Below are 72,089 nucleotides of genomic sequence, written 5' to 3' on the forward strand. Positions count from 1 at the left end.
TTAATTTATAAAATAAATAAATATAAGGACCAAATTAACTCTTTTCTTTTTGAATTTTAACACCGTTAGTCAATTTACCCTCTGTTTGCTAACGGCGTGTAGCATAGACCTGAGTTTGTAAAAAAAAAACCACAGGTTCCAGTTCGCAAAACCGGTATACCACAAGCATTTTTTTTGTACTTATCCCTAAAAAAAACACAAAAGATAACGAAAACACAACAGAAAAAAAAACGAAAACGGAAAAATACGAAAATGATAAACACATAAAAACAAAAAACAAGGAGAAACTAAGGTGGAGGCGGAGGGGGATGGCCGTGTATGTTAAAGTGGGTGAAGAAGGTGTGGGTAAATGCGTTGAAGTTAGCCCGGTCTGCTTGCCTTTAGGCCTCGGAAGCGTCGAAGCGAGCATTCAAGGCGTCGAACCGGGAGTCGAAGTGGGCCCGATCGCGTCGTTGGTTTCCCTCCAAAATATCCAACCGGGCATAGATGGAGTTGAAGTCGTGGTTAGAGGGTGGGATAAAGTTGAGTTCGAGGTCGGAGTCCCACCCGTCCTCCGCTTGTTGCTCGCACGCCCTCGAACTCTCACCCGGGCCGGAGGCACGGCGTTTGAGGGATTTGAAGGCGTTTTTGTCCAAGGGGCGGGCTTCTAAATGGCGAAGGCGCTCAAGGACGGCGGAGCCAAGAGCTGAGGTGGCAAAAACAGTGACTAGGTGCCCGAGCCCAGTTTGGCACGCCTCCGTGTTGGCATTTGGTGGAGCATAGTGGCAACAAGGAAGGAGAGGTCGAATGTGAGGCCGTTCACGGAACAATATAGAGCCAGAAGCTCAAGCTTGTTGACCTTGTTGGACTCGGACTTCCCCGTAAAATAATAGCTGATGAAGCGGTGGAGGAGGTAAAGGATGGGGTCGCGGATGCTACCCGGGTGGAGGTTGGAGACATAATAGGTGTCCAAGCCGGTGATGGAGGCCCAGAATTCGCGGGCAGCGTCATCGGAGGGCCAATGGGCGGTGCCAGAATCCGTTTGCTTAGTGAAATGCGTGCGGATCCAGGCCGTGTCAATGGAGTGGGGATGGTTGTGAAGGCGGAAGGTGATGAGGGCGGCACCGGGGACACCATTAGAAACAATGGTAGTTTAGAATTCCTGAACCAATGATGGGTACACGTGATGGCGCGCACTAAAATGGTCATGCCAACCAAGGGCGCGAAGGCGGTCTTCGAAAGCACGACCAACCTTGTAGTGGTCGAGAGCACTGAGGTTGATATACGGGAGGGCCATGACGGTGGAAGAGGAGACGGTGTGGTATTGGACCACCTCCGCTTCAGTGAGAAGGTGAAATGGAGCATTGTATTGGCGGGTTAGTGGTGGTGTTTCTTCCCGTTCGGGTGGTGGTGGTGATTGGTGTTGGTGGGCACGAGAAGAACGTGCACGAGTGGACCGCGGAGGACGGTCATTAGCGGGTCTCTTGCTTCTTGTCATGGTGAAAGAGGGAGTGAGAGTAGGATGGAATTTGGGAAGTTAGAGTGAGTGGAAGGGAGGAGGTGAGGAAAAAGGGAGGAGTATATATATGGGGAAGGTGGAAATCCAAATGATTCTCGGATTCCCAAGGGGGTACGCGGGGCGTGAAGGGGCCACGCCACGCGTATCCCACCTCCTGATCTTATTCGGTGCAAAAAATGGCAAGGCACGTGAGGCGTGCAGGGGAGCACGCTGCGCGTGCCATTCCTCCTGGCCAAAATAAGGGGGAGAATGGGTAGGACGCGGGGCGTGCATGGGGGTACGCCCCGCGTAGAAGACAGAAGTGGAAACATTTTTCGGTTTTTTCAAAGATATTTTGAATTTTTATGGATTTTAATTGGTGGTTAATGTTGTTATGGTTTTTAAAGGGTAATTAAGAGGGTGGTTAAAGGCAAAATTAATGGAGAGGGAAGTTAAAGAAATTTGAATTTGAAAAGACTATGGGTGATTGGATGTGAGAGGAGGTGGAGTGTGGAAGTGGGAAAAGATGTTTGGGGAGGAGAGAAAGCTGTTATGGGGAGTTACAACTAGCAACTCCCCGAGGACACGCGGGGCGTAGAAGGGGCACGCCCCGCGTGGCCTTTTTATTCGGCCTTTGACTTGGTGTGACCGAGGACGCGGTTTGGATTAGTGAAGGATTTGTTTTTTCGTGGGTTTTTTTTAACGCATACAAAGAAAAAGAAAGAAAATAAAAATAAGATGAAAAACGGATATAATACATATAAACAACGGGTTTGAGAAATGCAAACTGGGGCTACGTTTAGAGTCAGAGTAGCTCGACTTTCTCGGTGGATGCGCCTATTGCAAGATATCCAAACTGGAGCCCGATGGACCCGATCTGTGACTGTTGAGGAGGGTTATTGCTTGCCCGGATTCTCTATTCTTAGCCCGTAGGTTTTGCTCGGTATTGGTCGGGAGAGCTCCTAGTTGTCTCTCTTGTTGTTGTCGGTTTAAATGAGCCACTTGGTGACTCAAATCCCTGCAAAACGCTTCATTGTCAGCAAGACGGGTTAGAATGTCCTTTAACAAGGAAGTTACCGATTGGCCTTGCACGTTGTTGGGAGGTTGGGCATTCCGACCGGCGGGGGCATTTTGGGATTGCCCTAGCCCGTGCTCCCTATATTCTTAGTGGAACTCAGGTGGGGGCCTCAACACGTTATTGTTATTACCGTATGACAGATTTAGATGTTGGTATCGAGGTCTCCACCCGTTATCATTATTATTGTGGTGGTTAGGGTAGGAGTTTGAGTTAGAATTGTACCTTTGGTTACCTCCTACGTAACTTACGTTCTCGGGATCACGGACAAAAGGGGTGCCGGGGTTGCAATTTCTTCCGTCGTGATCACCACCACAATGGTTGCACATCAGGACCTGTGCATCTTTGTTGAGGCTCAATTGTGTTATTAAAGCGTCAAGTTTCTTGTTCATCTCAACCATGGAACCCTTTGGAGCCTCCTTTTCCATGGCGAACGCTTGATGTCTCGGGGGTCCGGTAAGCTGATCCTCTTGCCATTGAACGCTTTTTCTCGCGAGCTCATGGATGAGCTCATATGCTTCGCTTGCTGATTTCCTGAACAGGTCCCCACCTGCTGCGGAATCCACGGTAGCACGATTAGTAGGCATTAAACCATGATAAAAAGTGTTGAAACACCTTTCCACATGATTTTGATTTGACAAAATTATTTAAGTTAGGCCCTGTTCTTTATCACTTAATTTCAGTAACAATCAGTTCAGTTCAGTTCAATTCAATTCAGTTCAGTTCAGTTCAGTTCAGCATTCAGTTTCAACATTCAGTTTCAGCATCGAGTTTCAGCATTCAGTTTCAGTATTCAGTAATTTATCATTATTTATTATATTATCATTATTTATATATAATTTATTATAATAATTATTATTATTTATTATTATTATTTATAGTTTATCATTATCTATAAATTAGATAAAAGTCAAGAAATGATAGTTTATTAAAGTATATATGGTTTAATAAAAATAAATAAAACTAAAGTATGCATCCATATTTAAAAATTAGGAATTGCATCCATATTATGAATTATTTCTCAAATTTATCCAATTTATCAATGTTAGGGATAAAATTCCACCATTTTAGACGTTAGAGGTAAAATTACTTCTGACCCAAAACGTTATTTTTGCACTTTAACCCTTAATTAAAATAAAAAGTTAAGAGTTTGTATTCATATGAAGATTTATATTTAATTTCATAGGCTTTAAATTATATATAAATTTGTGTTTGTATGTAATTTGTATTTTTAATTTAAATTAGACTTATTTTTATTTAATTTCATAGGCTTTTATCGAGCCAAGATTTTATCATCCCGGGCTTTTATTTGATATTCAATTTAGTTTTATCTTTAATAATATATTTATTTATTATTGATATTATTAAATTTATTAGAACCATTATTATTATTATAGGTTCATTAATGTCCAATATTATCATGAAAATTATTTTAAAGTCTAATATCATCATTATTGTTAAGTTCGGTTAAGTTTGGTAGCATTCAGTTAAGTTCAGTAGCATTCAGTTAAGTTCAGTATTCAGTTAAATTCAGTTCAGTATTCAGCAGTATTCAGTTCAGTTCAGTTCAGTTCAGTTCAATTCAATTCAGTTCAGTTCAGTTCAATTCAGTTCAGTTCAATTCAGTTCAGTTCAGTTTTTTTTCAGCGATAAAGAACAGAGCCTTAATCCATGATTAAGGGACAATTAAATTTAAGTGCTTTGATTTAATTGTACTAATATGTTTGTTCAATGATGAGTATTAATAAAAATAGAAATAAAAAGTAAGACAAGACGAAGTCAGCATGAGAACACAGCACAAGCTGAGTGAAGTGCAACTCAGCGTAATAGAAGATAAGTCATGTTCTGAACAGAAGCTTAAAGATCAAGCTAAGCAATGAAGCTGAGTGAAACGCAACTCAATATCAAAAGTACAGAAGTCTTCTTGGGAACTATATCTTGCAAAATGAAGCTGACCATGGAAGCTGAGTAAAAGAGAACTCAGTATCAGAATTGGCAACAATCATAGACAACGTCTATCAAAGTCAAGCTGAGTGATCTTCAGGACAGCACGAATGATCCGTTTGCTAAAAGACAAGATCCGATAACTGTCTGCACCAATTCAGAAGCTTTGGAATTATGCATGGATACAATTTCGAGATGCATGGGTCAACTGTTCGTTAGCTAAAAGACAAACTGGCGCAAGAAGACGAAACCTGCGAGAAAAAGACAAACCTCACGATTGTGGAATTCAGACGACAGGATTGGCCTGCAAATCTGAAGTTGACCAGAACATGTCGCCTGAAAGAGTCGTTTGAATCCAACGGATAATTCCAGATTCAAATCATTTGGCTTCAGACTTCAACTATAAAAGGACAAGTACACTTCTTGGATCCTTTGCCGATTGCTGAAATACAAAAGAAGAAAATCATACATACAAAGCACATCAAAACAAGAAAAAGATCTTACACCAAACTTCCATATCTGTGTAAATGCTAGAGTGATTTTTTTTGTAATCATCTAAAGTGTTCTTTGTCTGAGAAAGAACAATTTTGTATCAATTGTTGAATTGAGAGAGTGTGCTGAGTACTCGGTGTTAAGTACTCGGTGGTAGAGAAATCTAGGTGTTCGGTTATAGCACTTAGTAGGAGTTGAGTAGACGAATAGAGGACGGTACTCTTGCATATTCAACTGCCTTGTAAACGGTTTGTGCTCTACCTTTAAAGAGCTCAGTATTGGATTTAAAAAGCCCGGAGGGATTCTGGGGACTGGACGTAGGCGGAGAGGCCGAACCAGGATAAGTCGTGCTGAGTAATCTCTAACTCTCTTTCAAATATATATCTGTATGTGTTGCTTGCTATATTTACTCAGTATATAAATTTTTTAAGCTGACACTGAGTAAATCAGAGTGTTGAGTTGGAAGCTGACCACAAAAGTGTCATTTCCCAACTCACAAGTAAAACAGTTCTAGTCAGTATCTGACTAAAGCCGTCTTACGCCTCACTCGGCCGCGCTGACCAAAGCTGAGTTGTGAAACTCAAAGAATTGAATTAAGTCAGCGTAATTAAAGCAAAAAAGTTATATTAGTTCCTAACCCCCCTTGGAACTAATCACACGGGACCAACAAAAAGTACTTACAAGATCGTGCTTAGGGATGTCGTGGTGTGGGCAACTTCGAAGCAATTTTCGGAATCTCGCCCAAGCCGCATGAAGAGCTTCGTACTCGAGTTGCCGAAAGGAAGTGATATCATTGCGCAACTTCACCGTCTTGGAAGGGGGAAAGTAATAGGAGAGGAACTCCTTTTCGAGCTCGACCCATGATGTAATGGTTTCGACTTCCAAAGAGTGCAACCATTCCAACGCTTGGCCTGTCAAAGAGAAAGGAAAAAGTTTTAGACGTACGGCCTCAACCGGGACACCATTTTGCCGAGAAGTATCGGCACACATAAGAAATTTATCAAGGTGTTCATTAGGGTTCTCATGAAGTTCTCCTCCGAATTGACCGAGTTGTTGGATCAATTGGATCATGCTAGTCTTTATCTCATATGTGTTGGCCGGGATGGCGGGGGCGACGATTCCGTTGCGATTTTGTGGTCGATGCGGAGCTAGGATCTCCCTCATTGTCCGGGTGTCGTTTCCTCCTCCATTCGGCACATTGATCACCGGTGGGTTGGTTTCATTGTTGACGTTGGCCATCTTTTCTCTCTGAATCCTACAAAGAGTTTGTTCAATCTCGAAATCAATAGGAACGAGAGTATTACTCCGAGATCGGGTGTGCATAAACTAAAGAAATAAAGAAATTATGAACAAGAAAGAATATTGTTAGTAAAAGTGTATATAAACAATTTATACAAAGATAATGCTTAGACTAACAACAAAACGTTTTGGGCTAATATTGCAAGAAATTATAAATCCCCGGCAACGGCGCTAAAAACTTGATGCGTATCCGGTAGAGTGGTAAAGTATAATGATAAGTGTGTGCTAGGGCTAAGGATGTGCTCCTTCTAAATGCTTTGACTCTACTAGATGCTAAAACGTAGGGGCAAGTGTACCCCGTCGTATCAAGTAATAATCCGGTTAAGACCGGGTATCGAATCCACGGGATTTATAACTACAAGTATTAAACTACTCGGTTTTACACGTTATCTAAGCGGTGAATACTTTAGTGGATATGTGACAACTATAAGCTACTCCTAAACTATTAGTGAGACAGATTTATATAATGAAAACTCTACGAAGTGATGCGGATGGCGATAAGTTATAAGTATGATAAACAATGACTCCGAACATACGGTTGATGATTTACTCTTACAATGACGACTACGTGTAGTTCGACCGACCCATGAAGTACTTAGACTACGTGGTTCCTAGTCAAGACGTGTCTAATGCTGGGGATTAGAAACTAGGGCCCGTAAGTTTCGTGGCTTGTCAATTCCTACGGTTTCCGGTGCGTCACTTCCGGTAAGGCAACACCTATGTGAATCCCTAAAGATAGTCCGAATGGCGTCGGAAATCGCGTTCCCCTACACAATAATCAATTACAAATATCAAAACAAGTAGCAAACATCAACACGTATAGAGAAACGGAAATTGTAAATCATATATTATAAATATGGAAAGCGTAAATACGGAATACAACCAAGCCTAGTACATAGGAAGAGTACAAGCTAATTAGCAAGTGGAAAGGGAAGAATCAGCCCTCGGAACTAGCTAACCGGACTCAAGACCGTCTCTTAGGTCTTGGAGGTGGAACTCTCGAGCTTGGTGAACGAGGATGGAACGGAACTTTTACGGAGTAACGAAATACACGAACAAGCTCTCAAGGTGATAGAGTTCTGCTATGTAAAATCTGAATGAATAAAATGAGTGCTAATCACTCCTACATATACACAAACTTGGGGGTAGAATTGTAAAAACACAAGTTACATGATTTCTGAATTTTCCTAGAGCACGCCCCGCGTGGCAAGGCAGGCGCCCCGCGTGGGTGCCCATTCCGTTGACAATTTCTGCAAAAGGATCAGGTTCAATCTTGTAATTCGGACCACGCCCCGCGTAGCCAGGTACACGCCCCGCGTAGATGACCTATTTCGTTGATAATTGACTGTGTGTGGTTCAGATTCAGGCCTGATGTCACGCACACGCCCCGCGTGGACCGGCAGGCGCCCCGCGTAGGTGCCCACTCCGTGATAATTGACTACGCGTGGTTCAGATTCAGACTGTTTTCTCATAGCCACGCCCCGCGTATGTTGGAGTGCGCCCCGCGTGATTGAGCTTCTGAAGTTAATTGCTTGATTTATGCCTTTGGCGGCTCGCGTGGTTCGGGATACGCTCCGCGTGGCAAGGGGCACGCCCCCGCGCAAATAAGCTCCTGAAACTTTATTTGAAGAATTATCTCCTGTACGTCCCGCGTACTGATAGGGACGCCCCGCGTGAGTGGTGGATTTTACTCCTTTACTTGCACCTGCGAAATACAATTCTCGACGGCCGAGTTAGTTTGACGTTTATTTCTCCGAATTTAGCTGAAAACAAAGAAAACAAATCAAAAGCATACAATTTATTTTTATTTTGTTATTTTATCAAAACACACTATTTTTGTAACTAAACTCACTTATTTAGCCCATAATTAGACCGTAATTCACGCTAAAAGATAGAGACAAAATGTCCCTATCAATAAGTTAAAAACATACAATTTCTACGGAAAATTGAACATAATACTTCAATAATCTCAAAAATTGATAACGATTCGTATCAGAAATTGAAGAAGATGAACTGAAGAAGAAGAAGAAGAAGCGGAAGAAGGAGCAGGAGCAGATGGATCGATCGAAAAGAACTAAGGGTAATTTTGTCCAAAATGGATGAAAGTGTCTAATTTGGTAAGATAGAAGCAAAGTGGGTTAGATATGTAAATGAACCTTTCAATTGCGCTAGATTTGTAATTAGCCCAATTTCAGCACTTTAAATTTTGATTATAAAAATAGAGGGGCAAACTTAGCTGCTCACTCAATGGGCAAGTGGGGCTCATACCTTTCAATTTCCTCAAATCTTTCTAGAAGATACCCTATTGCTATTTCAAATATTGTTGTACTTTGTAATGACCTGATGTAATTCCTCTAGGATTCTTTCTAAAAATAAATAAATATTGGACAATTGCAATTAGACAGTAAGAACGAACGCTGGATACTTTTATCAATCTAAATTTAACAGCAACTAAAGATAGAGAAATCCATGGATCATGAATCACAAAATAGTAGAGGTTTTATTTATTTGAGCACTTGGAAACCAAGATCATACAACACAGAGTAGCTGAGATCAAACTAGTCTTGTTTCAGAAAAGAAACAATCTTTTTCTGCAACTCGACAGCATCGTTACAGTTGGGTCTAAGCAAATGGAAGCAGTGCTCTTCCTTTTCATTCTCAACAAGCTCACAACTTCCTTTCCACCCACTTTTCTTCAACTTATCAAAGTAATTCTTGCCTGGCATATTTAGATGATCTTTCTCCGCCACGAAAATCAAAAGTTTCTCGCACCCAAGCTTAGCAATATCTTCGAGAGGTGGGTTCATTCTAGGATCATCCAATCCGCTACCGCTGGGACACATATAAAGCCACATATGATCATCTTCACTTCCCCCAAAATAAGGATGCACCAAAATCGCCCCAACCAATTTCACTCCGGCGGGTAACCCGATTGCCCCAACCCGATACGCCAAAGTATGCGATATGTTACCTCCTGCACTATCCCCACCAACGAATACTTTCTCAAAATCAGCATGATCGTTCAACCATTTCTCCGGTCCACTCCCATTAACATGAGAAGCCACCCATTGGAGCGCCGCCCAGGAATCATCATAGCATGCCGGTATGGGCCGGGTCGGGAAGAGACCGTACTCGACGGAGACGATCATGAAATTGGACTCAGCAGCTAGGGATTTGCAGTAACTGTCGTACTGAGGGGAAGAGGCAGACATAATGGAAAAACCACCGCCATGGATGTAAAATAAAAGAGGGATTTTCTGGTCTAGATTATGGAGTTTTGGCAAGAAAATTCGGACGGAGACTTGGGGTTCAGTAGATATGGTGACGTCTTTGCAGCGGACACCGGTGGCGGGGTCGTCGGAGGGTGGGATAGTTTCAGAATATGTGATTTTCATGTCGATACGGCCATCTTTGTAGACCTTAAAGAACCTGAAGTCGTGAGTAAGTTCATTATCTGCTGATGCCATTGCCATTGGAGAGAAGGAAAATAGAAGCTGAGTGATGAAGGAAAGTACCGTGGTGGAGAGTTATATTAATGGGAAATAGATTGGTGATTTTGTATCCACCTTTTTTTCTGTGAAAGACACCATTTATTCCGCTACAACTAACAGTCACAAGTCAAAGGTGTGTGAAGTCCGAGAGAGACATCATCAATTAACCGAAAAAAAAAAAAAAAAAAAAAAAAAATTACTAAACCTAGCCACTAATTCTCACCTCTAGCCCCTAGAATTGACCGAACTACCCTTTATATTAAATTTCAAAAAATCCAAAACCTCTCAAGAACCCTAAACGATTTTTGCTCAAATCCGGACAACACAGTGAACCGAATCATGGATGGCGACAGAAGACGTAAAGGAAAAGATAAAGTGGTAAGATTCACCGCTTTATTTCGTTGATTTTGAGCTAAAAAAGAATCTGTGTGGGTTTGTAAAAATTTGCCGGAATCGCAGGTCGGGCGTATGAGTATCACGCCCGACCTGCGGTTCGGGCGTATGAGCATCACGCCCTAACAATGGTGAGGGCGTGATAGCCATATGCCCTCACTAACGGTAGGGCGTGATACTCATACGCCCGAACCGCTGGGAGGGCGTGGTGCTATCACGCCCGCACCATTGGTAGGGCGTGATACTCATACGCCCTACCAGTGATTAGGGCGTGATTCCCTTACGTCCACGTGGATTTTTAATAAAAATTTATATTATTTAAAATTTTATTAATTTTTGTTTAATTTTAGTATAGTATTAGCATGATTTTTACAATTTTATTAATTTAGGGTAATTTTATAAATTTAGTATAAATTGATTAAAACTTTAGTATAATTTTATAATTATAGTATATTTACAATTATTTACAATTTTATTAATTTAGTAGTATTTTAGCAAAATTTTCTTAATTTAGTGTAATTTTTTATGTAGACGGAGCGGCTTACTAGGGGTGGAAAATCCATCCCGTCATTTGCTCGTCGTCTAGATATGAACGACGAGGATGATACACCACGCCAAACGAGATTGCGTGGTATAGATGTATCTAGTCGTAGGCTGAGAGAGGCTGCGACTGACCAGTTGAGGAGGGGATCGATTGTGCAGCAGCCCGATATTGATGACAGAGAGCCCGATAGCGATTCTTTTCAGGACTACCTGGATGTGGCAGCCCGGACAGTGCGACAGTCCGCTGTTGCACATGATCGCGAGGTTGAGGAGAGCGATGAGCAGCCGACCCCGGGGAGACAGCCGACCCAGCGCGTAAGAGGTCGTTTTGCGAGTACATGTATTTTAGTATTTTTTAATATTATTTAGTATAATTTTAGTATAATTTAGTATTTTTTTAGTATAATTTTTTAGTATTTTTTAGTAGAATTTAGTATAATCTAGTATAATTTTAGTATAATTTAGTATTTTTTAGTATTTTTTAGTATACTTTTAGTATAATTTAGTATTTTTTAGTATAATTTTTTAGTATTTTTTTAGTATAATTTAGTATAATCTAGTATAATTTTAGTATAATTTAGTATTTTTTAGTATTTTTTAGTATAATTTAGTATAATTTAGTATTTTTTAGTATAATTTTAGTATAATTTAGTATTTTTTAGTATAATTTTTTAGTATTTTTTTAGTATAATTTAGTATAATCTAGTATAATTTTAGTATAATTTAGTATTTTTAGTATAATTTTAGTATAAATTAATATAATTTTTTAGTATAATTTAGTATAATTTTATAATTATCAGGGACAAGCAAACGTCCCAAAGCTAGTGAGGACGAGAGCTGGGTAGTTACTGCACCGGTTGATGGTGGTCCCGTTGATGGTTCCGTGATTCCTAGTTTTCTAGGACATGTTGCCTCACGGATGTTGGGAGGAGAGATTCGGTCGTTTCTGACATGCTACAACAGATCAGCAACATGCCGAGATTTGTGTCAGTGGTTGTCTGGTGCGTCAGCCGAGGTAAGAATAATATAGTGTATCAACATTTATTGTAATTTGTATTTTTTAACTATAAACATAAAAAACATTCAGTAATTGTATAAATTGTATATGTGTCATTTTACAGCTGAGGGAGATGATCGAGAGGACTGGTTTGTCTCACCTTCCACATGCCATGTTCAGGAACCTCGACACTCCGCTGTTGACTGCGTTCGTGGAGCGGTGGCAGCCTGATACGAACTCCTTCCACATGCCGTTCGGGGAGATGACTATCCAGCTGCATGATGTGTGGCAGATTCTCGGATCCCGATCGACGGTCCGATGGTGTCCGAGTCTCCCCCTACTGACTCGCTTCATGCCATGTGCATGATGATGTTTGGGGTGAGTCAGGCTGAGCTTCTGTTGCCGACTAGTCATTTATGGGCAGGTGGAGGTGTATTTGTTGGGGCTGTACAGGGGCTTCTCGCTGAGGGTAGGGATGACGCTACTCGGGCCACAGCGTGGATGTGGCTTATGCTTGGATCCACTCTGTTTGTTGACAAGAGTGGAGATAGGATTAGGCCGGCCCATCTTCATGAGGTTTACAGCGGTGTCAGCAGGGCAGCTGGACTATCATGGGGGTCTGCTACACTAGCCATGTTGTACCGGCAGCTGGGGATAGCGAGCAGAGGAGACTGTTCAGGTATATGCGGATGTTTGACCCTACTGCAGGCATGGATATATGAGTATTTTCCGGTTTTCCGGCCACATAGAGGAGCTCACTTGATCCCAGCTGGCCATGCCCGTGCACTGAGATGGGAGGTCGGGGTACCAGGCAAGACGACCGCCCGACTAGATACCTTTCGCGGGCAGCTGGATCGTATGACGGCGGCAGAGGTATTTTATAAAATTTTAGAATTTATTTAAGTATTATTTATAGTATATTATTATTTTTTTATTGAGTATTACTTTTTTCCAGGTGACGTGGTTGCCTTATGGTCCTGTCGCCGATGATGATCGGCTTCGAGTGTCCTACGTCGGTTGGATACGGTGTAGAGACATCGTCGAGCCGTATATGCCCGATCGAGCGCTGCGACAGGTCAGATATACTCAGCCTATCCCAGCTGAGCGTATTAGACCTGATAAAGCAGTACGACCATGGAAGTCGTTATCGTGCAGGCTCACGCATTCCTTAGTCACAGTTGAGGACACATGGCGGAGATTTCCATCGGTTCGGGGCATTGATCGGAGGAGATGCCGACCAGTTGGATACGATCTGACTGCCTGTGATCCTGCTTATATGGATTGGTATAGGCGATATTCGCATCCCCATCTCCTTCATGCACCACAGGCTGGACCGGTACAGCATGCTCGCGCCAACAGCGAATTTGTAAGTTTATTATTATTTAGTATTAGTTTATATATGTTTAATTTTTAATATTTATTTGTTACTTTTTTTATTTTTTTACAGTGGATAAGCTGGTTGTGGCGTGTCACCCAACTATCGACTACCCACCGATCTGACGAGGATATTCCACGCATTAAGAGGGAGATGGATGAGTTTATGGATGCGTGGCGTCTGGCGAGCTGATTTTTTGTTGTAGACTGTTAAGCCCAAAATACACCTATAATATCATCAATAATTACATCAATATTGCTACGAATTTATGCTATTTATACCTATTTAGAAAGCTTTTACTTTCGAATATGTTTCTTTCATGCAAGGTACATAAATATTTGGTAAAATCCAAATAGGAGTAAAAAGAGCTCGAAAATAGAAGAAAAACCCTACAAAAGGAGTCGAAGACGATGAAAATTAATAACGCCAAGTCGAGGACACGAACGAGGGCTGAAAAACAAAAAATGCTCCGTGCCGCGACCGCGGCTTTCCCTTTTCACGGTCGCGACACGCGTCGTCAGTCACTTTTCCCCTTCGTCTGAAGTGCATTTGATGCTCCCCCATTCTCGGTAGTGAATTTGATAAATCTCGGTACGAGCAGGAGATTTTAGAAGCATGTTACACACTTTCGTTTTCGACGAAACGTGTTCGTTCGCGTGGATAAAGACGTCCTTTCACAACGGATACGTCCTTTCACAACTGATACGTCTCTTCACAACGGACACGACACTTCGATCAAGACTCTTCAACATCTATAAATAAAGAGTTGATGGAGAGTTGAAAAAATGATATAATGTTATATGTGTAGAAGAAAGAGATTAGTGTAGAATTTATGCAGAAGTTCCGAATCAAGTGATTCAGAAGTTAGATTTAGATTCTGTTCAAAAGCAATATGATGTACACACATTGTTTACAAAATAATAACAAATTCAGTAGCGTTTAGACATTGTTCCAGTTTAGTTTTTATTTTGGTAGTGGACCGACCCAGTCTCTATTACGAAGATTCAGCGAGAAGATTGAGTAGAGGATTCACCCCTGAGCCTGACAAACTCGAACGAAACCCAAGGAAAGGATTGACAACCCGTTCACTTGCACGCCGTCGAAGAATTCAATGCTCCATGTTCTCTGTAAACTTGTATCAATTTATATTTCATCTAATAAAGTCCGTTCTATTCGATAGATTTTTATGCAGCACTTATGGTAACCAATCCACTAAAGTGACTGCTGGTGTTTTCATTAAAACGTATTTAATCCAAAATCTTTACAAGGAAACTTTGTTGAACACTTAGGCAAATTATTATCTCGGTAGAGTTTTAATTTGGTTAAGGGCAATTATCCCGGATAAGGGTTTTGTCGCGTTCAAAGCCAAATAATTAGAGGTTCCGTCATTTATTTCATCTTTATAATTCGTACAAAGTTTAAAGTTGTTTCTTTGCTTAATGCAAACAAAAATACTTGTTTACTTTTCTAAAGTACTAAAACGTTCCTGTTTTGCAAATTCATTCTTAAGTCAGATATTTTCTAACATCTTCATATTCTAATCTAATTCTCGTTCTAGCAATTTCAAAACCAAAACCGATTAAACGATTTTTTCATATTATAAACCTTAAAGTAAATTTAACCGATTATAAATAAGTTTTGTTTAAAAAAAGCGTTCCCTGTGGGATCGATATCTTTTATTACTACAAGCGTATACCGTGCACTTGCGGAAATCGCTCAACAAGTTTTTGGCGCCGTTGCCGGGGAAACGCCAAAATTTTTTTGACAAAATTTTAAATTTTTCGTGTTTTATTACGAATCTAGGTTTATTCATACTTATTCAAACTTTTATATTTTATTCATTTACACTTACTAACATATTTTTTTTCAAATTCTGTTTTGTAGGTAGTTTCTGTTCGTGCGAAATTTCAAGTTCATGCGCAGTTCTCGAAGTTCGGGCACGTCACCAGATCCTATTGACCCAGAAATTGAAAGAACTCTTAAAAAGAACAAGAGAGAAAAGAAAAAGAAAAACAAAACCCCAATAAAAACTAAAATTACCGAGCCAGAAGTAATGGCCACACTTATGGATTACGCTAGGCCAGGAGTGGCCGGTGTAACAAACAGTATAGTTAGACCCCAAATCAATGCAAATCAATTTGAAATTAAGCCTGCGTTGCTTAATATGTTGCAAAATAATGTAACGTTTTACGGGTTACTTAACGAAAATCCTAACACCCATTTGACAAATTTCTTGGAAATTTGTGACACTTTTAAAATACCAAATGTGACTGCGGAAGCAATCAATCTTCGCCTTTTTCCTTTTACTTTGAAGGATCGAGCCAAAGAGTGGTTGACTTCTATGCCAGCCGCATCAATTGAGACTTGGGAGCAATTAGCCCAAGCATTTTTATCAAAAAAATTTCCTTTAGCAAAAACCGCAAGAGTCATTAAAGAGTTAACATCTTTTTCTCAAAATGATAATGAAACTCTTTATGAGGCTTGGGAACGTTTTAAAGAACTTCAACGTTTATGCCCACACCACCAATTGCCCGCTGAACTTTTAATGCAAACATTTTATAATGGACTAAATCCTACAACTAGAGGTTCATTGGACGCTATGTCTGGAGGGTTATTCATGAAGAAAACATCTGCCCAAGCAAGAGAACTTTTGGAGGAAATGGCAATCAACAGCAGTATGTGGCCCGCGGAACGTGGACACCTACCATCAGCGAAACCATCATCCTCAACAACATCATCAGTTAAAGGTATAGTGAATCTTGATCCAGTAGCGATGTTGCAAGCCCAATTTTCTGCCTTGTCGCACAAAATTGATAGGTTTATGGCACCGTGTGATCCTAATGGTCAACCAATTCAAACGGATGTGGATTACGAATGTATGAGTGAAATTGAACAGGTAAACTTTGTCCAAGGGCAAAACCAAACTAATAACCCTTATTCCAATACATATAATCCTGGATGGAGAAATCATCCTAACTTTAACTGGAGAGATAATAACAATAATAATGTTAATGCTAATCAAAATCGTACTACTAATTATCAAAATCAATCAAGAGATACGATTAGCACCTTATCTTCTAAAATCGACAAATTCATTGATGCGCTGAGCGGAAAAATAAGTAATCACGACGATGGTTTTAAACGGATCGAAAATAAATTCGATCAGCTTATTAAAAACCAATCATCTAGCATCCATAATTTGGAGATTCAAATTGGACAACTCGCTAAATCAATTCCATCCCGCAAAGAGGGAAGTCTTCCAAGCCATACGGAAGAAAATCCGAAAGAGCATGTTAATGCTATCACTCTTCGTTCAGGGAAAAACTACTTAGGCCCGGAAATGCCCGAAAATTCGACTTTACCTGGAACTGATTTACCAAAACCCAAAGAAGATACATTAAAACAAAAAGATGCACCGATTGACTTTGGTACAAATAATTTTGTACCCAAACCACCTTTTCCACACAAAGTCCGCAACAAGGACTATGATAAACAACTTTTAACATTTTTAGACAAACTTAAGAATTTGCATATTAATTTAACGTTTATGGATGCAATTACGCAAATTCCCAACTATGGAAAATTCCTCAAAGATTTAATTTCAAAGAAAATCAGTTGGGAAGGAATTTCATCCATTTCACTTACTGAAGATTGCAGTTCGATTGTGTCAAGCAATTTGCCCACAAAACTCAAAGATCCCGGATGTTTTACCATTCCGTGTAAATTGGGAGATATAGAATTCCCAAGTTGTCTTTGTGATTTAGGAGCAAGCATTAACTTGATGCCATTATCTATATTCAATAAGTTAGGCTTAGAAGAAGACATCAAACGTACCAATATGGTTTTACAATTAGCGGATCAAACCACTAAAAGACCATACGGTATAATTGATGATGTTTTGGTTAAAGTTGACAAATTTATTTTTCCTACCGATTTCGTTATTTTAGATTTTGCTTATGATGTAAATTGTCCGCTAATCTTTGGTAGACCGTTCATGAACACGGGACGTGCTCTAGTTGACGTGTCGGAAGGGAAAGTAGTTTTACGAATAGGAGATGATAAGATTGAGTTTGATATGAATCAAGCGATGAAATATCCTATGGAAGATTTCGCTTGTATGAAACTTGATTTAATTGAAGAATGTGTAAATGACATTGTTCAGAAAGAAGAAATAATAGAACCTATAATGAGTGAGGAACTAGAAGATAAGGACCCAGAACCTTTGATTCGAGAAGATGGACCAGTTCCGCCTTCAATTGTAGTTCCACCTAAATTAGAACTTAAAGAATTACCAAGTCATTTGAGGTACGCTTTCTTAGGCGAAGGCGATTCTCTACCTATAATTATCTCTAACAAGTTGACACAAGTTCAAGAAGAGAAATTGAAAAAAGTTGTTAGAAGTAGGATAGGAAGTATGGGTTGGCAAATTTCTGACTTAAAAGGTATTAATCCAAGTATTGTAATGCATAGAATTCACTTAGAAGAAGATAAGCCACCTAAAGCGGATAGGCAAAGACGCCTAAATCCGAATATGAAAGAAGTAGTAAAAAATGAGATTACTAAACTTCTGGACAATGGAATCATCTACCCTATCTCGGATAGTGAATGGGTTAGTCCAATCCATTGTGTACCTAAAAAGGGAGGCATAACAGTTGTAAGGAATGAAGAAGGAGAATTAATACCTACACGAACCACCACTGGTTGGAGGGTTTGTATAGATTATAGAAATTTAAATAAAGCAACTAGGAAAGATCATTTTCCTCTTCCTTTCATTGATCAAATGATCGAAAGGATAGCTGGTCATGCTTTCTACTGTTTTCTTGACGGTTACTCCGGATTCTTTCAAATATACATTTACCCGGATGACCAAGATAAAACAACCTTCACATGCCCTTACGGAACATTTGCATATAGAAGAATGCCATTTGGTCTGTGTAACGCACCTGCAACATTTCAACGTTGTATGACTGCGATTTTTAATGATTTCATTGAACATATCATGGAAGTTTTTATGGACGATTTTTCAGTTTATGGAGATTCTTTTGATTCATGCCTAGAAAACTTGGATAAAGTTTTGTCTAGGTGTAAAGAAACAAATTTGGTATTAAACTGGGAAAAATGTCACTTCATGGTTGACGGAGGAATTGTTTTAGGTCACAAAATCTCTGAAAAAGGATTAGAAGTAGATAGAGCAAAAACCTCAGTAATAGAAAAATTACCCCCTCCAACTACTGTTAAGGGAGTAAGGTCATTCTTAGGACATGCTGGTTTTTACAGAAGATTTATTTAGAATTTTTCTGTAATTTCCAAACCACTTACTAATTTACTCATGAAAGATTCAACCTTTGATTTTAATGAAGAATGCGTTAAAGCTTTCGAAACATTGAAAACTGCTTTAGTCAGTGCACCTATTATTGCTAAACCTGATTGGGATTTACCCTTTGAAATTATGTGTGATGCAAGTGACTTAGCTGTCGGATGTGTTTTAGGTCAAAGGAAGGATAAGAAACTTCATGTCATTTATTATGCAAGTCACACACTGTCTGGTGCACAATTAAACTACACCACAACAGAAAAAGAAATGTTAGCCGTAGTTTTTGCATGTGACAAGTTTAGATCATATTTATTAGGTTCGAAAGTTATTATTTATACTGATCATGCAGCATTAAGATATTTATTTGCTAAAAAGGATGCAAAACCACGTTTAATTAGATGGGTTTTATTATTACAAGAGTTTGATATAGAGATTAAAGACAAAAAGGGAGTAGAAAACCTTGTCGCCGATCATCTATCGAGACTTGAAGATGAAAACGGTCCTATAGGTGAAACTATCGGTATACGAGATGATTTCCCTGATGAACATCTTTATCAAATGAAAAGTTTTATATCACATTGGTATGCAGATATTGCTAATTACCTCGCAGCCAATATTGTTCCGGAAGGATTAAATTCCCACCAAAGGAAGAAATTTTTCTTCGATATTAAACAATACTTTTGGGAAGATCCTTTTTTGTTCAAAACATGTGGTGACGGGATAATTAGGAGATGCGTTGGTGAAAATGAATTTGAATCCATAATGTCAGAATGTCATTCTAGCTCTTATGGAGGACACAATGGAGTTAACAAGACAGCAGCTAGAATATTTGAAAGTGGTTTCTTTTGGCCTACGATGTTTAAAGATGTCCGTTCATTTATTACTCGTTGTGATAAGTGCCAAAGAACAGGAAATCTAGGAAGGAAAGATGAGCTGCCCCTCACAACCGTATTAGAAGTTGAAGTCTTCGATATGTGGGGAATAGATTTCATGGGACCTTTTCCCCCTTCCAATGGTAAAACTTACATATTAGTTGTCGTTGATTATGTTTCAAAGTGGGTTGAAGCAGTTGCAACCTCGACGAGCGATTCTAAGGTTGTCGTTAATTTTCTTGACGACATATTTTGTAGATTTGGTTGTCCTAGAGTTATCGTTAGTGATGGCGGTACTCATTTTATAAACAAGAGTTTTGAAACGCTTATGAAAAAATATGGAGTACGCCACCGCGTATCAACGTCGTACCATCCTCAGTCAAATGGTCAGGCGGAGATATCAAATAGAGAACTCAAATGGATTCTCGAGAAAACTGTTTCATCCTCTAGAAAAGATTGGTCTTCTAAACTTAATAATGCGTTATGGGCATACCGTACTGCATTTAAAACACCAATAGGAATGACTCCGTATCGTTTGGTGTATGGTAAGGCATGTCATTTGCCACTCGAATTAGAACATAAAGCCTATTGGGCTATTAGAGAACTAAACTTTGACTTACATCAAGCAGGTAAGAAACGTTTGCTCAATTTAAATGAGTTAGATGAGTTACGTCATCTACCTTACGAAAATGCAAAAATTTATAAAGAAAAAGTGAAAAAATGGCATGATGCCAAAATTAAAATCAAACACTTTAATGTTGGTGATAAAGTGCTGTTATTTAATTCACGACTTCGTTTATTTCCAGAAAAACTTAAGTCCAGATGGTTAGGACCATATTTAGTCATCAAAACATTCAATTATGGTTCTTTGAAACTGGAAGGTCCTAACGGAGTTCGATTCAAAGTTAATGGTAATCGATGTAAAATCTATTACGAAAATATTTCACAAATAGGAATTGAGTTCGTAACAAGATTATCTGACATATGAATTACTCAGTTTATTTTACACAGTTTATTTTATTTTATTGTTTTTATGATTTTGTTTATTTTATTTTATTTTATTTTATTTCAAAATGCCATTTTTATGATTAGATGACTTTATGTTGTGATTTAAATACATAAAATATTTATATTTCATGATTTTAGATTTAATTTTTAGGAAATTAGGTTGATTTTGTAGTTTAAGGTAATTCTCTGCCGAGAATTGGAAATTCCCTGCCGAGAATACTCTTTTTCAGAATTGTCTAAGTAGATTCGGATTTCTCTGTTCATGCCGAGAATTTTTAAATTCTCTACCGTGAATCAGAAGGTTGCTTTAATGCCTGATTTTCGCAAGAAAATCAGCGTGTCGCGACCGCGGCTTTGCCATTCGCGGTCGCGACACGCGTATTTCCTGCACTATCAGGCCTGAAACACTCTCACCCTTTCGACGAACCTCTTGGCAATTGAAACATTAAGTTTCTTCATTACCCGAAAGGTACAATTTATACCTTTTCATAATTAAAACAACACCTCTTTTCATCCTAAACTCTTATAAATTAACCCTAAAGGTCTCAGGTTCTGGTACAATTCTTTTTCATCTTTGTCAGAACTCTGATTTTTCTTCGCAAAACACCGTTCTTTGCTAAAGTTACACTAACTTTGCACCATGCCTATCAAATACAAATCACATAGGCACAATGCTGCCTCAATCAACAAACGCCCAGACTTATCCAAGCGATATGGGGCACCTTTTCCTATCTTCAACCACGATGAAGGTAGACGTTATTGGAATCACCGTTACAAATTCTTCACCGGAATGTTGTATATGGATGAATTCCTTAACAACCAATTAGGCATTACTGATGACATGAGCCGCTATATGGAGCGCCTAGGGTGGACAAAATTCTCCCAAATGCGATTTCCAATAATAGGCGACTGGATACTCGAATTCTTCTGTACCGTGCGTTTTACTAATAAACGACGAGTACGTCTCAGTTTTCATCGAGAAGGCGAAATCTTCACTTTCGGCTATCTCGAGTTGCATGCTTGGTTTGGTTTTCCCCCGAGGGATACAATCAAACGTCATCCTGGACGAGACATGACATCCTCGGACATTTGGAGAATGCTTACAGGATTCTGGCGATTCAATTCAAAACTCGCATGTAATCACTCTTTTCGCTCCAACTCCATGCTGTATTTACATAAATTTCTGTGTCACAGTTTATTCGGGCGCACATTCAGTAGTGTGGTCCGTGACACAGATTTGTATGTTCTGGGAGATATATTTCAGGGCAATGTAGTGGATTCTTCCAAAATTCTGATGGAAGGTCTTGTCGCCGCTTCTCGATCCAAAGATAAGAAGATTGGGTTCGGCAATATAATCTGTGGAATAATTCTCGGTTCAAAGGGTACTATTGATGTTCCCTGGAGTGATGATGAATTCTTCCCGACAATTGACTATGAATTTCTCGAGCGCGAAGGACTTGTGAAACGTGTCTTTCGAGCAGGGCCTAAATTTTTGTCTGCACCGGAAAGTGAAACTTTCGTGCAGTTTCAAGTTGATCGTATTAAGGCCAGAAATATCCCGTTAGATAGGGATGAATATGTAGAATAGTTTCTGTTTTTTTTTTGTATATATTTTGTTTTGTTTTGATTATTGGTTTGTTTTCATTATTTTGTACATATGTTTATATAATAAAAATCTTATTTAGTTTAATTCTTGATTTTTATCCATTTGATCCATTATCTATACTTAGCATATTTCATATGGGTACTTTCTAATTTTTCTTACTCAAATTAAGATAAAAAAGATTCACTTGAACTAAATATGTTTTTTCTATTTTTCCACACATTTATCCACGTTTAATTTTATTTTGTAACTCAATTTATTTTTAATGAATTAAGTTTACATTTACTAAATTCAATTCATGTGTTACATATGTATTAACATGCACTTATTATGCATTTAATATGGTTCTCTTAACTTATATGCATAAATGAACATTTAAGTTTCATTAATTACTCATAAATCAATTTATTAAGGTAAAACCTTTGGTTTTCCTTGCAATTAATGTCATTTATTTAAAGTTTTTAGTACAAGAACAATTAATATTAAGTTCAGAAACCATTTCAACAACAACAATGCACAAACCAAGTCAAAAGGAACCAAAATTGGACATTTCAACCAATTCTCTACCGAGAATTAAGAAATTCTCGGTATGAGCAGCAAGTTTGGACCGATTTCAGGGCAAAAAATTGCCTGAAAGTCGCGTGCCGCGGCTATGCCATCCGCGGTCGCGACACGCGTAAAAATTGCCCTATTAAATCCGATTTTGCCACCACTTTTGCCTATTCCTATTCCTATTCTACCTATTCACCTACCTATATAACCCTATATAAACCTACCTCTTACACAAACCTCATATCACCTCTATTTTTACCCAATCCCTTACTCTAAACTCTTCCCCAAAATCTACTTTTTATCTTCCCAATTTATTCACTCCAATTTCTATCCTATTTCCTATTTTTAGTCACTTCCATTTCACAACCCCAAACTCATCTTCAAGCTTTGGTCTTTCTTTTCACTTCTTCTTCTTCTTCTTCTTTTTCATACCTTAAGCCCCTAAACACCATCACCATGGTTAGGACAAAGCGTGTTGGTAACAAACCCGCCGTTACGGAAGCTAATCGCCTTCGGGTTCAATGCGGAGCTTATTTTGACATCTATTCGGAGGAAGAAGCCGCTCGTTTCAAACATTTTTCACAAGCCGACCGCCAATTTGTAGATATGCACTTCTTAGACTTCCATTCGATAAGAGTATTAAATTTCTCTACTCGAATTGATGCCTTTATTGAAGCTTTGGGTTGGCAAGAGTTCGTTAATATGCGTTTCCCGCGTATTAATGAGTATGTTGTGGAATTTTTGGTCACTTTGTCCATGAACAAGAAGAAAACTTCAATTTCTTTTAGGAATAATGGTATACCTTATACCATTGATTATGAAGCAATGGGAAACATGTTTGGCTTCCCTACTTCTGATTTTTACGATAAGCCTAAGGATTTTGATAATGATGCTGTTTGGCAAACTCTCTCGGATCAAGATTATTTTAATTCCAAAAACACTTCAAGCAAGTTGATTAAGGACAATTGTGTGTTCTTCTTTCATAAGTATTTGAGTTTCTCCTTGTTTGGTCGTGTTGAGAGTTCAAAGGTCCAAGTTCGGGATTTGTATGTTTTGGATAGTTTGCTTAAAGGTTTGAGGATTGATTGCATTGGTATCATGTTTGACAATTTGTTCCGTGCTTCGAGGGCTAGTACAATTCAAATCCCTCTTTGTAATTTTATCACCGGTCTTGTGTTGGGAGCACGGGGTGAATTGGCCGACTATGACATGTCCACCTACCGTGGGTATGTTCCACTTTTGGACATCTCGGCTCTTGAGCGAGCTCATTTATTGCTTCCCCAAGGACCTCCCGTCTTTATTTCCTATGCTACCCGTATTGCCCATCTTCGTGGCACTATGGGTGGTGGCGCTTCAAGTTCTCAATTTGTAGGTACCGAAGGCGGCGGAGATGCGGAAGGAGAGGAGGATGCACCACCGGCTCAGGCACAACCCCAAGCACCTCAAGCGAAGGATAATCCGGTAGATTTGAGGAGGATTTTGGACCAAATTAATTCCAACAATCGCTCCATGAATCTACGTATTGATGGCGAATACCCAATCTTGAGTTGGAAGATCAACTACGGAACATGATGGACCGAATGGTTGAAAACAATATGGTGATGAATGACAACCTCAACCTTTTGAGGCGTGAACATCGATCGACTCGGCATCGGATGCTTTCCTTTTTCCGACGCCGCAATGTGGAGACGTCACCTACACCTCCCGATTCACCACCTCATGCTTAGGTTGTTTTCCTTTCATTTTATTTTTATCTTGTTATATGTTTGATACATTTTCCTTTTATTATGTTTGGTCCAATTTTTACTTTTATGTTGAATGTTTCATTTGCTTAATTTAACTCTTTGTTTCGTATGCCTTATTTCGTATTCTATATTTTCTCCATTCTTTTTGCACCAATGAGGACATGGTCCAATTTAAGTGTGGGAGGAGACATACATATATCAATTTCTACATAAATACGAAATACGAATAAATTCAACAAAGATATTATTTTGCACAACAAATAATAAATGCAACGAATGATATTCATGCAAATGCAACACATATATATATATTGCAAAACATTTTTCACAATAACTTAACATTTTCATATATTTTTAGAAAATTAATCATAAGTTTTTATGATTATTTTTAGGTTATCATTATCGTTAGAAATAATATTTCTATACAGGTAATATTTTTTTAAATTTTTCACAAATCTCCGATACGATTTTAAGTAAAATTGTCTCGAGTGAATGTATTTAAGTAAAAATTCTTTATTCAATCTCTATTTTATATCATGCAATTCATGATACAATAAATCTTATTTTAAATTTTCAATTAGGTTTATAGGCATTAAATTGAACTAACAATTTTAGCTCGGTTTGATTTCGTCTTACATTAACACCAATTGAAGTTTTTAAGGAAACTTTAGCCATAATACATGTTGAATTTTAAGTCAATATAGGATGAATGTGCTATTTTTCTTTTTCCCAAGTTACAATTTAATAATTCATGTTAATTAATCGATTAGTTGTATTCTTAACTTTTGGCCACGATTGAGACCAACCTTATCACAATCGAGGTATGAAAGGGAAGAAAATTAAATACCGTTTACTTTTGGCCACGGTTGCGACCACCCTTATCACAATCGAGGTATGGAAGGAACGTTTAAAAAAAACAACAAGCGTGTATAAGTTTAAAGTAACGATTGCGTCCACCCATGGCATGGTCGGTACCTCTTAAGCAAACACAAAGCAATAAAATACGTATAAGGTTACGGTTGAAACCACCCTTATTTCGGGCGTAACCAAGCAAATAAAATCAAGTACTTATTCATTTTAATATATCTTATATATTAGTTTAGGTTTGGGAAAGAAAATTTTAGTGCTTTGAAATGCCTTGAGATGAAAAACTCAATAACATGCGTGCTTATTTCGTCCCAAATGCTTCAATTCAAAATTGAAAATACAAGACGAATGATATATCGTATTTATACTAAGTTAGTTTGATATTTTGCGTATAAATTTGCCATGCGAAGCTAGTCTTTTCGGCTTAACTAATTTAAAAGGTAATACAGAGATATATGTTTTATTTTCATAAAGAGATTAGTTAGAGAATAAAATCAGTGAAATTTTGCTCGGGACTAGCAAAAGATTAAGTGTGGAGATTTGTTAAGCCCAAAATACACCTATAATATCATCAATAATTACATCAATATTGCTACGAATTTATGCTATTTATACCTATTTAGAAAGCTTTTACTTTCGAATATATTTCTTTCATGCAAGGTACATAAATATTTGGTAAAATCCAAATAGGAGTAAAAATAGCTCGAAAATAGAAGAAAAACCCTACAAAAGGAGTCGAAGACGACGAAAATTAATAACGCCAAGTCGAGGACACGAACGAGGGCTGAAAAACGAAAAATGCTCCGTGCCGCGACCGCGGCTTTCCCTTTTCACGGTCGCGACACGCGTCGTCAGTCACTTTTCCCCTTCGTCTGAAGTGCATTTGATGCTCCCCCATTCTCGGTAGTGAATTTGATAAATCTCGGTACGAGCAGGAGATTTTAGAAGCATGTTACACAATTTCGTTTTCGACGAAACGTGTTCGTTCGCGTGGATAAAGACGTCCTTTCACAACGGATACGTCCTTTCACAACGGATACGTCTCTTCACAACGGACACGACACTTCGATCAAGACTCTTCAACATCTATAAATAAAGAGTTGATGGAGAGTTGAAAAAATGATATAATGTTATATGTGTAGAAGAAAGAGATTAGTGTAGAATTTATGCAGAAGTTCCGAATCAAGTGATTCAGAAGTTAGATTTAGATTCTGTTCAAAAGCAATATGATGTACACACATTGTTTACAAAATAATAACAAATTCAGTAGCGTTTAGACATTGTTCCAGTTTAGTTTTCATTTTGGTAGTGGACCGACCCAGTCTCTATTACGAAGATTCAGCGAGAAGATTGAGTAGAGGATTCGCCCCTGAGCCTGACAAACTCGAACGAAACCCAAGGAAAGGATTGACAACCCGTTCACTTGCACGCCGTCGAAGAATTCAATGCTCCATGTTCTCTGTAAACTTGTATCAATTTATATTTCATCTAATAAAGTCCGTTCTATTCGATAGATTTTTATGCAGCACTTATGGTAACCAATCCACTAAAGTGACTGCTGGTGTTTTCATTAAAACGTATTTAATCCAAAATCTTTACAAGGAAACTTTGTTGAACACTTAGGCAAATTATTATCTCGGTAGAGTTTTAATTTGGTTAAGGGCAATTATCCCGGATAAGGGTTTTGTCGCGTTCAAAGCCAAATAATTAGAGGTTCCGTCATTTATTTCATCTTTATAATTCGTACAAAGTTTAAAGTTGTTTCTTTGCTTAATGCAAACAAAAATACTTGTTTACTTTTCTAAAGTACTAAAACGTTCCTGTTTTGCAAATTCATTCTTAAGTCAGATATTTTCTAACATCTTCATATTCTAATCTAATTCTCGTTCTAGCAATTTCAAAACCAAAACCGATTAAACGATTTTTTCATATTATAAACCTTAAAGTAAATTTAACCGATTATAAATAAGTTTTGTTTAAAAAAAGCGTTCCCTGTGGGATCGATATCTTTTATTACTACAAGCGTATACCGTGCACTTGCGGAAATCGCTCAACAAGTTTTGGCGCCGTTGCCGGGGAAACGCCAAAATTTTTTTGATAAAATTTTAAATTTTTCGTGTTTTATTACGAATCTAGGTTTATTCATACTTATTCAAACTTTTATATTTTATTCATTTACACTTACTAACATATTTATTTTTCAAATTCTGTTTTGTAGGTAGTTTCTGTTGATATATTACAGGTTAGGTATACCTAAAAAAAATTACAGATTAATACTCATATTTCTATTGATATATTACAGGTTAGGTATACCTAAACCTCCCAATACCATTGGCCATCTCCTATCATAATTCATAATTAAACTAAAGAATGTTCAAACTAATGACATTTAACGGAATTGCATTTCAAAGCATTGATACCGCTAGTGTAACCTCTATAAATTAATGAATATAATTAGAATCCTAAAATTATCAATAAATGATATCGATAAATCAATATTTATTGATTTATAGAATTTATTTTGTATATTATACTAGTCGAAAATTGTACATTACAGGTATTATATAACATTTTTAACTATTTTAATAATTAGTTACTAATGAGGACGTTGGATCTTCAGAGTGGATCGGGTACATAAGCCGAGGTTGCTTCCATTTAGGTCGCCGGACCTGTGTCGGGGGAGGTCCCTGGTGTACACTCCGATGCTAAAGTTAGTAGGAGTATAGATATAGAGAGATAAAGTATTGAGAGAGAGGAGGAGTATACCTTCCCTTTGTCGGAGTATTTATAGTGAATGTGATGGGCCTATGGGCTTAGAGAGCTTTGCTTGCATTGGGTTTGATTGTTTTGGGCCTAGTGGTCCGTCTTTGATCCATATTCCTCATCAAGTAGTCCCTCCCCCCTTTTCAAGGGTCTTTCGAGTATTTATGCGAGGTTCAAAATGTTCTAAGGGTGGCTTATTAATAACAATGGCATCGCTTGGGACGGCTTATGAATAATTGCGTCGCTTGGGACGATTTATGAATAATTGTGTCGCTTAGGACGGCTTATGAATAATTGCGTCGCTTGGGACGGCTTATTATCGAGAATAAATGGAATAAATATACACGTCCGGAGACGGCCTTCAAGAATAAATGGAATAAATATACACGTCCGGAGACGGCCTTCGAGAATAAATGGAATAAATATACACGTCCGGACGGCCTTCGAGAATAAATGGAATAAATATACACGTCTGGAGACGACTTTCGAGAATAAATGGAATAAATATACACGTCCGGAGACGGCCTTCGAGAATAAATGGAATAAATATACACATCCGGAGACGGCCTTCGAGAATAAATGGAATAAATATACACGTCCGGAGACGGCCTTCGATAAATAAGTGACTGTTACCCGTCATTTAGATGGTCTTCTCGACGGGTCTAGATGATTTTCCGATGATGGGACCGATCAATTAGGACTGTGCAAGCCGATACCGAGAGCCGACGTGCTCGATAATTGGATAGGATTGAATCGGGCAACCATGCTCTTGTAGAAAGATCGGATCTTCATGTCCGGAGATCGACGATCAAAACCAAAAAACTCGGGGACCCGTGGATCGAATAGAATTTGTTTGGCTCGTTAGCAACATTTGGCTAACTTGATAGTACTTAGATTGAGATCGAGCCCTCACTTGCTGAGCGAACCTCCTCTTACTCTCCTTCGATTGCAACCCCATTATGAATTGAAAAGACGAGGTCCGACCATGAGAGCTCGCAAGCTTGCAACCCATGAGAGTTGATGTCGCATGCATGACCCTTTAGTGACTGCGGAGATCAGGTACCAAGTGCAAGATGGTGGGATCGATCGTTCCGACTGCCGTGGGAGGTTTCTGATTTGAGCGAGTAGCTTCTGACTTCGACATTGATATCGATGAGGGTCGATTCGGATAGAGAGCATCGAAAGTGGATTCCAATTTCAAGAATATTGGCGAGCATTCTTCGATTTGAAGAATGAGTTTCAGTTTATGAACATCGACTCTGAAATTTTGCAAATGTGATAAACATGATGCTGGTATGTAAATTTGCTGAACTTTGTTTGAGCCAATGATGATATGAATCCAGTGTTATGTTGGATTTTAGCTTCAATATATACAGTGTTCAGATTCTCTGCGACACTTTATAGAGGTGACCTTCGACTTCGGCCTTCATGAAGGATCAATTTGGCTTCGACATTCTGCTATGAGAAGGCTCGATTTGATTTCGACTGGTTCCGAACTGATCGGAGGGTGCCTGATGTAGTTTTCTGAACCGATCGGAGCGCGTCCGATCTAGAAGATATGAGAAGGATATCTCGTCATCTTGCAATTTCTCTTCAAAGTACGTGCGGCTCGATTCGGTACTCATTCGAACAAGATGCCAAGAGAAGCAATAATGATAAATATATCTGATGAGTATGCTGCTCTTTTGCCAAACAATTTTGATGAAGAAACTTATCATCCTAAATTCGAGGAGCTCAGACCTTGGTTTTGCTGTGCACGGGTGTGAAGCTGAGATTTTTGAAATGTTGTGGAGCCGAGGTGCATGTCTGGAGGAGTTGACCAACTTCAGCATGCTCCGACATGGATATTCGGATGGTGGGAATCCAGATGGTGTGGGTCGATTAATAGAAATCGGAACCCAATCTTATCCGCTCCTCCAATCCACTTCTTCTTTCTTATTTAAATGATCCCTCCATGAGTTTGTGGAGCTTGTGGTGAGATATGATCCCATCACCTTGATCAAATCTTCCAGATCCAGAACAAGTTCATGGATCAAGAACTAACATGGAGAGCCTTTCATCCTAGCTCTTGAGTTTTCAAAATTATTCCAGTAGGATATTTTGTGATCTTCAAAAATGATCAATCGTTCCGACCCATGACTAATAGAAGAGATAGATCGAAACCGAAAGATTAAAATGGAATTGTGTGTTACTCCACGCTCACCGCACCAAATAATGAGGACGTTGGATTTTCAGAGTGGATCGGGTACATAAGCCGAGGTTGCTTCCATTTCGGTCGTCGGACCTGCGTCGGGGGAGGCCCCCGGTGTACACTCTGATGCTAAAGTTAGTAGAAGTATAGATATGAGAGATAAAGTAGTGAGAGAGAGGAGGAGTATATCTTCCCTTTGTCGGAGTATTTATAGTGAATGTGATGAGTCTATGGGCTTAGAGAGCCTTGCTTGCATTGAGTTTGATTGGTTTGGACCTAGTGTGCCGTCTTTGATCCATATTCCTCATTAGTTATTTTGTTACTAATTTAATAATAATATCTAATTATTATAAAAAGGTTTATTATTTTTTGACACTATTTTTAATATAATATATAAAATATAAATATGTAATAAACGAATATTATCATGAATAGATTTTTTATAATGTCAATATGTTTGAATTAACGGTATATCAACTGAACAATAATGTAGTAAATACAACCGCAGTCTTGTAAACCCAAGATCAAATGAACACTAATTATGATTTTTATTGGAGAAATGTATCAAATTCATGATTAAAAATTAAAACCAATGATTATAATTTGATTCTAAAAGTAGTATGAAATTACATATGACATATCAATATCAACTTATTTAAAAAGTTATATCAAGAGGCAATAAATGAGAGATATATGACGATCCAATTAAATAATTTTCATTTGAAATAAATAAAATTACAATTAATAAATTGGAAAAAGTACAAAAATATTTCATCTGTTTCCAATCGGCACCCTTGTGATTTAAAAATTTACAAACTGGTACCTTAACATTCATTCTGTTAGCAAACACATATCAAATTGACTAACAGTACTAAAAGTCAAAGGAAAAAGAGTTAATTTAGTCCTTATATTTATTTATTTTATAAATTAAACCTTTATTATCTAATTATCATAAACAAACCCCAAAATAAAAAATAAAAATCAATTACACCATCTTCTCCATTTCTCTTTATTTTCTTATTGTTCTTCTTCTTTCTCTCTCCCTTCTCTCTCCTCTAATCTATTTATCCCAACCTCAACCCCATCACCTTCACCGGCTCCGGCTCCTTCACGTGTCGGCTCCGGCTCCATCAAAATACTGCTCCGACATATCTCACATATCCACCCCGACACGTCAACGAAACTCAAAGAAGTCAACTTGGAATTTAAGCCAATCCCAACAAATAATATTAATATTTTATTAAATAAAATGTAATTATTGACCTAGGTCCACCGAATAAATTGTATAAAATTTTCTCCTTCAATAGTCTTTCATTCGTTTCATTTCCCAACCGTAAGGTCCTGTTTGACAAGTAGTTGTTAGCTGATGTTGACCGCTGATAACTGACTACCTGATTGTATACATTTGTTTGGTAAAATTTAACTGATTACTAATAATAACTTTTATTTGGAATTAAAAGATAGTAATTAAAAGCAAAAATGTTATTCAAAAGGGACGAAACAATAACCTAATTTAAAAAGCTCATGAAACCAGATTTTTCAAAATTAGTTCTTTTTGAATCTCATAAGCTCTTTCTTCCGTTCATTACACACCAATATTAATTTTAACCCAAAAATCTATATAGCATATGAGGACTTTACTTTTTGTTGATGAAACCTCCACGAAATTTCTTTTGATGGAGACTGAAACTGGAAATGGAAAGTGTTCCCTTCCACAAACTTTTTCCATGTTCGTATCAAAATTAGAAATCTAACTTACTTTTCATTAATTATGAATAGTACATGAAGAAAGCATCAATAATTGAGTTCTACAAGGCTTAAAGGCAAGTATTTCGTGCAGGAATTAATACTACTTTAACACATTTACATTTTTGTTTTGCAGAAGAGGTAGTCTATGAGAGTATGAATTTCCTTTGTCATCATCTTCAACCATCTTTTCTTCCTGAGCTTTTCCCCATATCACAGTGTAAAATCCAATGGCAATAGTAATCCCTCCAATCACACTTCACAATCATTATAAAAAATGTTATTCAATTATAAATTTTCTAAATCTCGAGTCTTTCTCTAATATAATTTGTTATGCATACCTTCCAAAATAAAGAATATCACCAAGAAATGAAACCCCCAACAAAGTTGCAATAATCATTCCAAGTGGCTTGAACATGGAAGTGTAGAGAGGCCCTTTCTTCCCAATTGCCCACGTATGAACCAAGCTACGAAGTGATACTGCAAAAATTCCCTACATAAATTTTATTCAAAACTCAAATTGTCAGACATTATAATAATCTTAGACTAAATGGTCGGGTCGAGAGTTCGAATCATGACTTACCGAACACACGATGGCTAACAACTCAACGTCAGGCTTTAGTACCCAAACATTTGGATCCTTCTCTACAATTAAAGTAAGTATGGCACATAGCACAGTCACAAAGGCGCAAGTTATAGTTGTTATCATCAACACCGAAGGATAGTCTTTCAAAATCGAAGCCTGATTCAAATTAATTAATTAAGTTAAAAGGTATAGATGGGCTAATTAATTAATTAATAAGAGCTAAATATTTAAGTACCTGGATGATGAATAAAAGTGCCAAGCAGAAAGCACCAGCTACACAAAGGAAACCTCCAAGGACCCAGTTTGAAGGATGTGAGGCGCTAATGGTGACGGCCTGCCCTTTTTACAATGTCACTATTAAGGCTCCTGCTACTGATACTATAGTCCCCGTTGCCTTTGCTTTGCTACTTGCTAATCTCATCTCTACTTTCTCTGTTCTGTTTCCAAATTTTTTTTACATTTCTTCTATACAAATGATATAATATTATAAATTATTTCCTAATTTTTACATATTTCAAAATTTATGGGTTTTTTCCTCCAAATGTCCGGAATACGGATACAAAATTGACAGATAACAAAATTACAAAAACCCATTTGGCCTCCACCACCATATATATAATGTCATCTATAGATAATAGTGACAAATATAACATATATCAAGTAACGGAAACCAAATAATTGCTTTTTGGCGTGCATCTAAATCTATCATTAAAAATTATCAAAAGAAAAATCTAGCATTAAAAGAAAAATATAAAGTGAAACGAGTAGAATAAAGCCAAGATCTAGTCCTAATTTTTTTTTTATTTTTATTTTTTGAAATGTTTAATATTTTTATTTAGATAATAACAACTTACAGAAACAAGAGAATGAGGCACACCTCCCTCACCTCACCTGGATATTATGGCTAACAAGAAAGTGAAAGCCGGAGTAAGATCCGTAATCGCCGAGCAGAGCGTTGGAGAGCTGTACTTGATCCCGGTGTTGAAGAATACCTGAATACATAAACTATATAAATTGTTTTTAATCAGCGGTATCATGAGCTACTGCGAAATTGAAAATTCAGGCAATTAAACGAATTAAACACCTGATAATACCAAGAAGGAACATTTTAGAAATTAAGGAGGGTGTGAGTTGGGGGCGAGCTCTTCTCCTGAAAATTCATTGAAACATGTATGTGTGAATGAAATTGAAATTGAAATCCAAATCGAAATCGAAATCGAAATCGAAATTGAGCAATTGAGTGTGTTGTTGAATTACCTGTAGAAGATGAAGGAAGAAGGAAGGAGGATGAGGAGGGCTAATAGATGGGAGTAAAGTATGTAAATAAACTGACTCATGCCTCTTCCCATGGCTGCTTTCATAATAGTAGTTAAGCTTACTTCCATAAACTCTGTCGCCACCATAGCGGCTGTTACTCCAGAAACCCACATTTTTCCTCTCCCCGACACAATTTGTGATAGCACACTAGTTTCCAAACCACCATATAGGAATAGGATAGCGCTGTGATGGGAGACTAGTTTGGTGACTTCGGAATTACGCATACCATTAAATGCTATTGTTTGTTTCTTCTTCCTTTATTTTCATGTTTTGCTGCCTTGCAAGGGATGTACAATTATTATAATAAAGGTATGAAAATGACTTCAAAAATAGCATCATTCTAAACTCAATATTTACATAATGATATCAATTTAGACGTGATTAATGGAATTTCACGCCTTAATGTTTGTAAAACGTTAATAATGTACAAATATTGAGGTTAAAATGATGTTATTTTATAGGGCAAATTATAAATCTAGTCCAACTAAAGGGATCCATTTAAATATCTAACTCACTTTGCTTCAATCTCACTAAATTAGACACTTTCATCCATTTTGGACAAAATTATCCTTAGTTCTATTCGATCGACCGATCCATCTGCTCCTGCTCCAACTTCTTCTTCGTTTCATCTTCTTCAATTTTTGATACTCATCGTTAGCTATTTTTGAGATTATTAAAGTATTATGTTCAATATTTCGTAAAAATTGTATGTTTTTAGCTTATACGTCTGCTTTTCTCGTTTGTATTGCCTATTTCTTCATCTGTAACGGTATCGTTTCAATTTCCTACATTTTCCTCCATTGTTGTCGCATTTGTGACGAAATTTGTCGCATCTCGTCACGAATGCGAAAACTCTTGTCGGATTTGTGACGAATTCGTCACAAATGCGACATCGCAGCAGTTCAATTGTTAGACTTTTTCTTTTCTTTCTCATTTTTTGAGCTTTCCATCCTAATCCTTTTCCGTAGACGCTAATTCTTCAAAGGTTGAACGAAACATAATCTCTTCTCTCTATAAACCACCGTTTTTTTCATCGTTTTGGGATGGCGAAGAAGACGTTGAGAGTCTATTATGATTATGATTATGATGATTCTTATGCATTTAGTTTAGAAGCCTTTAATCAGCATTATTAATTATGATTAGCATTAGAAAATGGTGGAACATTACTGATTTGTGGAATTATATCCATTACGGCCCAACTACAATATATATCTACTTTGAATTGCAGATCTCTTTTTACTAATATTTGGTTCATGCTATCAATTATTTCATTTTATTTTATTGAATTTAATAAGGGTACAATTATTTTCAATGATTTGTGATTAAGAAAGATAAGAAATAATTTGACCATTCATAGATACTATAGGAATCAGATATCAACAGAATCGTAGTGAATTCTACAAAATGGTAGGAGTGGGAATTTGAGGAATTTTACTGTAATATTCTGTAATCCTCATTTGATATGTATGCATTATTAATTTTGAATGAGTGAATCACAAGATTAACATATTCTCATTAAGGAATGAATATTACAACCATTGTTTTTATATTGTGCTAGGTGTGGTCACCAAGCAATCTTCTTAATTAAGGAAATAAAAGGACAGGACAAGTGTCCAAACTAGATCCCTATGATGACCTTGATCAAAATGGATGGTGGTGATCTATTTGGGTTTTTGATTGAATAAGGAAGGACTATCATAAGGGAATGGAACATTTCTAGAATGTGCTATCCATGGAAAATTACCATGACGCCCTTATTGATGTTGTAATGACCGAATTGCCCTCAAGCAATTTGGCTTCTTTATTACGGAAGACAAGAGTTTGGGTAAACCAAACTCATTTACTTCCTCTTGACACTCTCCTTCTCTTCCCTTTGGAAACCCAAAGGTCTTCTTCTTCTTGAACCGTAAGCCTTCATTCCTCCATTTTCTTCTGTAATTCTTCTTCTTCCATGGAGACTTTGTATTGATAAGTTTAATACCCTCCCTCAAACTATGCTTGGCATAAATTCCTCAAGCTTAGTTTGCTGATTAAAAACCTAAGTTGTGGAGAGTGTTGAGCCTTTGTGAAAAGATCCGCCACCTGCAAGCCGACGGGATCGGCATTAGACGAACCAGTCCAGCTTGAACGCGTTCTCGGATTACATGACAGTCGATGTCTATGTGTTTCGTCCGTTCGTGAAAGACCGGATTCTGAGCTATATGCATGACCGAAGTATTGTCGCAGAATAAGAGGGAAGCCGCCGATGGTGGCGTTTTCATGTCCTTTAGAAGGTTTGTGAGCCAGTGAAGCTCGCATGACGCTGAGGCCATGGCTCTATATTCCGATTCATAAGAGGATCTGGAGACAGTGTTTTGTTTCTTTGATATCCAAGAGATGAGGGCCGTTCCGAGAAAAACGCCGTATCCGGTGACCGATTTTTGAGTCTCTTGACAAGTCGCCCAGTCCGAGTCCGTGAAGGCCTGTAATTGCAAGTCGTTGTATGTAGGGAAAAACAACCCCAAGCCTATCATCCCCATGAGGTAACGCAGAACTCTCTCTGCTCTATTTTGATCTTCTATGGTTGGTTGCATAAGATGCTGGGATAATTGGTTTACAATATATGTGATGTCTGGCCTTGTATGTGAGATAGAGCAATTTTCCTATCAACTGTCTATATGATGTGTTTTCTGGAAGTGTTTTGTCATTCTGGCTTGGTTTGTAGTTTGGTAACGCGGGGGACGAGGCTGGTTTGCAGTCGATGAATCCTTGATCTTGTAACAATTCTAATGTGTACTTTCTTTGTGACATGTGGAGCCCCTGACTGCTGCGAGAGAATTCAAAACTCAGAAAGTAATGTATGACCCCGAGATCCTTCATGCTGAAAGCATCATTTAGGTGTTGCTTGGCCAAGTTGATGGATTGCATGTTGTTTCCTGCGAGAACCACATCGTCAACATATACTAATAACATGGTTACATGTTCTGCATCTTCCTTTGTGAACAAGGACGGATCAGCTACTGACTGAAAGAAACCCATTTGTTTGATGGTGGCGGTTAACTTTCATTCCACTGCCTGCCTGCTTGCCTGAGCCCGTAGAGAGCCTTGTTGAGTTTGCATACTTATCGTGGGTTCTCCGGAGTCATTCCTGGTGGCATTATCATGTAGACATCTTCATTTAATTCCCCATGTAAGTATGCGTTATCAATGTCTAGTTGGTGTATGTGCCATTTCTTTGTGATTGCTATTGTTAACAAAGTGTTGGGGTTTAGTGTCCTATAGACAATTGTTCTAGGATACAAACTTAATGTAAATGAAGTGTTCTTTATATCATTTGTTTTAATGAGATATATGTTTTATAACTATATAAAGGCAATCCCTTTTAAGCACTAAATAAAGTCTAATAAAAGGAAATCCGTAAGTTTGTTTAAAGTGATTATAAAATGTTCATACAAGCATGAAGTGAGACGAAAGTTTATAATAAACTAATAAACTTAAAACCACCCCAAGTCAAGTAATATGTTTAGGATTGACATATCACTATTGAGACTTGCATGTAACAATGTCTTCTGTCCGACAGAAAGCTGATCTCACAAGCTTCATATATATAGATATCTGGACAGTTACATGGATCCGATGAAAAGTAGTTCATTGGGATTGGGGACCCGACTTGAGATAACAGGATGGGTAGATTCATCCTTGTCACCTGTTCATCTCATTGGTATTAATAGGTATAAATAATCCTCAGACTCAAAGGAATGTTAATTGGTAATTCTGGATTACTGAATGTGACGCTTTGATCCTGTTGTAACACGATCCTTAACAGAGATGACTCTGGGGTGTGAACAGCAGAGGTTGGGTATCACAGGAAGTGATTGCGGGATCGTTATACATTGGATTGAACATTTATCACTCCCGATAAATGGGAGATATATCCATTGATCGCTTGTGGAAGTCTTGACTCTAAATCCTTGCAAGGTGATAGCTTAAGATTGAAATGAGATTTCTCTTAACCTATCTAATTGGAGTTGACTCGGCCAGAACAAGTAAAACGAACGTCTCGCTATATGTGACTTGACATTACCCATAGTCATAAGATTCAGTTCAAGGACGTAGTTGATAAAGGATCGAATTATGCCGTAACTAATACGAAAAGGTCAACGACAGAATCAACCTGTCTTCTTATAGGTCTAGGGGAATGATTACGGACTTGCTAATCACATACTTTGTACATCATTCCGTTATGCAAAGATTAAATATAATTCTTTGAAAATTAATTTAATAAGTTGCATACGGCTAGTAGCAATAAGAACCTAATGGGTCACACATAAGACTTGGAACCCAAAAGAGAGACAGATGCTAATTAATTGACGGAAGCCCAACTGAGCCCAATAAGGCCCATTGCTAAGGGGCGGGGCGATTTTATGTATGTTAAATACATAAATAATTAATTTGATTTTATCAAATCCTAATTAGATTAGGATTATGAATTAAATTAATTAAAGGATAAATAAGTTAGGAGTTTTAATTAGATTATATTACTCCTATTATTATCCAATAAGGTTATTGATATTATCCTTTTTATTAATGGATAATAATTAAAGAATTCTATTCCGAATTAAATTCTTATTCAATAACCTAATTCTATCTAACTAAGGATTAGATACAAGAGAGTTTATAAATACCCCCTTATGTGAATTTCGAATTCAACCCTAGGCAATTAAACTAGAGAATTTCGAATTCAACCCTAGCATTAAGAGAGAGAATTTCGACCCCTAGCTCGAGGACGAGATTTTCCATCCGTTCAATTGATTTTCATCTCTTTCTCTTTATCCTTGATCTTGTGTTGATTAACTAGAGACAATCTACTTTGGTTGTTTTAAACGGTTGATTCTAACTTGATCTTCCATTGTTTTGTTTTGTGCTCGGAAACTCGAAGTAAGAGTTGTGGGCACTTCGTTTGCAACAGTAGATAGAACTTCTGAAAGGTATTTTTTTTATCCCTCTTTATATGAAATAACGATTAACGGATCTTGGGGTTTATGGAAATAGGTTAAAATTTTTATATTTCGGCTGATATACGTTAGTCTATTTTCCTTCAGTGGTATTAGAGCCTGCGTTAAATCCGTTATTTCATATATGAAAATTTAGAAGTTTTTCAATCAGGTTGAATAAATATTTATAGTTTGGTTAATTAACAAAACTGTTTTGATTAATTAGTTCTAAAAGATAAATAAGTTTTAATTAATTGTTAATTAAAATAAATTGTGCACATGTTCCTAATAATTTTGGTTGATAATCATTATAATAAAATCTATTAGTTTTATGGTTAGATTGATAAAATCAGTTTTATTTATTCTAAAAGATAAAATGGAAAATCTATAATAGTTTTTCCTATTTTCTGAAAATCGTTTTAAAACTGATATATATATATATATATATTTAAAAAAAATTATTACAGTGTCGCGCGGTTGCTGCCGTGCAGCAGCAACCGCGCGCGGCGCTTGGCCGCCGCTGCCGCAAGGCAGCGGCGGGTCAGACGCCTAGGACTGCTGCCAAACGGCAGCAGCCCGACGTCGGGCCCGGCCCGAGACCCACTTGATTTTAAATCGTTTAAAATTAGTTTTAAATATATATGTGTGTTTCAGAAATTAATAGTTTTCTGTTTTGATTATCGAATGAAAATTTATTTAAAAGTTTGTTTTACCTATTTGTAAATCAAAAAAGGTTTAAATAAATTCAAATCAAAATAATTGGGACATGCATAATTAAAGTTTTGTATAGTTATATTAATCTAAAAGTTTAATATAAAAAGATACGAAACTGTTAGAAGTAAAATTGGATGAAAGTTAATTTGATGAGTTAATGTGATTAACCTAAATATTACATAAAATACTTATGTAATCAACCAATTAAATTTATTTAATTGAGTCTATGCATGTTTGGAGTTATGGACATATTTGGACCCTCTTTTAGTCTTTTGGTATTTTTGAAATAGGGCATGCGAGTCCTGCCTTTCTACTATCTATTGTAATTTCTCCTCTCATCTAATTCCCTTCAATTCAATTGAAGTTTTCTTTAGTAGAATAGAAATTAATATGTAATTTCAAGGCGCCATGAAGAAGACGGAGGACCTAAAGAGAAATATGTAATAGTTAGTATTTCCCTAGGTTTGGCTTTTTATTCCGTCTCTGGCTCGACGGAATAATTTAGATAATATGTCCATAACGCCAATGTATGTGTCTAATGTATGCTAAAGCAAATCAAGTTCAAGTTAGATTATGAGACCTGAAATAAAATCCCTCATTAAAAAGTTAAGTAAATAAACAAGTTATTAAAATCGGTTGCCCCTCCCTAATATTATAATTCAGTCGGCAGTACTGGGGGCCTTTGGGTTGTTGAGCAAACTCAAGCTCGGGGTCTTACGGTAACACCTGAATTATCGAAAATCACTTTTCATGAATATGGGGTAATACTTAAATTAGATTATGATAATTGGATGAGCAAACTCATGTTGTCATAAACTAATGGGCAATATGGTTGGGATTAATGTGAATAGCATATTAGTTACTAATGTGGTTAGTAACCCAATAACCTAGGAATCACATTAAAGATGTGATTGATTACATGAATCTACCTAACGAATAAGACTAGCTTGTTGAGCAAACTCAAGGTGAAATCTCAGGAGTTAGGATCCTAGCTCACTAAAGGATTTGTGAAATTCTTTGAATTAATATGGAGGGCTATTAATTTGGCAAAATAGTGGGAGCAGTCTAAAATAAACTAAAAGGCCTATAATTTTAGATTGATATACTTTAAAGCAAATGAATAACATACGTTTACTCTTTCTCACTCTCAGGTTTAATTAAATACTCTTAAAATCATGACTAACACCAATCTGCAAAACATATTTACCAATAACAAGTTGAATGGTTCAAACTTCACCGACTGGATTCGTAACCTCAAAATTGTTTTGAAGTTCGAGAAGAAAGGGTATGTACTTGATACACCGATACCCCCTTACCCAATGGATGGTGCTCCCTACCAAGAATTTTATGCTTACTTGAAGCATAAGGCTGATGACGATCAAGCAGGAGACATCATACTTGCATCTATGACACCGGAATTACAAAGGCAACATGCAGATATGGATGCCTATTCCATGGTCAAGCACCTAAAAGAGTTATTTGTGAATCAAACTCGGTGCGAACGCTTCGAAATAACAAAGCAGTTATATAGATGCAAGATGCAGGTGGGCACATCTGTAATGGCACATTGTGCCAAGATGATTAGCCTTATCACCAAGTTTTCTAGTATTGGAGATGCGATGGACCGTGAACTAAGTGAGAACTTACTTCTTCAGTCCCTCCCCGAGAGTTACTCGCAGTTCATCATGAACTACCAAGCGAGTGGCTTGCAAACCTCTCTTAAAGAGCTTGCAAATATGCTCGAGACAGTCGAGCCCAATATAAAAGAAAACGAGGAGATACCAAGCCTTGCTATTGAAGGATCAAAGAAAAGGAAAGGGATATCTCCCGATCCAAACCATCCTAAGAAAAGCAAGGAGGCCATGCTCACCGAAACAAAGGGAAAGGAAATAAAGAAGCCCAAAGGCAAGTGCCACTATTGTGGTGAAGTAGGGCATTGGAGGAGAAATTGTTTATTGTACCTAGCTACCCTCAAGAAGGGAGAAGCTGGGACTTCAACATCCGGTATGTTCTATATTGAAATAAATACAATTTCACAGTCTGAATCTTGGGTACTTGATACCGGATGCGGATCTCATATTTGTACAAATATGCAGGAACTAAATCGAACTAAGGAATTAAAGAAAGGAAGCATAAACTTGCGAGTAGGAAATGGAGCAAGAGTTGTTGCCCTCGCAATTGGAGATTATGTTTTAAATTTGCCCTCTGGGCTTGTAATAGAATTAAGGAACTGTTTATACGTTCCACAAATGTCTCGTAACATTATTTCTATTAGCCGTCTTGTTGACGACGGTTTTCATATTTCAATAAAAGACAAACATTGCAATTTTTATAGAGATTCGATTTTCTATTTTTCAGGAATATCACAAAATGGGATTTATGTGTTAGATGACAAAATTTCTGTTTTCGCAATTGATACCAAAAGACATAAGCTAGATAATTCAACTTACTTGTGGCATTGTCGTTTAGGTCATATAAACAAAAGACACATGCTTAAGCTACATCAAGATGGGCTTATAAATTCAATTGATCCTGAATCATTGGAAACATGCGAAGCTTGTTTAAAAGGTAAAATGACAAAGACACCCTTTAGCAATAAAGGTGAACGTGTATCAGACACTCTAGGGCTCATTCATTCGGATGTATGCGGTCCTATGTCAGTCCAAGCAAGAGGAGGATTCAGATACTTCATAAGCTTCATAGACGACCATACCCGATATGGTTATATCTACTTGATGAAGCACAAATCTGAAGCTTTTGAGAAATTCAAATGCTTCAAGAATGAAGTAGAAAATCAATTAGGAAAGAAAATAAAGACACTTCGATCTGATCGAGGTGGCGAATATCTTTCAGATGATTTTCTGAATTATCTAACTGAATGTGGGATATGCTCACAATGGACACCTCCCTATACACCACAACACAATGGTGCATCCGAGAGGAGAAACCGTACCTTACTAGATATGGTACGATCCATGATGAGCATAGCATTACTTCCAAAGACATTCTGGGGCTACACCTTAGAAACCGCCCTCTTCACCTTAAATCAAGTACCAACTAAATCCGCTAGTTCCACACCATATGAATTGTTCGTTGGTAGGAAACCCGTGTTCTCATTCATGAGAGTATGGGGTTGTTCAGCATATGTCAAACGCATTGCGTCCGACAAACTAGATTCTAAATCTGATAAATGTTTCTTTGTTGGATACCCTAAGGAAACTGTGGGATATTACTTCTATCATCCAGATGATCAGAAAGTAATAGTATCCAAGCACGCAACCTTCTTAGAGAAAGAGTTTCTCGAAGACACAGAAAAGGGAAGCATAATTGAACTTGATGAAGTTCATGAACAAGAAACACCAACTGAAACAACAGAAGCGGTCGAGGAACCCGATGCAGTCCCATTAGATGAGACTCAAGTGCCACCCCTTCGTAGATCACAAAGAGTTCGTGAACTCCCTATTAGATATGGTTTTCTAGTGGGAGATAATAATGGGATTCCCGTGTTAGACGACGAACCCAAAAACTACGAAGAGGCTCTTAATAGTCCAGATTCTAAAGCATGGCTTGAAGCCATGGATTCTGAGATGGATTCCATGTACACCAACCAAGTGTGGACTTTGGTTGATCCACCCGAAGGGATAAAACCCATTGGGTGCAGGTGGATCTTCAAAAAGAAGACTGACATGGATGGAAAGGTTAGCACCTACAAAGCTAGGTTAGTAGCGAAAGGATATCTTCAGAAGCAAGGAATTGATTATGACTAAACTTTCTCTCCTGTGGCTATGTCCAAATCAATCAGAATAATGCTTGCTATTACCGCTCACTACGATTATGAGATTTGGCAAATGGATGTGAAAACAGCTTTCCTAAACGGAAACCTGCTTAAGGATGTATATATGATGCAACCTGAAGGTTTCATATCAAAGGATGCAAACAAGGTTTGCAAACTTCAGAGATCCATCTATGGACTTAAGCAAGCATCTAGAAGTTGGAACAAGCGTTTTGACGAAACCATAAAACAATTTGGTTTCGAACAAAATTGCGAAGAAACTTGCATTTACAAGAAAGCAAGTGGGAGCTCTGTAGCATTTCTGATATTATATGTGGACGATATATTATTAATGGGAAATGACGTAGCTCTACTACAGTCGGTAAAAGTTTGGTTATCTGGTAACTTCTCAATGAAGGACCTCGGTGAAGCAGCTTATATACTTGGTATAAAGATCTACAGAGATAGATCACGAAGACTGCTTGGTCTTTCACAGGCTACATACATCGAAAAGGTGCTAAAGCGGTTTAGCATGCTTGAATCGAAACAGGGTAACTTACCTATGCTACATGGAGTAAAGTTAAACAATCATCAATGTCCTAAAACCGATGATGATAAGAAGCGCATGGCTGTAGTCCAATACGCCAGCGCAATCGGTTCGATTATGTATACTATGCTATGCACTAGACCTGACGTAGCGTTCGCGTTAAGTATAACGAGTCGTTACCAAGGAAATCCGGGAGACGAGCACTGGATTGCCGTCAAAAACATTCTTAAGTACTTGAGAAGAACTAAAGATATGTTTCTAGTGTACGGAGAAGGGGATCTGAAAATAGAAGGATTTTCAGATGCAAGTCATCTCACAAATGAGAACGATTTTAAATCCCAATTAGGATACCTGTTTATCTTGAATGGGGGCGCGGTCAGCTGGAAGAGTTCCAAGCAAGGAAGCGTAGCTTTCTCTATGACTGAGTCAGAGTATATCGCTGTTGCGGAAGCAGCAAAGGAAGCGGTTTGGATTAGGAAGTTCATAACTGAACTTGGTGTGGTGCCTGTCATTGTAAATCCCATTACACTGTACTGTGATAATAATGGAGCCATTGCGCAAGCAAAGGAACCACGGTCTCATAATGCATCCAAGCATTACCTAAAGCGATACCACATTATAAGAGAAATTGTGGCAAGAGGAGATGTGAGAATAGAAAGAGTACCTACAGAGGACAACGTTGCAGATCCGTTGACAAAGCCCTTAACCCAGAAAGTACATGATCGTCATCTAACTTCTACTGGGATAAGTTATAGAAACAATTGGCTTTAGTCCAAGTGGGAGTATGTTGGGTTTTAGTGTCCTATAGACAATTGTTCTAGGATACAAACTTAATGTAAATGAAGTGTTCTTTATATCATTTGTTTTAATGAGATATATGTTTTATAACTATATAAAGGCAATCCCTTTTAAGCACTAAATAAAGTCTAATAAAAGGAAATCCGTAAGTTTGTTTAAAGTGATTATAAAGTGTTCATACAAGCATGAAGTGAGACGAAAGTTTATAATAAACTAATAAACTTAAAACCACCCCAAGTAAAGTAATATGTTTAGGATTGACATATCACTATTGAGACTTGCATGTAACAATGTCTTCTGTCCGACAGAAAGCTGATCTCACAAGCTTCATATATATATAGATATCTGGACAATTACATGGATCCGATGAAAAGTAGTTCATTAGGATTGGGGACCCGACTTGAGATAACAGGATGGGTAGATTCATCCTTGTCACCTATTCATCTCATTGGTATTAATAGGTATAAATAATCCTCAGACTCAAAGGAATGTTAATTGGTCATTCTGGATTACTAAATGTGACGCTTTGATCTTGTTGTAACACGATCCTTAACAGAGATGACTCTGGGGTGTGAACAGCAGAGGTTGGGTATCACAGGAAGTGATTGCGGGATCGTTATACATTGGATTGAGCATTTATCACTCCCGATAAATGGGAGATATGTCCATGGATCGCTTGTGGAAGTCTTTGTTGGTCCCTGGTAATTAGTTCCAAGGGGGGGTTAGGAACTAATATAACTTTTTCGCGTTTTAATTAAGCTGACAGGAAGTTATTTTGAGAGTTTATTGACTCAACGTTTGGTCAGCTTGGTGAGAAATGTTTCAAGACAGCTTTAGTCAGATGTTGACTAAAGTTGTTTTCTTGTGACAGATTTCGAGCTGTCCTTTTTGTACTTATCACTTGACTCAGCTTTGTATTTATCCTTTCTTCTAAATGACCTTTTGCCGTTTCTATCATTTCTCCTGAACAGCTTCTTCATCTTTCTGGTGAACATGGCCAGTTCCTCATCGTCAGTTGACTCCGCTTCAGTTGAGTCAGCTTTCATGATAAGTGACTTTTGTTTCTTATCTTCTGATTTTTCTTTCTCTTTGGCTTCAAAGTTTTTCATAGAGATTTCATGGGTCAGCAGGGATCCGATCAGCTCATCATATTTATAGGTAGTCAAGTCTTGAGCTTCTTCTACAGCTGTTTTCTTTGCTTGCCAGCTCTTGGGCAGACTTCTCAGAATTTTCTTCACCTGTTCTTCTTCAGTGAAGTTCTTTCCAAGCCTTTTTAGCTCATTTATAATGTTTGTGAATCTTGCATTCATTTCTGAGATGTCTTCATTCTCATTCATCTCAAACAGCTTGTAGAGTCTCATATGTTGATTGACTTTAGACTCCTTAACTTTGCTTGTGCCTTCATAGGTTACTGATGCGCCCTCACCTAAGTTAGAGATGAGAACTCACTAAGGGATAAGTGTACCCCGTCGTTATCAAGTAATAAATTTCTGGTTAAGTCCAGGTTATCGTCCACAGGATTTATTTCTGCAAGTATCGAGTTACTTGGTTTCAGGTGTTATCTAGGCTTAGGGGGTTTTGAGTTGGTTTTTCTAAGTTAATCTACTCCTATGTTGAATTATACTATTCCTAGCTAAGTTATCTGATTCTAACTAAGTTATTCTACGCCTAATTAAGTTACTCTACCCCTAATTAAGTTAAACTACTCCTAAGTGATCTTTTACCAATGCAATTATCCGAAGGAACATGAAGGGATACGATGATAATGAAAATAGAATGTTTAAGGAATTGAATTAAAAACCTAAGTCACTTGTGTCCGAGGCGATTAACCCGACCTATCCTCCTAAAGTTCCTAGTTCGTGATTCCCTTGTAAGGCCGAAACTAGCTCTAAGGCTCAGCAATTTGGGCTTAATCTTCTATAGGGACGTCAATCCTATAGGCACTGACTAGGTCAGATTCAGCTCGCAATATGTGCCAACTTGATTTTGGGATTATCGAATGAGTTAAACCAATCAGACAAAGCGTAAGACAAGATTAAAGCATTAAAACAATTGAATGAACAAGAACTATAATATATATCAAAGATGGAGAATATTGTCACGAAGTTACAATAAGCCTAGAATTCATAACATGTATCAGAGGCTAGACAGAATGTAAAAAAAGAAAAATCTCTTTCAGGGAACCTGTCTACCAATGCAGGCGTCTTTCTAGGACTTAAGGATGGAGCTTGAGCAATCCTCGGTGAACGGAGCTTCGGAGGTGTCTTCAATGGAGGTTTGAAGGATATGGAGGAGGTGGAGAGGATTTCTCAAGAGGAAAACTAAGAAAATTACAAAGATAAAAGATATCTAAATTACATTGGAAAAACTCTATTTATAGGCGTGTCTCGGCCCTCTTTTTGACCTATTTTCGTGTCCTTATTGGTGTAGGAAGACGTGGGGTCCATCGTGGCTTCGTGGGGGCGGAATTGATCTTTTTGACCAATTCCCGCAGGCCTGCTCGCCGAGCAGGGCTACTCGCGCCGAGCAGCCCCCTGCTCGCCGAGCAGGCGCCTGGTGGCCTGCTCAGCGAGCAGGCGCCTGCTCGCCCGAGCAGGTGCCTGGCGGCTTGCTCGGCGAGTAGGCCTCCAGGGGCCTGCTCGGCGAGCAGAAATGGCCCACGGATGCCCGCTCGTCGAGCGTTTTCGCCCGGCATGTTCTCGATGCTTGCCGAATGTCATCGATGTCCTTTTTCGCCCGAACTTACACCTGCGCACGTACAGAAACTCCAGATAACATTAGTCCAAAAGCTAAATTGATCCGTCAATCGCTTATTTTGAGCAAACGCTTCATTTGGTGCGACTTTTGACGGACCAATTAGCTTCAAAAGATAACGGAATTACACTATGCATGCTATTTTGGCCATAATTGCCTAAATTGGTCATAAAATGAGCCTAAACAACGAAAAATAAATAAAACGTTTCCAATTCCTAATTAACTCACACAAAAGCATTTAAATGCGAGAAATGCTCGCTTATTAACTAAATAATGCTAAAACCCGTCCTAAAACCGTACCCGAAGATAGGGGTTTTTGACCCCTATCAAACCTCCTCGCACTTAAAACTTTACTTGTCCCCAAGTAAACTAAAAACTAAACCCGCCATCACAAGCAAGCTAGAAAACCTCCCGGTTTGACTAGGTGCTTGACACAATTTCGAGCATCTGTAATTACATGCATTCGGAAATACAAAGTAGAGACACGATATCCAAAAGCCGCATTTCGATTATCATAGGTCATAGTTTTAAGCAAAAGGACACATGTTCAATTAAACGAGCTTGAGGGGATCGCTAAGTAAAACACCTCACCATAGGTAGTTCACTCATTTCACACAATTTTGGTGGCTAAAGTGTTTACTCTCGGCTTATGTTCTTGCTTAGGATTACGTTGGTTTTGCACGTTCATCCGCGTTCCTCTACTATGCTATATGATTCCGATGATATCAAAAACAGCCTCTAATCGGGGTTGTAATGTGGTTAGAGGGTTAAAGGTACAACAAGGGTTAAAAGTTCTAGCGCTACAAAAACAAAGTTAAAATGGCTTTAGCAAATATGAAGTGACTGAGCTTTTTATTCATCCCTTATTATTTTCTTTTTGGGATGTTTTCTTGAGACGTTTTTTATTTTTAAGAACTGGGGAATGAAGTTCTTCCCTTTTGTTCGTCTATTTTCTTTTCTTTTTTTTCTGTTTTTCTGTTTTTCTTTTTGGGACAGTGATGCTCATTCACTTCTTAGCCTTTTGGCTTGCTACTGTAATGCCATAAACAAAGATAAAACGCTAGAAGAAAACAAAGGCTCTATTTGAGCTTTGCAAAAGAGTTTGGGTTAAGTAGCAAACCAAGTTGTGGTTTGCAAAAATAGGTTAGAACGAAAGAAAAACCTACAAACTACAAAAATATAGGCTCAAAGGGGCTTCCTAGAGTGGATGAAAAAGAGAAAATAAGGTAAAGAAAAAGGATTAATTCTAATGAGGCTGATTCATCGTTTATCATTTCAAATCATTGCATGTAGGTTCAACACAGTATTAGGTGCAAAATCTGTAATCTTTCCACAAGTCAAAGCATTCACACAAAAATGTCAAGAAAAAGAGCTTTTTGATGTTCGCTCTTAGGCTCAAATTCAACTCACAATTCTTTGGGTTTCAATTTTGTGTTTACTAGTTTTCCCCAAACTCAAGTTCAATATCACATGCCTTCAATTCTTAAGTTATCTACCTAAGTAATGATTTTAGCATTTCTTCAAAAGTAGGGTCTAAATGCAAACTTTAGCTCATGCTCTTACAGATACAAGGATTGTGTCCTACACCTAAACTAGTTGTCATGCAATCTTAGATTCGGTTCTCAGCCCTCAAGGGCAACTAACGAAGTTTAGATTCGAAGGAGGTTCACGGTTTTAGATCCTAAACATGCGAGAACATAAAAAAACCCAAAAACGCTAAACTAAACTAGACACGACGCAATAAAAATTTAAAATTTATACAATTTTTGTAAGTTTTTCTACCCCTCCTCCTCACACTAAAAATATGCAATAAGTTCCAACATTGCATCTCAAATCATAAAGAGCAAGTGAAAAGAGTTAGGGTGGAGAAGACAACTTACTGATCATCTTGAAGACGGAGGATTTGGATACCCGAAGTGTCTTTACCGAGATAAAGTTTGAGTCGATGTCCATTTACTTTCTGGGTGGTTCCATCATTCAACATAATCTCAACCATACCGGAGGGATGTGCATCAAGAACTGAGAATGGTCCATACCATCTACTCTTGAGCTTGCCAGGGAAGAATCTCAATCGGGAGTTATAAAGCAGCACTTGGTCGCCTTTTTGGAAGGTTTTCCGCTGTACTTTTTATCGTGCACCCTCTTGGTTTGTTCTTTGTACAGTTTTGCATTCTCGTAAGAGTTATATCGGAGCTCATCTAGTTCATGCAGTTGTGTTAACCGTAGGTCACCGAATATAACGTTTCATCCGGGAATACCTCCTTGATTGCCTCATGCTCTAAGGATTGCTGATCTGACTCTAACCTGGATAGGTGGTCTGCTATCACGTTTTCCACCCCTTTCTTGTCTCTGATCTCGATGTCAAATTCTTGGAGTAGTAAGATCCAACGGATCAGCCTAGGTTTTGCATCCTGCTTGCTCATCAGATATCTCAAGGCTGCATGGTCAGTAAAAACAATTACCTTAGACAGCACCAAATAAGATCTAAATTTGTCAAAGGCAAACACTACGGCTAGCAATTCCTTTTCAGTTATTGAATAATTCTGCTGTGCATTATTTAAGGTTTTGCTAGCATAGAAGATTGGGTGAAAAAGTTTATCTACCCTCTGCCCAAGACAGGCTCCTACAGCCAGATCACTGGCATCGCACATTAACTCAAAGGGAAGGGACCAATCCGGGCTGACCATAATGGGTGCTTCAATTAATTTCTTTTTCAGTAATTTAAATGCAAGCATACATTCTTTATTGAAATTAAAATCAGCATCTTTCAGTAATAATTGAGTGAGAGGTTTAGTGATTTTGGAAAAGTCTTTTATGAACCGTCTATAAAACCCCGCATGTCCTAAAAATCTCCTAACCAATTTCACATTGGTAGGAGGTGGCAGTTTTTCAATTACCTCAATTTTTGCTGGATCGACCTCGATCCCCTTCCCCGACACCTTGTGTCCTAATACTATACAATTTTGGACCATAAACTGGCACTTTTCCCAATTGAGTGCCAAGTTTTTGTCTTCACAACGTTCTAAGACTCGGTCCAAGTTTTCAAGACATTGGTCGAAAGTAGGTCCTACAACATTAAAATCATCCATGAAAATTTCTAGGAACTCCTCGACCATGTCAGAAAACATAGCCATCATACAACGTTGGAATGTGGCAGGGGCATTACATAATCCAAAAGGCATCCGCCTATATGCGAAAGTCCCATAGGGGCAAGTGAATGTGGTTTTCTCTTGATCCAAAGGGTCCACAGGAATTTGCATATAGCCGGATAGCCCATCTAAAGTACAGAAAAATCCGTGCCCTGCCAACCGTTCCAACATTTGATCAATAAATGGTAAAGGAAAGTGGTCTTTATGGGTGGCATCGTTTAATTTCCTATAATCTATGCATACACGCCAACCCGTAACCTTTCTAGTTGGGATTAATTCCCCTTTTTCATTTTCCATTACCGTTGTTCCCCCTTTTTTGGGCACGCATTGAACCGGGCTTACCCATTGGCTATCAGAAATCGGAAAGATGATACCTGCGTCGAGGAGTTTTATAACCTCGGTTTTTACCACCTCTTTCATGTTAGGGTTGAGCCGTCGTTGAGGTTGGGCGGATGGCTTGATCTCTTCCTCAAGGAAGATTCTATGCGTGCAGATTTTGGGGTCGATGCCTTTGATGTCGTGGATCGACCATCCAAAGGCCCCCTTATGTTGCATCAGCACCTCCACCAATTTTTCTTCATGTTCAACTTTCAACAAAGAAGAAATAATAACGGGTAAATCTGTGGGAGGTTGAAGAAAAACATATTTCAGGTTGTTGGGTAAGGGCTTAAGCTCCAATTTTGGAGGTTCCTCTAACGAGGTTTTGGGTTTAGGTTTGATCTCACGATCAAGGTCCTCTTTTCTACCCTTAACCCAATAACATTTTTCAGGTGGGAGATCTTCAAATGGTTCATTTGAGTTTTCACATTCCTCACCACCTAGACCGAGTTCTAAAGAGGGTTTTCTTATTGTAAGGTCAACTTCCTCAATACATTCATCTATTAGCGCATCTACAAAGTTACAACTTTTGGAGCGTTCTTGAGGAAATTTTATAGACTCATAAATGTTAAATGTTACCTCTTCGTCCTGCACCCTTAGGACCAGTTTACCTCCATGGACGTCTATCAGTGTCCTACCGGTTGCAAGAAACGGTCTCCCAAGAAGAATGGGGACGGAGTCATCTTCTTCCATGTCGAGGACCACAAAATCGACCGGGAAGATCAGTTTGTCCACCTTCACCAATACATCTTCAACTATGCCTCTAGGTAGTGCGATCGACCTGTCCGCCAGCTGCAGTGTCATGTTTGTCGGTTTAGGCTCTCCGAGTCCCAATTTCCTGAAAATTGATAAAGGCATAAGATTAATACTTGCTCCTAAATCGCATAATGCCCTATCTATGTGCATGTTGCCTATCCTACACGGGATGGTAAAGCTCCCTTGATCTTTAAGCTTGGGGGGTAATTTATGGGTGATTATGGCCGAGCATTGTTCTGTTAAAGCCACTATCTCATTTTCCCCAAACTTTTTCTTTTTCGACAACATGTCTTTAAGAAATTTTGCATAGTTCGGCATCTCCTCTAGTGCTTCCATTAATGGAATGTTTATTTCTAATCTACTAAGGATTTCCGAAAACCGAGCAAATTTCTTATCTAGGTTGGCCTTTTTCTGCTTCTGAGGGAATGGCAGTTTTGGTGTATAAGGCCTAACTACTTTTTCTACAGCTACTTCAGGAGCTGGAGTTTCAGATGCGGGACCGGGGTTGCTTACCACTTTCGGTTCCCTACTTACCTGAGGTGACGGATACGTTTGCGATGGAGGTGCCACGAGTGTGTCCACTTCCTTGCCGCTCCTTAGGGCGATGGCGTGAATTGCCTCTTCTTGTAAGAGGAATGCCTTTTGGCATTCCCTTTCTTCTTATCTGATTGTGGCAAGTTGGTTACTCAGGGTCCTGCATGCCTCCTCGTTGGCTGCCAGTCGGACGGATATCTCTCTTAAGAGGGTCATTATTCCTTCTGAGTACTCTGTTTGCCTGCCATAAAAATCAGAGTTAGAATGGGGACATGGAAGGGTATCCACGGGTGCCATGTAGGGCGCCGGTGGATATCGTGTATGCTCCTGATCGTAGTAGTTGTAAGTTGAGGGTTCAGAATTATATCTTTGATGATTACCCAAATAACTTACATTCTCACCTCTAGGTACGTAATAGTTGATGTGGCATACCCTACCGGGATGATTCTGGCCGCATCTCCCGTAAAATGGTGTCCTCGGTTGGTTATTATGGCTGTATGAGGCCACGAGGAAATCCATTTTTGTGTTGAGATCGTTCATGGACGAATCTGACGCTCTGTTGTCCATAGTTGCTAGAAGAACGATTTTTATAAGTATAAGTAATGTTACAGATTTTAAGTAATCAACAAGTATTTATGTATACAGGTATAAGTTATTATAAACAAGTATATATATAAACAAGTATAAATGATATTAACAAAGAATATATTCACAAAGAATGCCTAAACTAACAAATCGACCTTTGGTTCGATATTGCAGAAGAAATAAATCCCCGGCAACGGCGCCAAAAACTTGATGCGCCCTCACCTAAGTTAGAGATGAGAACTCACTAAGGGATAAGTGTACCCCGTCGTTATCAAGTAATAAATTTCTGGTTAAGTCCAGGTTATCGTCCACAGGACTTATTTCTGCAAGTATCGAGTTACTTGGTTTCAGGTGTTATCTAGGCTTAGGGGGTTTTGAGTTGGTTTTTCTAAGTTAATCTACTCCTAGGTTGAATTATACTATTCCTAGCTAAGTTATCTGATTCTAACTAAGTTATTCTACGCCTAATTAAGTTACTCTACCCCTAATTAAGTTAAACTACTCCTAAGTGATCTTTTACCAATGCAATTATCCGAAGGAACATGAAGGGATACGATGATAATGAAAATAGAATGTTTAAGCAATTGAATTAAAAACCTAAGTCACTTGTGTCCGAGGCGATTAACCCGACCTATCCTCCTAAAGTTCCTAGTTCGTGATTCCCTTGTAAGGCCGAAACTAGCTCTAAGGCTCAGCAATTTGGGCTTAATCTTCTATAGGGTCGTCAATCCTATAGGCACTGACTAGGTCAGATTCAGCTCGCAATATGTGCCAACTTGATTTTGGGATTATCGAATGAGTTAAACCAATCAGACAAAGCGTAAGACAAAGATTAAAGCATTAAACAATTGAATGAACAAGAACTATAATATATATCAAAGATGGAGAATATTGTCACGAAGTTACAATAAGCCTAGAATTCATAACATGTATCAGAGGCTAGACAGAATGTAAAAGAAGAAAAATCCCTTTCAGGGAACCTGTCTACCAATGCAGGCGTCTTTCTAGGACTTAAGGATGGAGCTTGAGCAATCCTCGGTGAACGGAGCTTCGGAGGTGTCTTCAATGGAGGTTTGAAGGATATGGAGGAGGTGGAGAGGATTTCTCAAAAGGAAAACTAAGAAAATTACAAAGATAAAAGATATCTAAATTACATTGGAAAAACTCTATTTATAGGCGTGTCTCGGCCCTCTTTTTGACCTATTTTCGTGTCCTTATTGGTGTAGGAAGACGTGGGGTCCATCGTGGCTTCGTGGGGGCGGAATTGGTCTTTTTGACCAATTCCCGCAGGCCTGCTCGCCGAGCAGGGCGAGCTGCTCGGCGAGCAGGGCTACTCGCGCCGAGCAGCCCCCTGCTCGCCGAGCAGGTGCCTGGCCTGCTCGGCGAGCAGAAATCGCCCACGGATGCCCGCTCGTCGAGCGTTTTCGCCCGGCATGTTCTCGATGCTTGCCGAATGTCATCGATGTCCTTTTTCGCCCGAACTTACACCTGCGCACGTATAGAAACTCCAGCTAACATTAGTCCAAAAGCTAAATTGATCCGTCAATCGCTTATTTTGAGCAAACGCTTCGTTTGGTGCGACTTTTAACGGACCAATAAGCTTTAAAAGATAAGGGAATTACACTATGCATGCTATTTTGGCCATAATTGCCTAAATTGGTCATAAAACGAGCCTAAACAACGAAAAATAAATAAAACGTTTCCAATTCCTAATTAACTCACACAAAAGCATTTAAATGCGAGAAATGCTCGCTTATTAACTAAATAATGCTAAAACCCGTCCTAAAACCGTACCCGAAGATAGGGGTTTTTGACCCCTATCAGTTACTTCAAGCTTCTTCCAAATCTCCTGTGCCGACTCACAACCTGAAATCTTATTGTATTCTGCAGCATCTAACGCACAGTGAAGCATATTTATAGCCGAAGCATTATTTTGTAATTTTCTGAGGTCATCCTCTGTCCACTCAGCCTCACTTTTAACAATTTTCTCATTGTTAACAGTTTTGTATGGCACATGTGGACCTTGAACAATTGCAAGCCATGCACTCATGTTTGTGGCTTGTATAAAGTTCTTCATCCTATTCTTCCAGAATGTATAGTTTGACCCAAAGAATAGGGGAGGTCTGGTGATTGATAATCCCTCTGGGAGTATCTGTGTTGTTTGGTTTCCTAGAAGAAACCGAGTGCTATTCTCACCCATTTTTAGGGATCAGCTCAAGATTGTTAAATCTTTGAGTAGTGAGCTTGGGCTCTGATACCACTTGTTGGTCCCTGGTAATTAGTTCCAAGGGGGGGGGGTTAGGAACTAATATAACTTTTTCGCGTTTTAATTAAGCTGACAGGAAGTTATTTTGAGAGTTTATTGACTCAGCGTTTGGTCAGCTTGGTGAGAAATGTTTCAAGACAGCTTTAGTCAGATGTTGACTAAAGTTGTTTTCTTGTGAGTTGAGAATTGACACTCTTGGAGGTCATCTTCTAACTCAGCACCACTTATTTACTCAAGTTCAGCTTAGGCAATTTATATGCTGAGTAAATATAGCAAACAACACATGCAATATAAGAGAGAGTTCAGAGATTACTCAGTATCACTTATCCTGGTTCGGCCTCACTGCCTACGTCGAGTCCCCAGAGTCCTTCGGGCTTTTTGAATCCAATACTGAGCTCTTTAACGGTAGAGCACAAACCAATTACAAGGCAGTTGAATATGCAAGAGTACCTTCCTCTATTCGTCTACTCAACTCCTACTAAGTGCTACAACCCAGCACCTAGATTTCTTCACCACTGAATGCTTACAACCAAGCGCTCAGCTTAACACTCTCAATATTCCTATTGATTACAAACTTGTTCTTTTTATGCTAAATAACACTTTAGATGATTACACAACAATCAATCTAGCATTTACACAGAAAATGGAAAAGTTGGTGTAAGATCTTTTTGTATTTGAGTGCTTTCAAGATTTTCTCTCTTTGTATTTTTCTCTTGATGCTTCGGTAATGATCCAAGGTTCTTCATTGTCCTTTTATAGAAGGAAATTGCAGATTTGGATCGTTTGAATTGTTGTTACCGTTAATACCAAAACGGCTCTTTTTGGGGAACAATTTCTGGTCAGCTTCAGACTGTTCCGCCATTCCCTTTCTCTGTTTTCTTCAGGCGTCAGGTTTGTCTTCTTGCGTCTGGCTTGTCTTTTTGTGCCAGTTATCTTTTACCAATAATCCAATGACCCATGTCTCTTGGAATTAGTCTTTTGTGTGTCTTCGAGGTTCCAATTATTGGTGCAGAAAATTGGCAGACTTTGTCCTTTAGTGAACGGATCCTTCATGCTGTCCTGACTGTCACTCAGCTTTCTTCGTTATCTTCGGATGTTGAACTTCTAAGCTGAGTTCATTCTTGGTCAGCTCCGTTCTGTGTAAACACTTCTGAGGAAATCTTCAATTTTAGTCAGCTTCGTTTTGCTTCTGAGTTCTACTCCACTCAGCTTCCATTCTGTCATGCTGAGTTCCGTTTTACTCAGCTTTGCTTGTGCTGACTTTTGTCCTGTCTTTACTTTATATATATTTTTGCACTCAATATTGAACAAACATATTAGTACAATTAAATCAAAGCATTTAATTTTAATTGCCTCTTAATCATGGATGATTTTGTCAAATCAAAATCTTGTGGAAAAGCTGTTTCAACAGTCTTGACTCTAAATCCTTGCAAGGTGATAGCTTAAGATTGAAATGAGATTTCTCTTAACCTATCTAATTGGAGTTGACTCGGCCAGAACAAGTAAAATGAACGTCTCGCTATATGTGACTTGACATTACCCATAGTCATAAGATTCAGTTCAAGGACGTAGTTGATAAAGGATCGAATTATATCGTAACTAATACGGAAAGGTCAATGACAGAATCAACCTGTCTTCTTATAGGTCTAGGGGAATGATTACGAACTTGCTAATCATATACTTTGTACATCATTCCATTATGCAAAGATTAAATATAATTCTTTGAAAATTAATTTAATAAGTTGCATACGGCTAGTAGCAATAAGAACCTAATGGGTCACACATAAGACTTGGAATCCAAAAGAGAGACAGATGCTAATTAATTGACGGAAGCCCAACTGAGCCCAATAAGGCCCATTGCTAAAGGGGGGGCGATTTTATGTATGTTAAATACATAAATAATTAATTTGATTTTATCAAATCCTAATTAGATTAGGATTATGAATTAAATTAATTAAAGGATAAATAAGTTAGGAGTTTTAATTAGATTATATTACTCCTATTATTATCCAATAAGGTTATTGATATTATCCTTTTTATTAATGGATAATAATTAAAGAATTCTATTCCGAATTAAATTCTTATTCAATAACCTAATTCTATCTAACTAAGGATTAGATACAAGAGAGTTTATCAATACCCCCCTATGTGAATTTCGAATTCAACCCTAGGCAATTAAGCTAGAGAATTTCGAATTCAACCCTAGCATTAAGAGAGAGAATTTCGACCCCTAGCTCGAGGACGAGATTTTCCACCGCTTCCTTCCGTTCAATTGATTTTCATCTCTTTCTCTTTATCCTTGATCTTGTGTTGATTAATTAGAGACAATCTACTTTGGTTGTTTTAAACGGTTGATTATAACTTGATCTTCCATTGTTTTGTTTTGTGCCCGAGAACTCGAAGTAAGAGTTGTGGGCACTTCGTTTGCAACGGTAGATAGAACTTCTGAAAGGTATTTCTTTTATCCCTCTTTATATGAAATAACGATTAACGGATCTTGGGGTTTATGGAAATAGGTTAAAATTTTTATATTTCCGCTGCTATACGTTAGCCTATTTTCCTTCACAAGGTTCTGATGGTGGTAAATTTTGCTACAGGGGCGAAGGTTGTAGTGAAGTCCACTCCCTCCTGTTGAGTGTAGCCCTTTGCCACTAATCTGGCCTTAAACCTTGCAATGCTCCCATCGGATTTGTGCTTGATCTTGTAGACCCATCGGCAGCCTATGGGCCTTTTACCATCAGGCAATGTAACCAAGCTCCTGGTTTGATTAGCTTCTAACGCATCTAATTCTTTGTTCATTGCCTCCACCCAGCTTTTCTCTGATTTTGCTTCTTGGTATGTTGCAGGCTCCCGGTGACAGGTGAGATTGATTGAGAAAATCCTCTTGGTCGGAGAGAGTCTATCATAAAATAGATGTTTGCATAAGGCATGTGGGGAATTGGTCAAGCATGGTAAAGTGGAGCCTTATACCAATGCCAAATGATAATCTCTGAGATAGGTTGGAAGTTTCTTTGTTCTTTGTGGTCTTGTGTTGCCTTGTTGATTTTCATGTGCTAATGCTTCTGGTTGTTCAAGATTTTCTTCATTTTCTTGTATTTCATCAACATGATGCGTTATTTCTAGTGTGCCCTGTTGTTCCTCATCTGTAATGTATGACTCATCTTCATCTTCATTCATGCATACTCTGTGGAGTGACTCCAGTTCTTCCTCACTGCAACATGATATGTCAGCTTTCCTGTGTTCTTCTGAAAAAGGGAAAACGTTTTCAAAAAACTTCACATGCTTGGAAAAGAAAACAATGTTAGTGTTTAGATTCAAAAGTTTGAATCCTTTGGTGCCATGTCTGTATCCCAAGAATATGCACTTCATTGCTCTTTCTGTGAACTTGTTTTTGTGTCTGTTTAATGTTGAGGCATATGCTAGACATCCAAAGACTTTTAGGTCATCTAAATTTGCCCCTTTTCCCATATAGGCACTCGTAAGGAGTTTGGCCCTGAATTGGTGTGGATGGTAATCTGTTTATGAGATAAACTGCATGACTAACCGCTTCTGGCCAAAAAATATGAGGCAGTGAGCTTTGAAACATGAGTGCCCTGGTTGTATTCATGATGTACTAATGTTTGTGTTCTACCCTACCGTTTTTTTGTGATGTCTCTGGGCATGATGTGTGATGTCTGATTCCATTGTCTGCGTAAAAATCCTTCATGATGAACTCAGGGTCGTTGTCCGTTCGGATTGTTTTTACATTCTTGCCAAACTGTCTGTTGACATACGTGCAGAATTGTTGTAGTGTTGTGCTTGATTCCCCCTTTGTTTGCATTAATGTGACCCATGTATACCTGCTATGATCATCTAATATGGTTAGAAAATATCGTTTACTAGAGTGTGACTCTTGTGTTGGACCCCATATGTAACCCCCTCACTTGGATCACATGATATCTCACACAATATCAGTTATAGACATGCTTTCAATTCTCAATCATATAAACTTCAATCTCATATAAACTTTACATATTATACATAAGAGAAAGTTACACTTTCAAGTCATTATCCTGCATAGAGGATTTACAAAACAAAAGTACATCACAAGACTCCAAAATGCCTAGATGAGAATGGACTGACACTACTGGTGCGACCTTAAGCAAGAAGAACTCCACCTAACCTGTAAAATATGTTGGCAAGGGGTGAGCTGCCTACTCAATAAACATATTACGCATATATGTATATAAAGTAATGTAAAGAGCACAAATCAAAATATATCATCAGTACCAAGTTAGAATTTATTCATTTGTTTCACTTATTATAGTAATACTTATTTTAGAAAGGCCTTGCTATACTTAGAAAATATATATAAAATGGTCCTTGGGCCCAATCTGTATTCCGGCTCACTAAATTCGGAAGACAATCATCTGTGCTACGGAGGGGTTACACTCAACTCACGTACTCATATATCTCAACACATGTGCTTCCGGCTCACAATATTCGGATAGCACTCTCAACTTGGACCATTTCACATATCCATCTAAGCAAGCTCATATTCATTTATAATCCAACCATTATTCAGTTCAAGTATGTGCACAAGGCTCAACATGCCGTATTTACTCATAACACTGCAACATACTCAATCATATCACTTTCTTATCAATCATAACGTATCACAAACACTCAAACATTATTCACATCATTCACATCAGATTCAACCACATCTCACACTCAACAAGTCACAAGGCAAAATACAGTCATACACATATATAAGCAATATGCTTACCGTCGCACTTGGTTCGATCTATTCAACACGATCGGGTGTGCGTTCAATTGCACCTTGTCCTCCTAATGTCACATAACATTTATACAATTAGCCTTAACATAAACTTAATGAAAATATAAACTAATGAATGCTATATGATTTACAAGACACTAACTCCACAAAGTTCATGCAATCTAATCCTTTTGTCTTAGATCATCACATGACCTACTTGCACACATTCTGACATAACTTTCTCTATATGAATCCAAATGTCCTGTTTCTTGAACCTACTGAAACTACATATATATGGGTATAAAATATCCAAAATTCACATTAATATCACTTCTACACAATATATGGCATGCAAAATGATTATATCCTGTTTCCAGCCAAGAAACAGACTACCCAGATTTGCATCTACCATAATTCACTCAACCTAGCTCACACTAAACACAATGGATTGTCAAATCCTTTTACAGACATATACTTAACGTAGTTAGTAACACTTTTGTATGAATAAACTTTCCCCAAATTATGACTCTAAGGTCCTCAAAATGCTACATCAACATGGATGCCTCACATGACATTCAATTTCGAGGCAGTCATGATCCATCTAGGTTTTCTTCCTCTATATATGGAATTAAAGTCCCATATTTTACAGAGGGTTTCATAACACATATAGGAACATAGTTTATTCTTTATGTATCTTCAAATTCGAACAATATCAATATAAAAAACATGCTCCAATATGACTGAAAGCAGTACCCTAGATTTCTGTTTAGGGCACTTGATACATATCTTTCATTTGGACAGCCTATAACCACTTTAAACAACACCAAAACTCAACAAACTCAATCACAACTCATCCAAAATAAATCCTATGATCATACCTAGGTATTTTAGAATCTCCAACCCATAGAAAACAAGCTAAAACAACATACTAACCGTCAACTTGTGTCTATCACCTAGTATGCTTCCTAACTTGACTTGTTTGGCTTGAAAATGGAAGAAATTGGAAGATTTTTGTTTGGAGGGTGTTAGGGTATGTAAAAGGAAGGTTTGCTGAAGTTTTGGTCGAAATTGTGGCTGGAAATGAGAAGAAATGAGTTGTATCAATCCTTGTTAAAACAAAGAGGCATACTTTGTCTTACTTGAGTGACACCTCGTGCTTGCTCACAAACCTCCAATCCAGCCCTCCAAAAATGTAAGTTAATCAATTTAGGACATATGAATTCATTAATTCATTCATTTAAGTCCTAACTCAATTAACCAATCGTTACATCTTAACGACACACTAATCGCCTACTAATCGCACGATAATCGCATTATGCATACAAAACTTCTACTGACAATGAGATGAATCTAAAATGTATGTATTCAATCATGAAAACATATATGAATGTGGGAAGACTCATATGTTAGGGTTTTGGGGATGTTACAGTTCTTCCCCCCTTAAAGAATTTCGTCCCCGAAATTCACTTACCAGAAGCTTCAAATAGGTAAGGATATTGTGTCCTCATATTTTCTTCTACCTCCCAAGTTGCCTCATCAAGTGTTTGATTATGACTCCATCTCACCTTAACCATTGGAATTTCACGATTTCTGAGTCGTTTCATTTCTCGTCCCAAAATCTCTAAAGGTTGCTCACGAATAGTCAAGTCTGTGTTCACTATCGCAATCTCAGGTTCAGGAATCATATGACTTGGGTCTGATCTATATCTTCTTAATACTGACACATGAAATACATCATGTATTAAAGACAATTCTGGTGGTAAAGCTAACCTATAAGCCAATGGTCCAACTCTCTCAATGATCTCATAAGGCCCGATGTATCTTGGATTCAACTTCCCTCTTCTGCCAAAACGAACTATTCCTTTCCATGGGGATATTTTTAAAAATACTTTATCTCCAACTTTATATTCCATCTCCCTTCGGTGCTGATCCACATAAGCTTTCTGACGTTCCTGTGCAGCTTTTAAATACTTCTTTATGACATTGATCTTCTCAACAGTTTCCTGAACTAACTCAGGTCCTTCCAATTGCCTCATTCCTTCAACATCCCAACATATAGGGCTTCTACACGGTCTTCCATATAAAGCCTCATACGGTGCCATGCCTATACTCGAATGATAACCATTATTATAAGTAAACTCCATAAGAGGTAAATGTATATCCCACTCACCTTGGAAATTAAGAACACAAGCTCTCATCATATCCTCTAAGGTTTGAATAGTTCTTTCTGATTGTCCATCTGTTTGTGGATGAAAAGCTATACTGAAATGCAATTTTGTTCCTAAGGAGTGCTGTAAACTGCCCCAAAATCTAGATGTAAATCTAGGATCACGATCTGAAACAATACATATAGGTACTCCATGCAATCTCACAATTTGTTCCACATAAAGTCTAGCCAATTTATCCATCGAGTCTGTCTGTTGAACCGGTAGAAAGTGAGCAGATTTTGTAAGTCTATCCACTATCACCCATATACTATCATGTCTACGCCTTGTTCTTGGTAATCCCATCACAAAATCCATAGTGATCCTCTCCCATTTCCACTCTGGTATGGTTAAAGGTTTTAGTTTTCCCACGGGAGCTTGATGTTCGGCTTTAACCTGTTGACATGTCAAACATTTGGAAACAAAATCAGATACATCTTTCTTCATTGTAGGCCACCAGTAAAAAGGTCTCAAATTTCTGTACATCTTTGTCATTCCTAAGTGCATAGCATAAGGAGAATTATGTGCTTCCTGTAGAATTTCTGATCTTAAATCTGCTACATCTGGAACACATAACCGACTACCTAACATCATAGTTTCATCATCTTCCACAGAAATATCAGGTCTTTTACCTTGTTGTACACGATCTCGCATTTTCTGTAAATAAGGATCATGCCATTGTGCTTCTTGGATCCTTTCTTTCAAATCTGGTTTTACCCGTAGTGTAGCCATCAAACCTGTTACTTCATTTACTTCTAACTGCACATCCATGGCTCGCATCTCCACTAGTGAATTTAAACTATAACTCTTCATACTAGCCACAATATCAACACTCTTTCTACTCAAAGCATCTACAACCACATTAGCCTTTCCTGGATGGTAATCTATTGTACAATCATAATCTTTTAATAGCTCAATCCATCTTCTTTGTCTTAGGTTCAGCTCCTTTTGTGTAAAGATGTACTTCAAACTCTTGTGATCAGTGAGAATCTGAAATGTCTCCCCATATAGGTAATGTCTCCATACCTTCAATGCATGGATGACTGCTGCCAACTCTAAGTCGTGTGTGGGGTAATTCATCTCATGAGGTCTCAGTTGCCTAGAAGCATATGCAATGACTTTCCCATTTTGCATTAGAACACATCCCAAACCTTGTCCCGAGGCATCTGTATAAACAACAAAGCCACCACCTTCAGAAGGTAACACTAACACTGGTGCAGAAGTCAATCTCTTCTTTAGTTCCTCAAAGCTTTGGTGACATTTATCATTCCACTGGAATACAACTCCCTTTCTCAGCAATTTAGTTAATGGACCTGCAATCAGAGAAAAACCCTCTACAAATCTCCGGTAATAACCAGCTAACCCAAGAAAACTCCTAAGCTCTGTAACGTTCTTTGGCGGTTCCCATTCATCAATAGCTTTAATTTTGGAAGGGTCGGGTTGAACCCCTTCACCTGACACCATATGACCAAGGAATACAACTTCATCCATCCAAAATTCACGACATGTTAATGCGTTCCGGAGGATTGTAGTAAAAGCTAAACTCCCGCATCTATCTTTCGCGCCTCAAGAGGTTTCCTTTCCTTATCACAATCACAATTACTTATAGCTTATAGAAAGAGTAGTTTTCCTGTTCCGGTCGATACCGAAGAAGAGAGCTTTGCATACATCTGATTATCTCTTAAAATTTTCAAAACAATTATCAAATGTTGTTCATGCTCACCCACAGTCCTTGAGTACACCAGGATATCATCAATGAACACCACAACAAACTTATCTAGATATGGCTGAAAAGTCTTGTTCATTAATGCCATGAAAGCTGCAGGAGCATTACTCAAGCCAAAAGGCATCACAAGAAACTCAAAAATGACCATACCTTGTACGAAAAGCAGTTTTAGGTATGTCAGCTTCTGCAACTCTCAACTGCCAATAGCCCGATCTTAGATCAATCTTTGAAAAATGACGAGCTCCTCTAAGCTGATCTAGAAAATCATCAATCCGAGGCAATGGATACTTGTTTTTCACTGTCATTCTATTCAGTTGTCTGTAATCAATACACAATCGCATACTTCCATCTTTCTTCTTCACAAATAATATAGGTGCTCCCCACGGTGAAGTACTGGGTCGTATAAACCCCTTCTCAAGTAGTTCTTCTATTTGTTTCTTCAATTCTTGTAATTCCATTGGAGCCATTCTATATGGAGCAATTGATATAGGAGATACTCCTGGCATGGTCTCAATAGGAAAATCAATCTCCCTATGAGGTGGTAATCCTGGTAGTTCATCTACGAATACATCTGCAAAATCTCTCACCACTGGAATATTCTCCAATTTGCCTCCATCCTCCCTAGTGTCCACAACATGAGCTAAATATGCCTCACACCCATTTCTAATCCATCTGATTGCTTGAATTGAAGATATTAAACAAGACGGCACAACCTTTCTCTCCCCAACAAATAACACAGTTGATTCTGAATTAAAATGTAACACAACTTCCTTTGAACAACAATCAACTTTAGCTTCATATTTACACAGCCAATCCATCCCCAAAATAATATCAAATTCTCTAAACCCCATAACTACTAAATCTATAGGGAACTCACTTCCCCTCACTTTTATAGGACAATCTCTCAGAACCTGATTTACAATAACATTATTCCCAACTGGTAGGATAACTCCCACATCATATCCTAATGGTTCTACCTTCCCATTTATTTTCAATATAAACTCAGGTGTTATGTATGAATGAGTGGATCCAGGGTCAATCAAAACAAAAGCTAAGGTATCAAGGATAGAAATTGTACCGGATATAACCTCTGGTGCTATTTGAGCTTCACCCCTCGTCATATTGAAGGATCTATTTCGTGATAAATTTTGTGTATGTCCACCCATAGGAGCATCATGTCTACCCCCTCTACCTCCTCCTCGACCTTTGCCTCTGCCTCTATCCACTCCAGCTGCACCACCTCCTATATTAGACTGAGGTTGAACTCTCTCTCCTCTATCAACTAATAAGGGACAATCATTACGATAATGGCTTGTTTCTCCACACTCAAAACATGTACCCTTCTTAAATGAACCATAACACTCTCCTGTGTGAGATCGGCCACATCTTCCACAAAACAGGGAAGGTCCCCAACACTCACCTCTGTGTACCCGTCCACATGTCTGACAAGCTGGAAAAGATGTTGTTCTCGCTCCTCTTCTATGCCCACTATTAAACCGACCACCTGAAAATCTGTTACTACCAACAGATGGAGCACTACTCAAAACATCTCCAAATCTTCCCCGTGATCTAGTCCCACCACGATGGATACTACTACTACCTCTAAATTGTTGAGAATAGCCTCTAGAAGAAACTAAGAATCCACCTCTCTTTGATGGCCTGCTAGATTGACCCTCTGTATCAAATCTAGCCCTTTTGGTTACAAAAAGTTGTTCTCTATCTTTCACAATTTCCTCAGCTCTGAGTGCAGATTCTACTAACAATCTAAAGCTCGTTTCATGTGCATGAATCCCCATTCTAACATCTGGGTGTAGACCATGTTCAAACCTACGACATTTTGCTTCTTCTGTAGCCACATTTGCAGGTGCATATTTGGCTAAGGTGTTAAACTTAAGCTCATATTCAGCCACAGACATATCCTCCTGCATAAGGGTCAAAAACTCTGTTTGTTTCCTATCTTTGTATATCATTGGCATGTACTTATTAGTGAACAACTTCTTAAACATATCCCATGTTATTTCAGTTCTAATTCTTGTCCTTTTTATAGATCTCCACCATTCTAAAGCTTCTCCAGTGAAAAGATTAGAAACATATTTAACCATTGAGTCTAGTCGACATTCTGTGTTCTCAAGTACATCTTCAATCTTGGCCCACCATTTATCAGCTATATCAGGATCTGTGCTACCCTCAAACTCTGTTGCACCCATCTTTTTAAGCCTTTCAAAAAATTTATCAAAGATTGGCGCATCTCGACGAGCTTGAACACGTGGCTGAGGCTGACCTTGAGCCAAATAGATTCCCATCATTTCTTCAAACTGGTTATAACCATGCGGATAACCTGCATGTCCTGAAGCTCCTATATGTTCTGAGCCCCCAGACTCATGAACATGACCAACTGAAGCATGACTAGACACATTACCGGATTGTCCATTCTCACCATCAGACTCCATAACCCTACATGAAACATGACCATGTCAACATGCTTTAGAATAAGAAAATATGATTATGTGGTCTTAACCTAGGAATCCAAAACAAGTCATACACAACCTAATCCCTAGGAAAGTAGACCCGCTCTGATACCACTAAATGTAACCCCCTCACTTGGATCACATGATATCTCACACAATATCAGTTATAGACATGCTTTCAATTCTCAATCATATAAACTTCAATCTCATATAAACTTTACATATTATACATAAGAGAAAGCATTTACAATTTACAATACACTTTTAAGTCATTATCCTGCATAGAGGATTTACAAAACAAAAGTACATCACAAGACTCCAAAATGCCTAGATGAGAATGGACTGACACTGCTGGTGCGACCTTAAGCAAGAAGAACTCCACCTAACCTGTAAAATCTGTTGGCAAGGGGTGAGCTGCCTACTCAATAAACATATTACGCATATATGTATATAAAGTAATGTAAAGAGCACAAATCAAAATATATCATCAGTACCAAGTTAGAATTTATTCATTTGTTTCACTTATTATAGTAATACTTACTTTAGAAAGGCCTTGCTATACTTAGAAAATATATATAAAATGGTCCTTGGGCCCAATCTGTATTTCGGCTCACTAAATTCGAAAGACAATCATCTGTGCTACGGAGGAGTTACACTCAACTCACGTACTCATATATCTCAACACATGTGCTTCCGGCTCACAATATTCGGATAGCACTCTCAACTTGGACCATTTCACATATCCATCTAAGCAAGCTCATATTCATTTATAATCCAACCATTATTCAGTTCCAGTATGTGCACAAGGCTCAACATGCCGTATTTACTCATAACACTACAACATACTCAATCATATCACTTTCTTATCAATCATAACGTATCACAAACACTCAAACATTATTCACATCATTCACATCAGATTCAACCACATCTCACACTCAACAAGTCACAAGGCCCAATACAGTCATACACATATATAAGCAATATGCTTACCGTCGCACTTGGTTCGATCTATTCAACACGATCGGGTGTGCGTTCAATTGCACCTTGTCCTCCTAATATCACATAACATTTATACAATTAGCCTTAACATAAACTTAATGAAAATATAAACTAATGAATGCTATATGATTTACAAGACACTAACTCCACAAAGTTCATGCAATCTAATCCTTTTGTCTTAGATCATCACATGACCTAATTGCACACATTCTGACATAACTTTCTCTATATGAATCCAAATGTCCTTTTTCTTGAACCTACTGAAACTAGACATATATAGGTATAACATATCCAAAATTCACATTAATATCACCTATACACAATATATGGCATGTAAAATGATTATGTCTTGTTTCCAGCCAAGAAACAGACTACCCAGATTTGCATCTACCATAATTAACTCAACCTAGTTCACACTAAACATAATGGATTGTCAAATCCTTTTACAGACATATACTTAAAGTAGTTAGGAACACTTTTGTATGAATAAACGTTCCCAAATTATGACTCTAAGGTCCTCAAAATGCTACATCAACATGGATGCCTCACATGACATTCAATTTCGAGGCAGTCATGATCCATCTAGGTTTTCTTCCTCTATATATGGAATTAAAGTCCCATATTTTACAAAGGGTTTCATAACACATATAGGAACATAGTTTATTCTTTATGTATCTTCAAATTCGAACAATATCAATATGAAAAACATGCTCCAAAATGACTGAAAGCAGTACCCTAGATTTCTGTTTAGGGCACTTGATACATATCTTTCATTTGGACAGCCTATAACTAGGGGTGCACATGGTCGGTTAACCAGTCCATTAACAAAAACCATTAACCAGTCCATTTAATTCGGTTAACCATATTTCGGTTAATATAAATTTCGGTCGGTTAACCTATATTTCGGTCAGTTAACCATTAGTGACTTTTCGTAGCAAAAATCACTTTACATCTATAATTGTTCACTTTAAAATAATATATAATTATTTAAATATTAAATAAATATATGTAACTTCAAACTTAATTAACAAAATTGCCAAAATAAATAAGTTTTATGTTATTTTGATATTTTTCACTTCAAAATAAAATATAAATATGTCTATTTATAGATTGATAATTAAATTTCTACATATATTTATACTAGTTTTATATGTATTAATACACAATCGGTTTATTTTTCGGTTTCGGTTAACCATCGGTTTTTAAATAAAAAACCGTAAACTAGTCCATCGGTTACGGTTAACCTATTTTTCGGTTTGGTTTCGGTTTCGGAAACCGGTTTTTCGGTTTTTCGGTTAGTTTTGTGCAGCCCTACCTATAACCACTTTAAACAACACCAAAACTCAACAAACTCAATCACAACTCATCCACAACAAATCCTATGATCATACCTATGTATTTCAGAATCTCCAACTCATAGAAAACAAGCTAAAACAACATACTAACCTTCAACTTGTGTCTATCACCTAGTATGCTTCCTAACTTGACTTGTTTGGCTTGAAAATGGAAGAAATTGGAAGAGTTTTGTTTGGAGGGTGTTAGGGTATGTCAAAGGAAGGTTTGCTGAAGTTTTGGTCGAAATTGTGGCTGGAAATGAGGAGAAATGAGTTGTATCAGTCCTTGTTAAAACAAAGAGGCATACTTTGTCTTACTTGAGTGACACCTCGTGCTTGCTCACAAACCTCCAATCCAGCCCTCCAAAAATGTAAGTTAATCAATTTAGGACATATGAATTCATTAATTCATTCATTTAAGTCCTAACTCAATTAACCAATCGTTACATCTTAACGACACACTAATCGCCTACTAATCGCACGATAATCGCATTATGCATACAAAACTTCTACTGACAATGAGATGAATCTAAAATGTATGTATTCAATCATGAAAACATATATGAATGTGGGAAGACTCATATGTTAGGGTTTTGGGGATGTTACACCATATATCTACATGAATTAGATCAAAACATTCGTTTGCTATGCTATGACTTAGTGAAAAGGGCATTTTCTTTTGTTTGGCTTTTTGACAAATGTCACATGGAATTTCTTTAAGGGAATCAAAATCATTACATGATAGATTTAGGCCTTTCAACCTCTCATGAGAGGGATGACCGAAACCTAAATGCCACATACTAGCTTTAACTGAAAAAACAGAAATGTGATTTGGTAGTGGGTATTCCAAGTAATAAAGGCCTCCATGTTCTCTAGCCAAGCCAATCTTCTTCCAACTTGTTGTGTCCTGTATCACACACATTGATCCTGTTATCACAACGCAGAGTCCACTAGTTCTCAATAGCTTACTAGTCGATATAAGATTGTAATCAAAAGCAGGTATACACAAAACATTATGCAAAACAAGTTGCGGACTTAGAATCACAGTGCCAATATATTCTGCCTTGACCCTTTCTCCATTTGGCAAGTTTACCCAGCATTTTTCAATTTTGCTATATGAGCTGTACATTTTTTTTATTACAAATGATATGATCTGTAGCCCCCGTGTCAATTATCCAGCATGATGAGACAAAGTTAGGGTTAAAACTGTTACCAGAACTGTCTCCCTTGACAAAAGTATTGACGCTGCTGCCCGAGGCCAGAGTCTTTCCTTGATTCATTGGCAATAGGGCAACAAGTGTTTGGTACTGGTCTTTGGTTAGAGTGAATGGTTCTGGATTAGTCCGCATGTTATCTTCCTCTCCGGAGTCTTCATTTTTGCCTTGATTCACTGCTGAGTTTGCCCTGGGCTGATTGGCTCTGAAAGGATTCTTGTTTCTGTTACCGTAGTTCAGTGGATACCCATGCTTTTTGAAGCATATTTCTTTTGTGTGTCCTGTGTTGCCACAATAGGTGCATAGGGATGAACTTTTACCATTGCTTATGCGATTGTTATTCTTGGTGTTGTTCTGTCTACCCTGTCTGCCATTTGTGTTAGTAAATCCTGCAAACATGCTGCTTTCACTTCCTTCATTTCCTTTTGCAGGTACAAGACCAAGCTGTCTTTCGTGCTGTATGGCCAGGGCGTATGTCTTGTTCAAAGAGGTGACCGACTCGATCAATAAGATCTGCGAACAGACAGTAGAGTATGATTCATTTAACCCTTGAAGGAAGGTAATAACCTGATCGGCGTCTTGTTGATCGCGCAAGAACTTGAAAGCATTGCAGCTGCACGCCTACCGGCAAACACACTTCAGCATTGGTCTCATGTTCGTTAACTCATCTTGTACAACCTTTAAGTTTGTATAGTATTCAGTGACACTCCCGTTTCCTTGCTTCATGTTGTGTATTTCCCTTCGCAGCTCGAGTATCCATAGTGAGTCTGTCTGTGCGAACCGCTCTTTCAGATCTGCCCAGATCTGGTCCGCCTTGTCGAGCCACATTATGCTTCTTACAATGGTAGGTGAGACAACATGATTTAGCCAGGACATAACCATGTTATTACACCTTTCCCATTGACTAAACATGTTTTCTTCGAGTGCAGGTGCGGTGATGGTGCCATCAACAAACGCAAATTTGTTCTTCGACATTAGAGCTACTTTGACAGCTCTGGACCACTGGTGGTAGTTCGGCCCGGTGAGGACCTGCGAGACCAGAGACAATGCTGGCGTCTCATTCTAAGGAAGGTGGTAAGGGCTGTTGGACATAATCATCGGACCAACCATAGTGGGTAAGTAAAAGGATAGCCTTTTAGTTTAATCTTTGCTCTGATACCATATTTTGAATGAGTGAATCACAAGATTAACATATTCTCATTAAGGAATGAATATTACAACCATTGTTTTTATATTGTGCTAGGTGTGGTCACTAAGCAATCTTCTTAATTAAGGAAATAAAAGGACAGGACAAGTGTCCAAACTAGAGCCCTATGATGACCTTGATGAAAATGGATGGTGGTGATCTATTTGGATTTTTGATTGAATAAGGGAGGACTATCATAAGGGAATGGAACACTTCTAGAATGTGCTATCCATGGGAAATTACCATGACGCCCTTATTGATGTTGTAATGACCGAATTGCCCTCAAGCAATTTAGCTTCTTTATTACGGAAGACAAGAGTTTGGGAAACCTGTTGGTCCCGTATGATTAGTTCCAAGGGGGGGTTAGGAACTAATATAAATTTTTCGCTTAATTATGCTGACTTAAGATAATTCTTTAATTACTTTAACTTAGTTCAGGTCAGCACGACCGAGAAGTGTAAGACAGCTTTAGTCAGATGCTGACTAGAACTGTTTTACTCGTGAGTTGGGAATTAACACTTGAGGTCAGCTTCCAACTCAGCACCAAGATTACTCAGTGTCAGCTTGTACAATTGATATCCTGAGAAATTTAATCAAGCAACCCATATATAGATATATTGAGAGAGAGTTAGAAATTACTCAGCACGACTTATCCTGGTTCGGCCTCTCCGCCTACGTCCAGTCCCCAGAATCCCTCCGGGCTTTTTTAATCCAATACTGAGCTCTTTAAAGGTAGAGCACAAACCGTTTACAAGGCAGTTGAATATGCAAGAGTACCTTCTTCTATTCGTCTACTCAACTCCTACTAAGTGCTATAACCGAACACCTAGATTTCTCTACCGCTGAGTACTTAAAACCGAGTACTCAGCACCACTCTCTCAATTTTACAATTGATACAAACTTGTTCTTTCTAAATGAAGAACACTTTAGATGATTACAAAATCAATCTAGCTTTTACACAGAAATGGAAGTTTGGTGTAAGATCTTTTTCTTGTTTGAATGTGCTTTTTATTTTTCTCTTTTTGTATATTAGCAATCGGCAAAGGATCCAAGAATGAACTTGTCCTTTTATAGTTGAAATCTGAAGACACAATCATTGGAATCCGGAATTATCCGTTGGATTCAAACGGCTTTTTCTTGCGACAAGTTCTGGTCAGCTTCAGATTTGCAGGCCAATCCTGTCGTCTGAATTTTGCAGGCGTCAGGCTTGTCTTCTTCCCGCAGGTGCGTCTTCTAGTGCCAGTTCGTCTTTTAGCTAACAGACAGTTGACCCATGCATCTCGAAATTGACTCTGTGGGTAATTCAAGGTTTCTATTATT

General features: G+C 38.2%; 2 protein-coding genes, 1 non-coding gene and 1 pseudogene across 3 annotated transcripts; 1 reads left to right on the forward strand and 3 right to left on the reverse strand.

The window, feature by feature from the left end:
- Positions 1-8,712: 8,712 nt before the first annotated feature.
- Positions 8,713-9,852, reverse strand: LOC136220422 (probable carboxylesterase 12). The gene has a single exon (XM_066008242.1). It carries the CDS (start codon positions 9,758-9,760, stop codon positions 8,846-8,848), a length of 915 nt encoding a protein of 304 aa, XP_065864314.1. The 5' UTR covers positions 9,761-9,852; the 3' UTR covers positions 8,713-8,845.
- Positions 9,853-10,002: 150 nt separating this feature from the next.
- LOC136217355 (uncharacterized) lies at positions 10,003-12,297 on the forward strand. Its single transcript, XM_066003959.1, has 4 exons — positions 10,003-10,156; positions 10,703-11,036; positions 11,515-11,729; positions 11,836-12,297. The coding sequence occupies exons 1-4, from the start codon at positions 10,118-10,120 to the stop codon at positions 12,076-12,078; spliced, it is 831 nt and encodes a 276-aa protein (XP_065860031.1). The 5' UTR covers positions 10,003-10,117; the 3' UTR covers positions 12,079-12,297.
- Positions 12,298-15,508: 3,211 nt separating this feature from the next.
- On the reverse strand, positions 15,509-15,615 carry LOC136221073 (small nucleolar RNA R71). Its single transcript, XR_010684864.1, has one exon. It is a non-coding gene; the product is annotated as a small nucleolar RNA R71 (small nucleolar RNA).
- A 16,128-nt stretch (positions 15,616-31,743) lies between these two features.
- Positions 31,744-33,919, reverse strand: LOC136218154 (WAT1-related protein At5g40210-like; annotated as a pseudogene).
- Positions 33,920-72,089: the final 38,170 nt, after the last annotated feature.

The sequence above is a fragment of the Euphorbia lathyris genome, chromosome 2 (assembly GCF_963576675.1).
Source record: "Euphorbia lathyris chromosome 2, ddEupLath1.1, whole genome shotgun sequence".
NCBI lineage: Eukaryota > Viridiplantae > Streptophyta > Magnoliopsida > Malpighiales > Euphorbiaceae > Euphorbia > Euphorbia lathyris.

Excerpts from the sequence above, each read along its gene's own strand:
- LOC136220422 (XM_066008242.1), bottom strand. The coding sequence starts at position 9,760 with ATGGCAATGGCATCAGCAGATAATGAACTTACTCACGACTTCAGGTTC.
- LOC136217355 (XM_066003959.1), top strand. The coding sequence starts at position 10,118 with ATGGATGGCGACAGAAGACGTAAAGGAAAAGATAAAGTG. Across the intron at positions 11,037-11,514 it reads GCCGACCCAGCGCGTAAGAG|GGACAAGCAAACGTCCCAAA; the intron begins GTCGTTTTGCGA and ends TATAATTATCAG. Across the intron at positions 11,730-11,835 it reads TGTCTGGTGCGTCAGCCGAG|CTGAGGGAGATGATCGAGAG; the intron begins GTAAGAATAATA and ends GTCATTTTACAG.